The sequence below is a fragment of the Haliotis rubra genome, unplaced genomic scaffold (genome assembly GCF_003918875.1).
Source record: "Haliotis rubra isolate DU_JTF1 unplaced genomic scaffold, ASM391887v1 Scf144, whole genome shotgun sequence".
NCBI classification, from domain to species: Eukaryota; Metazoa; Mollusca; class Gastropoda; order Lepetellida; family Haliotidae; genus Haliotis; species Haliotis rubra.
Window position 1 is genome coordinate 422823 of NW_025765381.1, and position 72089 is coordinate 494911.

General features: G+C 39.0%; 2 protein-coding genes across 2 annotated transcripts; one reads left to right on the plus strand and one right to left on the minus strand.

The window, feature by feature from the left end:
* The first annotated feature begins 18308 nt into the window (after positions 1-18308).
* Positions 18309-20701, plus strand: LOC124269325 (NUAK family SNF1-like kinase 1). Its single transcript, XM_046704335.1, has one exon. It carries the CDS (start codon positions 18790-18792, stop codon positions 19633-19635), a length of 846 nt encoding a protein of 281 aa, XP_046560291.1. The 5' UTR covers positions 18309-18789; the 3' UTR covers positions 19636-20701.
* A 17998-nt stretch (positions 20702-38699) lies between these two features.
* Positions 38700-50286, minus strand: LOC124269326. Its single transcript, XM_046704336.1, has 2 exons — positions 49604-50286; positions 38700-39831 (listed from the first exon to the last, which is right to left on the minus strand). Exons 1-2 carry the CDS (start codon positions 49787-49789, stop codon positions 39169-39171), a joined length of 849 nt encoding a protein of 282 aa, XP_046560292.1. The 5' UTR covers positions 49790-50286; the 3' UTR covers positions 38700-39168.
* Positions 50287-72089: the final 21803 nt, after the last annotated feature.

Below are 72089 nucleotides of genomic sequence, written 5' to 3' on the forward strand. Positions count from 1 at the left end.
GGAATGTATATTGTATTTGATAATATTCAGACTGGTACACTGCGTGTCATCCAGCGTCAGTACATCCACGCGGTTGTACAGGGCGTGTTATCCCCGAGATGGGACTATGTATATCTTGGCGGTGTTAAATCAGTGAAGTGTTTGCAACACCTGTACGATGTACCACAGTCCTGGGATCTGGAAATGCATCGCTGTATCATCAACGTTACGTTGTAGTCAATTTAAACTAATCAGGAATGCGTATTTATCAGTTATCAGTCAAAAGGTTTAACGTTGCGTTCAGTGTTATTGCGCTCTAACAGCAACGTCCATGTGTGCGTGCGTGTGTGCGTGCGCGTATATGGCTGCTTGTAGTTTTCCCGACTTATGGCGTTTATAGTACTAACCCACCGAGATACTAGTTTAACACGGATCGATACCACATTATGCTGATTCTGATCTGACTAGAATTTTATATTATCCTTTCAATACCAGGGGCGGTCGGGGTAGCCTAGTGGTTAAAGCGTTCGCTCGTCACGCCGAAGACCAGGGTTCGATTCCCCACATGGACACGATGCGTGAAGCCCATTTCTGGTGTCTCCGTCGTGATGTTGCTGGAATATTGCTAAAAGCGGCGTAAAACTAAACTCACTCACTCACTTTTAATACCAAGAATATCGTTTCGTATTGTTCAGCCTGTTTTTTAGACTAACAACTAAAAGTAAGGCCAGAAACGCTTGGAAAATGCTTTTTGGCAATTATTTGATAATGGTTAATATTTCAGATTCAAAACTCATATATAATCATTCATACCACCTAATATGGCATATGAGTAATTACGATGTACCATTCCCTAATCATAATGATTACTCGTAAAATATCCAAAAACTTAGAAATAATTCCATGGTAGAAACACTTCAAAGAAACAAACTCTACTGTGACCCACCTGGCAGGCAGACAGGGTGACAGCGTTATGTAACGCACGGGCAGTGCATGTCAGGGACCGTCTCAAAATGTCAGTATCACTGCTGGTATCACTGCTGGTCGAGGACTCTAGCAGAATTACAACAGGTGCAACTCGGCTGACGTTAACGCTGTCCCGCAGACGGTATTCGTCCTCGATTTTGAGTACATGGTCTTCAGCCTTTTGCCACACTTCTGGGGGTAATTCTTGCAACAAAAGCATGCATAAGCTCTTTAACGTCTGAAAGAGTGAATGTGGTATTATTGCGAGCAATAAAATTCTTACCCCAGATCAGCTCGATGGGATTTGAGCTCACAGTGCCGTACTGGTGTACGCAGAACTATGTGGCCTTGTTTTGCAGCTAGATCGTCAGTGATGTACTGGATTGGCTTTTTGTGCTGCCGGATTTTTTCCATGAGCTGGGGCTTTGTTTCTGATTGCCTGTAAGGCACGTTACAGGAAGTGAGAAAATCCTGCAACTGAGCCTTGAGATTGCTGATGGTGGGTGTGATGGTACCAGGGACACGAAGGTTATCCAAAATGATAACGCTTGGTTCATCCAGCTGCGATAAAAGGTGATGTTCAAACCAATAAAAAATACCGGCTCATTCATTTCGCTACGGTAACCACCATCAGATTTCTTGGCCTCAAAAACAAAGTCACAACCCCCAATCCGTCCCTTGCTAAGGTAACCAGCTTGCAAGATGATCAGGCGTCTACCTTTGCCCGATGGTAACACTGGTGCCTTAGAACAATATGAAGGAAGCCACATCCGATCGGTTGAATGATTTTTATTGCAGGTTTCATCAAGGTATATGGTTTGAAACCCCAAATTGCGGTATTCTTCAACTGTTCTGAGATAAGCTGATCGCATGGACAGGATTGAGTACTTTTCTCTAAACACAGCTCTGTCATCTCCCCTTTTGGTGTACCTGAACCCCATTTCTACCAGAGCTACAATAAGTGTTGTTTTCGAGACATTTATTGTATCTTTAATCTCATCTTGTACTTTAGCACACGTCGGTGGGATTTTGCGTTGATACTGCACGGCGTATGACACCCTTATCAAAGCTATCCAGTTTGTATTTCCTACCTGGTTTTGACTTTGACACGACCCCTGAGGTAACTGATTTGTTTACAACTTTGTAAACCTGACTATATGTCAAATTAAGGGCCTTACACATAGTAAACCCTGTCATAGCTGACGAGAGGTTTCCCCCTTTGCTTCTCCAGTATGAAATACTGGTATAAATTTGAAATTAATTGTTCTGCAGAGATATCAAGTCGCATGTTGCCAGTTCAATGCTCATACACAAAGTGAAACTTCTATAGGTGAACAAGATTATCTATGCGATTTAAATGCGATTTAAGACTTTTTACGTAATTAGTTTGAATATAACTACTACAAGAGTTCCATCTTTTTCATATATAGATCTTAAAAAACCCTTTTTACAATCATTTACGTAATTTAATTAGTTGAGGCTATATGAATAATTATAGTCTGCATTTCAAAACTACAGTTTGTACGTCAAAATTTTCCCCTGTGAAGTCACCCCTCAAGTGCATTATTTCATCTGACCTTTAATATCCAACTAGGTAGAGTCGTACATGTATCATATATGTGCTTTTATCTTGTGTCAAATTCATCAGATTGATATTGAAGCCAAAAAGCATTTTCCAAGCCTTTCTGGCCTTAACTTGAAATGAACATATTGTACATACAAATAGTTCATAGTACAAAAAATAACATATAATGAAAAGGAGCCCTGAGACTTCCTTCATTTTCAGAAGCTATGGAAATCTAGACTTGCCACATTTTCTAGACTTGCGAGGGCTTTCTTGTATATATTTGCTTCAGGGTCTATATGACAGGCTAACAGTTTTTAAACCGTTCCAAGTGTAATGCATTGCAGATAATCAGTGAGGAGCGGTAGTGTGCTGGAAAGTGCTATTATAAGCTGATTCCAGAATCATCTGCCTTTGAGAGTAATGAAGAAAGTTTAAGCCTCATATTATTGTGCCTATTAGGGAAACTGACTCTTGCCGCGCATCTTACATTACATCATAAGCCACTGCAAGACCAGCATTTTGTTATACTCTGTATATTCTGTCCAGACGTAATTTCGGACGTTGGATTACTGTGCTGATTGGTGAATATTACCATCAATATATTTCTTGTTGTATATATTACCTTCGAATTTGTACTGCCATACTGATAGTTTTTTACTGATTTGTATTTATTCGTGAGCATAGTTAATTTTAGAATAAAATTGTTTATCATTGCACATTTCTTAATAGTTCGTTGGTATCAGACCTTATTCCTTTACGGAGTGATTTCCGGTTAACTTTTTAGTTTCAACTTGGGGATCAACGCGTAACAATGTACGACCATTTAAAGACTGGTGTGTTACGTAATCTATAGGGAAAGCACTTAGACCTGAAATGTTGTTAGAACGTGTGTCCTTCATGGAATAAACCACATAATTTTGTTTTCCAGTCCTCATAATCATAGACTTGGTAGACGTGATCTTAAGTAGGAGCCAAAAGGAGAATACGAATATGCATTACATATACGTGTGCCAAAGTATCCGGATAGCACGAATCATTGTTCTCAATGCTTCTAAAAACTATCTTGTCTTTCTACATATTTGACATACACAAACATAAACAATGACAACGTAAATCAACATACACTCTTTCGCAGTAGTTTTGGACGAGACCCTGAAGCCCCTGTGACTTGTTCTTCTGGTGGGGCTGTCGGGTAGCCCTGTGGTTAAGCGTTCCCTTGTCACGCCGAAGACCCGGGTTCGATTCCCAACATGCATACAGTGTGTGAAGCCCATTTCTGGTGTCCCCCGTCGTGATGTTGCTGGAAAATTGCTAACAAAACGGCGTAAAACTAAACTCACTCACTGTCCTTCTGGATATCTCCCTACAGTATTATCCTACTATTTACAGAACAAGTCATGATAAAAAGTAACTTCGTGCTGTGTTTGCAACGCATTATATGTTGTTAAGTACAGTGTACTCGTACATGGACCAGCCTGTACGAGAGAAGGCTGGAGGGTAAAACAACACACCTAGGGTTCCCAACTTATCCTTGAACCTAAAATACTACAATGTTATTACCACGTCTATTCCGAACATGCTTTTAGGTCATGGTGAGTGTATATATCTTTTCGGAATAATGAAACCAAATCCTTGTTGAAGGGTGTGGCGTGACTGTTTCATGTTTTGACTCAAACGTTTTCAAACGAATGGGCGTCACAATGAAGTACTATGACACCATATACTTTGAAATGAAAACAAGGAAACAATATATATTTTGAAGTGCTTATGTTTCTAAAATAAACGTTTTGTTATGTTACAATGAAAGTACATAGTTTGTGAGAAAGTGCAAGTGGAGTGCAATGAGAATGAGCTTGAATTGCACTTTCTGTTACAGAAATATTCTAGATGAAATGACATATGTTTTAATATTCATTCCTGAAGGTGGTCATGTTTACAAGATCGTGGACAACGTACTGTGACAATGTGTCCCAGTCCACACAGCTGTTAATGGGTACCTCGTAAGGATGGGAAAGCCGCAATAACTCGGTGCGCCTTGTAGCAGCAAGAGCTGTATGGTCCCCAGAGAGCTGAGATTGATAATAAGATGTGCCGTTGAGATTGACATCCAATGATCGAGAGAAAAAATACCAGCGCCTTGAGCATGTACTAGTGCGACGATATGTGCGCCATAATAATATCCAATAATAATAAAAGATGGGAATCTGTCAATGAATTCTAGCCCTACACAGTACAAGGTATGTAAAAAGGGAAGATTTAAGATATGGACACGATGCCGATTGTTGAAAAACACATTTCAAGTTGGCCGGCAGTTGAGCGTATACAAGTTGTTTCTCAGTTTCAGTCGTAGCATACCAGGTATTACGTTCACGATAAGCAACAACATCACATGCATTCATACGAACAACATTCATGGAAACAAGAAGGCACATGCATAAATTTTGCCTGTTATTTACCCTGGCACAGACTTTGGAGAGTATGCGCCATCCGCGTTCAGGTAGAATGCATTTTACGAGATGTTGCACAAGCAAAGTGCTCAAGACCGATAATCATGACCTGACAAGTCTCGATCGTGCTATGTAGGGGGACCTGAATGTTGTTTCTACCCAGCACAACACACACGAGCAACATATGCAAATGTGCCGCGCTAAACTATGTCTCAGCATATATGTTTACTTGGAGGATCTGCAAAATGTGTTTATCCTTACTGAGTAGTTACAGATGCATGTTTCATGTTTGATATGCATGCCAATAATATTTGGTAAAATCATTTATTCCATGTATCGGTGTTAGGAAATATGGAAAACCTCCCAAAACATGTACTATTATTAACAGAACTCGTTCAGAACAAAACATAAACAAAAATGTTTATTGTCATGTGTATCCAATCGTTACAAACTGCATAGTAATTACAGGCATAATAATATATCCCACAAACGTAGCATTCCTACCCAGTCAAGATGAAAAGCTTTCCCAGCAACATACCTCACACACAACAACGCCGTACGAAACAATCATATGCCTCATGTGAAGAGGTGTCATGGACACCTGGAAATATCTCATCGTCATGATGTTTCCATCTGTCATGGTGATGGCTGAAAGCACTTTCCATGTGCGCTCGGTCTTTCTCATTTATCTCCCATCATGCATCGGGCTATCCAGAAGCTTTGGTTTAATCTTTTGAAAAGAAGTCGCTTTGCCAGTGAAGGTTTAGTGGCTTGGAAAATAGTTACTTTCGAGAAGCACGTCGAACATGTATTGAAAAACCTGAAATTGCCTTTATGCCAACATAATTATTGATCATCTTTGCAAAAAGAAATGTAATGGCAGAGGCTCAAATTATTATCCTACTATTTACAGAACAAGTCATGATAAAAAGTAACTTCGTGCTGTGTTTGCAACGCATTATATGTTGTTAAGTACAGTATACTCGTACATGAACCAGCCTGTACGAGAGAAGGATGGAGGGTAAAACAACACTGCTACGGTTCCCAACTTATCCTTGAACCTACAATACTACAATGTTATTACCACAATATTACCATGTCTATTCCGAACATGCTTTTAGGTCATGGTGAGTGTATATATCTTTTCGGAATAATGAAACCAAATCCTTGTTGAAGGGTGTGGCGTGACTGTTTCATGTTTTGACTCAAACGTTTTCAAACGAATGGGCGTCACAATGAAGAAGTACTATGACACCACATGCTTTGAAATGAAAACAAGGAAACAATATATATTTGTGAAATGCTTATGTTTCTGAAATGAACGTTTTGTTATGTTACAATGAAAGTACGTAGCTTGTGAGAAAGTGCAAGTGGAGTGCAATGAGAATGAGCTTGAATTGCACTTTCTGTTACAGAAATATTCTAAATGAAATGACATATGTTTTAATATTCATTCCTGAGGGTGGTCATGTTTACAAGATCGGAATCTGTCAATGAAATCTAGCCCTACACAGTACAAGGTATGTAAAAAGGGAAGATTTACGATATCGACACGCTGCCGATTGTTGAAAAAACACATTTCAAGTTGGCCCGTAGTTGAGCGTATACAAGTTGATTCCCAGTTTCAGTTAAAAACTTCTGTAAGTCTACTTTTTATTCTTTTGGCATTTGTAAAATGTGCAAATACATACCTGGAGGAAACAATCCGATAGACGAACTGCAATGACTCCCATGAGACTACACAGCGTTGTATTCTTCCCGTATATCACCTGACAGGTATAAATCTCAGTAATCTATATGGACAGCTGCCAAGGTTATATTTTCGTTCAAGCATTGAGAAGCAAACATATCTAGCCAGCGCTCACTACGGGCACCGACATGGGTCGAGTTAAACAAGATATGGTCAAATGGAGTTGAATGTTTTGAGGTACATATTTGACTATAATCTATGAGGGTGTCTGTAATTGCTGTTTATAATTGATAAAAACACAACAATTACATGTTTACTAAATCATCATTCTGCATCGACACCAGATACAAAAACCTTCTTGCTCCTAAAAGTACATGTATGGCGAAATGTTAGTAAGACATATGACAGTGTTACTGTCAGATGTAAAACCTAAACATGTTCTTTTCTGGGTCTATATTTAAGTAATATGCCCTTGATAATAGATGTTTCATCCTCGTCACGGGTTATCTGATCAGAAGGGAATGAGTTGCATGACATGTGGACAGAACACCAAGGCATTGATTGCTATCAAGTGTTGAGAAGTCTGACATGTAATTATATGAATATAATGTAATTACATTATCAAATGTTGCTTGTATGTGTTATACTCCATTACATAAGAACATAATAATTCCATATAAGCCATTATCTTGCGGCTGCTTCATCGTAGTTGCGACTGTACTTGTTGACCATACACAGGATTGTATCAAGTTAGGTTCAGCTCATGTTAGTATCAAAATATCTTGATTTAGAGCCTTGACTATGTTTGCTTGGAACAAAGGGAAAAATATACAGATTTTGTTATGCCAGGATTCGCTAGATATTAAGCTTGATGCATTTTGTAAGTCACAAAGTATTTTGAACAGAATCACAAAATGTTCTTTTTCAAACCTGTATATTTCCTGACGTTATATAGTGAGTGAATTTGTCTCAATCCACTTTTAAGCAGTTTTCAACAATATCGCTCCGGGAACATCAGAAATGAGCTTTTCACATGGACTTAATATTGAAATCGCACCAGGGTACTGGGTATGACGAACATATGCTTTCAGCACAAGAGTACCACATCTGACATAAAACATAGCGTTGTTTGTATGACGATATAGGACGAGTCCACATTCGAGATGGTGATACGAGGGTTGACTGCCACACAAACAAAACCTAAAAACAAGACAATGATCAATTTTCTTTCTCAAAATAATCCTCTTCCAGACCGATATTTTCTCCCACTTCCGTCGAAGTCCATCTCATGGTTGTCAAAAAGGCTTTCCGCAGCTGCCATGATGTCTTTCTTCGTTGTAGTGGAATGTGCTCTATCCAGGTTAATGCCCCGTCAGGACTGGCAATATGATGCTTTTATTTGCACGTCGGTCAGCTCGGGTTCTCTGGATCATGTCTGATATAACTGGCGAGGTAGGCTCCTTACGATCATGACGCCAACATCTTCAGCCTGAACTCCCTTCCCCCACCCATCCTGTGATCATTCATTGTTTGATTTGGTATTTGGAGATAACTTCTCTACTCTGATTAAAACTTTGTATACTCTCGACGAATCCCAAGAAATGATAGAAACTGTACTCTGGGTAAATTAAATGATTTTGGTGACGAATTTCATTATTTGTTTATCTGTCCCAAATTAGAAAGAGAAAAATATATTCACAAGTACTATTATATTAGGCCAAATATGTACAAAATGAATATTTTATTAAACACCAATAAGCTAGGAACTTTAAGAAAACTTTCAATTTTTTTGTAAAATAATTATTTAAGAAATACGCTCAACATCTTAATACGTAACTTAGTCGATGTACATTGCTCCTATCATACCGTTTGTATATAATTCTTATGTTGTATGTTGTATAAATGTAAATATTGTTCATGTACCCCTTATACTGAAGTTCAGTTCTACTCAGCTTTTCAGTTATAGGGATACAAAATTAAAGTGTTTTAACTGCCACATTTATCAGCAAGTATATAAGACCGAGTCACACAGATTTTGTGTTAGCTATGGCTGGTGTATCTCAGAGAGGAGCCTGACAAGTGCTGCATGTACCTACCGTAACCGGACAGGTTATTGTCATGAATGCCTCTTGATGTGATCATATTCATATGTTTTACTAGTTGAAGTATACATTGTTGTGTAATTAGCTGAATACGTATTGTATGAACCTGGTACAGCTATAATGTTTTTAGTATATTAATATGGTGGAACAGTCTACCTGATAATGGAGAGAGAGCTAGTAATTAAAAACCATTTGACTTGAACAGATTGTGTATTGGACGGGTAGTCAAACTGGGAGTAGTCATAATGGGAGTGAACCGCCGCTACCCACCTATCTACGTACGGCTACAGTAGAATTGTAGAATTCGAAAGGGTATCCTCGTATGTCATTGTGCTCGTGTCTTCATTCATCATGGCTATTGGTAAGATACCTTGATCAACTAGTATTGATTACATTCTTCAGGGTTGTCTATTCATCGAGGATCAAAGACTCATGCATGATTTACTGATGTCAAAGGAAATAATTTGCGCAACTGACTCAAGCTCTAGAGGATATACCTGTGTGGCGTCTAATGTCGCACGCAATGCTTACACATACATGTACTTAAAGCAAACTAAAACTAAACAGTTACTACAGTTTCAAAACATACAATACCAGATCTCATTATTCAGTCCTATTCGTATTCAGCTGACAGTACAACATATCTGGAATCACACACTTTAACACACAAAGAAAATCAAATTATAATTTCAAGCATTACTTGAGACAGTTAGTTACCCTCCATTAACAGAGAGTATCAAATGGTTTATTTTCGGCTGGAAAACCGTGAAGGTGTCATTCCAGTCCTGATGGTACATCAAGATCAGGAACTGTGATGGTAAGTGGTGATTATTATTACAAGCTCAAACAGGTTGTGTTTGGATGAACTGATTCAGTCATTTCCGGCATGCAAATGTTGGCTCTCAGTCCGTAAGATAAACCTGCAAATGGCTCTTCACCTTACTATATTTACTTTCTTTTACATTTTATATATTTCTGAAGAACATTAGTGTGAAAGCTGCAAAAAACTTTAAAAAGTACCATCTAACCAGCGAGATTCAAACGGAAACGCAGCTCCATGTGCAGAAGGAAAACAGGATAGGACCTGGCCTTTACAGGTATGTGGACTGTTTGTTCAAATATGCATTTCAGACTATGTGTACACATTCATTATTTTATCCTTCTCAATCTTTGTATGAGAAGACCTTTCAGCATGGCTAATTGAACACAAGGCTCAGCCTCCGTGGTGTAGTGGTTAGAGCCCCGGAGAGCACTTCGATCCCCGGGCATACCAAAAGACGTGTGGGGTTGGTCCTTGCCTGGCGCTAGCATCATGGGTACTGGTTGGCGGCAGTATACCTTCACTGCGGCATGGTATCTCAGATACGAAAACTGCCCGCTATTACAAGCAGCCACGCGTAAATGCAATATGAGTGAAATATTCCATCCAAGTGTCTGGTTGAACTCCTACGTTACACTTCAGCTTGTACAACACTGGAAACATGCATAACAGAGAGTTTTCTCTCATAAAGGAACCCTTGTTCATTGAACAGACACGGAACTAACAGGTAGGGCATGTGATGCAACACATTTTACTTGATGAGAAGGGGTCATATCACTTGTACAGAATTAGTAACTTAATAGCTTTGTAAACATGCACATTTTCTCACTTGTTCATTGAACGACAGTATTGATGCAGTCTTAGAGAAAAATTAATTGAGAAAATATAACATGGTTTGTTTTGAAACTATAATCATTAGTCAGTTGCTTAGGAATGATAATAATCGGTGAATGGAAACACTTGAAATATATTCTTACAAAAGTGAGAAATGTTCGAAAATTTCGAAAATTGTCATTTGTTTCTAGTAATAGTCGTATAAATTTGGAACCCATTACAAATCTGCCTTGAAGTATGACATCAGGCATTATGACCGCCAACGATCTTAAGGTGCAGAAAGTTGACATCTAGTGGATCAATTGTGCGTAATACTTCCATAATTTGTGAAATATCTAGTCTCCACTTTCCTCTTGAGTGAGTGAGTGTGATTGTACGCCGCTTTTAGCAATATTCCAGCAATATCACGGCGGGGGACACCTGAAATGGGCTTCACACATTGTACCCATTTGAAGAATCGAACCTGGTCTTCGGCGTGACGAGTGAACGCTTTAGCCACTAGGTTACCCTATTGCCACCCTGTCCTCTTAAGGTAATAGTCAAATTCCGGCAACGTGGTCAGTGACCTGTGACGTTGATGCACACGTCTCCATAACATGTCCAAGACGTGGTCAAAGGGGAAAAGGTATCATTGCTGGTTACTGGATGTTCTTCTGCTGGGGGTGAGCATTAACGATTTGTGCACGGTGCGCACAGGCATTGCCATCCTGAAAGACAAAACGTTCCTATAGTACTTTCCAGTGATCCTTCCTTGCACAATGAGACAGTGAGGTAGCCTAGTGGTTAAAGCGTTCGCTCGTCACACCGTAGACCCGGGCTCGATTTCCCACATGGGTACAATGTGTGAAGCCCATGTCTGGTGTCCCCCGCCGTGATTTTGCTGGAATATTGTTAAAAGCGGCGTAAAACCCGACTAAGTCACTCACTCCTGGCACAATGTGGAGAGGAAGTTCGTATGTTATAGTGACGTCGTGTTTGACGTTCATTTCGACATCGCCCGACACCACCATGGAACATGACACTTGACCAGCCACGATAACTCCAGCTTTATCCACTATTGACGTCTCTTGGCATTACGCGTCAAAACGTGTCAAGTAGAGGGATGAGCCCATTGTAAACGTTTTCTAATCCTTGATTTCATAGAGTCTCGTGTCGAATCAATACGTCCTTAACTGTGTCGATCGGTAACATTTTAGGTTTGTTGGTACCTGCTCCATATCTACTCACAGCCTAGGTAGCATTGAACCAGCCAGTTTTCAGTTCCCAGCAGGACAATTGCGTGCAGACGCTTCGCGCATTGCAGACACCTCTTCGCCAGTTCATACATGAACAATGAATCGTTCTTCCTTGGATAAGACAGAATGAGAAATGACGACCTACAATTTACGCACGTTTGCTCGCTATTGTGTATGGCACAGTGGAACTATAAGAACACACACCTTCTTGCATAGGATGTTTGTGGTTAACTCTGATCTTTGTTCTAATGCTTGGTATGAAAATTTACGTTTCCTAACCCCTTACCTTCTTAAACAATATATAATGAAACTCGCGCATCAATGGTTCTTCAATGGCCCTGTTGTTTTTTGTTGTAATTATCATAATTCTATTCGGTTCATCACTCAGGAACGCTGTTCTGACACAAGGAAGATGAAGTGTTGTAAGGTTTAAGAACCATTAGGTGCAAAAGTCTGGTAAAAAGTAAACATCGAGAAGGCTGAGCAGAGATTCAACATATAGAGTTTCAAAAATAATAAGCCAAGTTAAATGTTCGTTACGACTAAACGCTTTCATACTTCGTTTATTGCTTTAAGAAATGCCTACTCATTAGGGCAAGTACGGAGGCTAGCTAACCAGGCTGTTACATGTTTCTGATTGATATTTCTAGACACATAGTCGCGTAGTTATCTTACCAAGGCATGGCAAGTATCAACAAAGGGCTTGTGTTGTTGCTGTAGCCACTAACTTCAGGAGAACGAACAATGTGATAATGAAATCAGGAACTCATGCTCACATGAACACGTGGGAAGAACACATGGAATACCAGAGGTAAAGACGCTTAACATTTAACGGGACGCCTGCTCTTGCACAGATTACACACATGCATGATAAAAAGGGAAACAGTTATGTTGTTAAAGTAGGTTAACGCTCAAGAAGACCTTTTGGACGCCTAATTAATTTAAAAACGTTTAATCTTTGCAATGCATAATGCATTTCATGACTTAAATTGAATATAAGTATCCATGTATAATACCAATCAGTTGAGTTTAATAGTTGTTAGAATTTGGGTTCGTTTGTTTGTAACTCTATTGAGACGATAGAAATATGTCTTAATTATCTTAATTTCATTTTCGATCGGACGTCTGAAAATAGTTCCTCATTAGATGAACTTCTTCTTTTGATTTATATGCTTACAGTTTCATAAATGTTTTATTGTAAGGACTCCGTGCTGTGGGAGAATGTTGATCAAACTTTCAGGTAATTGCACGACAATCGTTATTGTTCACGTAAAATAATTGAAACGACCGAGACAGATGCACTTTTAAGATTCTGTTAATATGTAACCAACCACAAAGTGCCCTGAAAAGTGAAGGGTTTTTGTGGTAGTGGGGTCGAGCAGCATAACGTTTTAACAGACATCAGACTTACATTTCTATTTTTTGTTGCACTTCCATGCCGAACCGTACCGTCAGCAAACATGGGACATTCCACGTCACGACCTTAAAACAATGTCACCATATCACCACACCTCCCTTTATACCACCACACCACCCAACCTCAATTTATACCATCACAACACCCAACCTCTATTTATACCATCACACCACCCAACCTACCTTCATACCACCACACCACCACTCCAACCATACCTCCTTTCATACCACCGCACCACTTCCCGCTATACTATATCGCCATACCACCCTCCGCTCCACCATTCTTCGCCCCTCCCCATGCCACTATACCACCGCTCCACTATACCTCGATCCATACCACCACTCCACTATACCTCGATCCATACCACCACTCCACTATACCTGGATCCATACCACCACTCACTATACCTGGATTCATACCACCGCTCCACTATACCTGGATTCATACCACCACTCCACTATATCTCGATACATACCACCACTCCACTATACCTCCTATCCATACCACCACTCCACTATACCTGGATTCATACCACCACTCCAAAAATCCACTATATCTCGATACCATACCACCACTCCACTAAACCTCGATCCATACCACCACTCCACAAATACCCTCGATCCATACCACCATACCATACCACCATACAGCAGTCCACAATACCTCCCTCCATACCACCACTCCACAATACCTCCCTCCATACCATACCACCCATTATACCTCGATCCATACCACCACTCCACAATACCTGGATACCATACCACCACTCCACTATACCTCGATCCATACCACCACTCCACTAATACCTCCCTATCCATACCACCACCTACACTATACCTCTCCATCAATACCACCACTCCACTATACCTCCTCCATCCATACCACCACTCCACTATACCTCGATCCATACCACCACCTACTATACCACCCTCCATACGATATCATACCATACCTCCCTCCATACCAACACTTCATCGTAGTCCACCTCCATCCATACCGCCATAACCTCCCCTCTATACTATACCACCATAGTAGTCCATCACCTCTACGATATCACCATGACTCAGTCCATACCACCAAACTAAGACTCTCCACCATACCTCCCTCCACCCTCCCTACCACCATACACTCCACAATACCTCCCTACATACCATACCTCCCTCCATACCATACTTCACCATCACACCATACAAGCAGTCCACAATACCTCCCTCCATACCATACCACCATACCAGCAGTCCACAATACCTCCCTCCATACCATACCACCACCATACAAGCAGTCCACAATACTCCTCTACCATACAAGAAGTCACCATACAAGCAGTCCACAATACCTCCCTCCATACCATACCACCATACAAGCAGTCCACAATACCTCCCTACATACCATACCACCATACAAGCAGTCCACAATACCTCCCTCCATACCATACCACCATACAAGCAGTCCACAATACCTCCCTCCATACCATACCACCATACAAGCAGTCCACAATACCTCCTCCATACCACCATACATACCACCATACATACTAAGCAGTCCACAATACTCTCCCTACCATACATACCACCATACACCAAGCAAGTCCACAATACCTCCCTACCATACCATACCACCATACAAGCAGTCCACAATACCTCCTCCATACCATACCACCATACAAGTAGTCCACAATACTCCCATACATACACCTCCCTACACAAGTAGTCCATACCACCATACACCAGTAAGCAGTCCACAATACTTCCTCCACAATACCTCCACTCCACATACCATACCACCATACAAGCAGTCCACAATACCTCCCCTACATACCATACCACCATACATACCACCAGTCCACAATACCTCCCTCCATACCATACCACCATACAAGCAGTCCGCACTACCTCCCTCCATACCATACCTACCTCCATACCATACCACCATACAAGCAGTCCACAATACCTCCCTCCATACCATACCACCATACAAGCAGTCCACAATACCTCCCTACATACCATACCACCATACAAGCAGTCCACAATACCTCCCTCCATACCATACCACCATACAAGCAGTCCACAATACCTCCCTACATACCATACCACCATACAAGCAGTCCACAATACCTCCCTACATACCATACCACCATACAAGCAGTCCACAATACCTCCCTACATACCATACCACCATACAAGCAGTCCACAATACCTCCCTCCATACCATACCATCATACAAGCAGTCCACAATGCAATCACGCCTAGAAACCACCACATATATATGCCTTCACACAACTGTACACTAAAGCCACTAAAATGCCATGTAAAGCCATTGTATATTTTAACAAGTCATATATTATACCAAACTTCCTCCTCCTTCTTATTACCCACGAGGTCAACGTATGGGTAGTTGCATACTAATCTCGTACGTCACACGAGTGTCGTATCGCGTTGACCAGTGTCGTAACGACTTGACCTGAGATTCTAACGATTTGATTGGATAACCGATGACCTCTCAATTAGGTCACATTCTGACGTAACTATTTTTTCATTCATAACAAACACGTGAATTCATTCATTCTACAACTTAAATGCATTGTGGGAATGTAAACATTGCGAACGTTGCCGTGTCCCTGTTTAATTGTGAGTCGAACTGAGACATTATATCCGTCGAAAAACATAAGCGCAATGTTTCCACCAGTGATGTTAGCCGAATGAAGCAACTGGAAACCAAGAAACGAGGTGCTACGGAGTAGTTTACTGTAGGAGACTGTACGAGGCGATGGCAACTGACATGCATCGTGACGTTGGTTACCAAGGCAGTGACGTCATTACAGCGCGACGTCATGCAAATATTGTACTACAGTACAAAACTCTTCCGCAACCTCTTTATGAAACTGGTTTCGGTTTGAAACCAAAAACATAACGAAAAAACGCTATTTTGTCAATTTAATGCATGTAAGACGTGGGTAATACAAAAAATACCACACTCGGTCTCATTACATACGAATTATACGAAACCAGTGTCCTTCCTATGTTATCTGATAACATAGAAAGGTCACGAGTTTCGTATAATTCGTATGTAATGAGACCGAGTGTAGTATTCTCTATATAACACCTTATCTCGCATACTACACCACTACATCATACCACTTTATATATGACGTGCATCAATTTGCGCCTTACTAAGACACGTATATGATCGGACGAACCAGGGCCCTTATTCTCGAAACGTTCGTAGCCCTAAGAATTCTTAACTTTGATCGTAGCCAATGTGTTAGGAATGGGCTTAAGAAGTTCGTAGGGCTTACGAAGTTTCGAGAATAGCTAGCCTGGACACACCTGATATACTTTTCGGACCAACTTTAACACAAACTCACTCAATCGCTCATTCGTACTAAATGCACTCATGATATTAAAACAGAAAAAAACACCTAAAAACTCTTTTTACTCTTTCAGATAGGGTAAGGAACGTGTCAAATTTCTAGGTGGTCAACAATGTAGATTAGTTATCATGAAATAGTTGCAGGATTTATATAAAATGACAGATAACTATACACTCGTTAAAAAAATGACTAAACAGGTGTTCAAATAATGAACCCATAATTATATCAATTCCAAAATAAATAAATGAAGTGACCTTATCCATTTCTAATATTTTGTGCAATGCAGCCTTTCATTTTTATATAGCAGTAAATTCTTTCAAAGTTTTAAATTCGCCATAAATCTTCCATTTATTTGCAACTTCCATTAAACTCTAATTTTCGCTGCTGTCAGTAACACAGAAGTTCATCAGGGTCACAATAACCTTTCACCGTCATAGAACTTCACTCAAGGGATTCCAGTACATCTGCTTCATCTTGGCCCGGTGAGTGCGTAAGTAAAACACTGGCAGTATTAATCGTTGTGGAAGTGAAAATAACGGGAAGCTGTGAACCATTTTTGATTAAGCCACTTAACGTTTTTTAGGCAGTAAAACGACGAGAATCTATTTTCTTGGAGAGCAAGTATTATTTACATTTGTGTTTCCTATCTGTTAGGATGCAAACCAATAGGTACGGGTTGTTTACAGAAGCGGATGCGTATTACATACATTTTTCTGGACGATTCTTAGCTTTTGAAATGGTATTTTTACAACACCCTTTTTTCTGTTACCAGTTTACGCATTTCCCTTGTTTGTCAAGGATCGGAATGTGAAGAATAACCATGCCACAACCTTTCAAAATATGGAATGTTGTCGAGAGAAACAATTGCTTTAATGGGAAATGAACAAAGCGATTATATGTTTTCACATGTTTGCCATTCGGGTTGATGTAAACAAGTTGCGTCAAATAATCAACTTTAAGTGGGGTTTCGTCCAGGATAATCTTTGAGTGTCTTGGTTTTGAGACACAACTTTTCCTGTATGCCGAACAAATATGCGTTCTATAATCCTTTAATCAATGACAAGAGCAATATAAAGAGTGAACCCCCATAACACCGGACCTCATTAAACCGGATACCCCACTTTCAGGGCGGTATGTTGATTATTATGAATGTCAAAGAATATTAAAAATACTACATGTATATATAACTTAATCAGGAGCCTATCGGTGCAAATAGAATAGCAATGGTATCTTTCGGATGAACGAGTTCTTCTTGTATCATGAATACATGTAAGTTTAGATAAAGCAAATACACAATCGGATTCTGGAGGCCACGCTCCCTTCAAACTGCGAACCTGTGGGTTCAGGTGAACAACGTGTTCACAAGGTACTCGCCAATATTAGCCTGTTAACACCTGCTACAATAGTACTGATTGAAGTTACCTCGTCTCGACCCTCAGGTGAAACCTTTCACTGAGAGGGGCAGGTGTTAGCACTACGAGGTATATACCCCCATAATGAAATGAAGCCCACAAATACGTTATTACGTTTACAAAGGTTTACTCTAAGACAACCTCTCACGTGGACGTTGTTCAGTTATCCCGGGGGGCACCGTCTGGTCGGGACTTCAGAAGAAAAATCCTTGTTAGTTAAAAGATCTCCTGTCTGGTTTCTACCAGAACTGATATGAACCTGGGGATGGGGATACATTCATAAATAATTGGTGGGATTGTAGGGAGAAAAAACGGTTCCAGTTTACTAATGGTCTCGGGCTGATGCAAGCTGGCGAGAATTATAGGCTGATTAGCTGGATGTCCCGTCACGTGGCTGCCCAGACAAATAGGAAGTTTTGTGTTCGTTAGGCTTATCAGTGGGAGCAGATTATATATGTGAGCGAGCATGGCTCTGCACTAGACCTGTGTGCTTCCTTTCTATCACATGCAGGGTTTATCTGGCTGTGCAGGAGGCAAGAGGAACCTAATGCCGTTCTGCTGTTTGTCAAGAGGCATTCGCTTCTCCAGCTCGGTAGGCGTGCCAGGCTTTGCATGTCATTCTGGGTTCGCGAACTCAATCAGACGTCCACACGCTTGAGTATCTCAGCCGGTCTGGTATAGAGAATTTCATTCTCAGAGAGGACTTTTTTGGTTGGTATTTTTTGTGCAATTTCTCTGGTTTGTGTTTGCCGCATCTGGATAAATCGTTGGAATTTTTTTCTTCGTGAGAAGCAAATGTGATGCTTCAAACATATTATTGCATACAGCGATTGACAGTGACATTACCAAGGCATATTGTGCCTGCAGCGGAGGGAGATACTGTATACTGGCTCGCGTATACTATCGGGCCATGGTGAATTACACTGCAGAATACCGTACGTGAACAGACAATGGGAGACGCGGACAATGATTTGTGGATGGATGCAGTTAAAGATGAAGGATATACAATCGTGAAGGAAATTGATTATGGAGCTTTCAGCAATGTGTTCAAGATTACGCAGGTGTGTTCTGGTGGGACGTTTGCCTTGAAGAAAATCCAGTCCAGCTGTCCAGTTGAAGAGGATGAATACATCTTTAATGAAATCCAGTGCTTATTAAAATTGCGACATAGGCATATAATACAGATGAAGAGTCTCGTGTTGACAGAACATGTTGCCTGCATTATTATGGAATATGCCTCTCTGGGGAATTTGCAGCAATACGTAAAGGAACAAGACTTGTTGTCCAACAACCACGTTTTAAACATTTTTGGACAGCTTCTTTCAGCAACCAGCTACTGTCATTCCTGCCACATTGCACATAGGGATCTTAATCCAAGCAACGTCCTACTCATTAGCAGCACTTTTGTGAAACTAGGTGATTTCGGACAAGCGTTTGCTTGCAACGACGACGACGGAAGGCCACGTCTGTGTAACGAGTATTTAGGACAGGGACCCTACCTGGCTCCGGAAGTGCTTATAGGGGCTCCTTACGATCCGAAACCTTCTGATGTGTGGAGTTTAGGATGTGCTTTGTTTTTTATTTGTTTTAGAGACAAACCTTTCAGTGGTTCTCAAAAATCCATCCTCGCGAAACAACTCGAGCAGGGGTTTTGTGTACCTGCAATACCAGAGGTGACGAGGCCGACGTTGTTTTCGTCAACGATGTACGACATGTGTTGTGTTGACGTTGGTGATCGACATACCATTGACTGTGTCAGCCAACAGTGGCTCAATTATGATATGGAAGATACGTGAGAATATTGCATATACCTATATATCATTATTTGCATATAAGATGCTCATGTTTAACAGTGCTACAATCACACTATATATTTGTAGCTTTATTCACATTGTCATGAAAAGTGATGAAAAAACGATTTTTTAAAATGCATTTATACCTTTGAAATATCTATTATATACTTTACATCTCTTGTTAATGCGTTTTTAATATGTGTTATATGTTTGTATGTACGTGAACGGTATATCAAGCTCAATGCATGTCAGTTACATATTCCCATGACTAATTGTTGCGAATATTAATATTTTCCATTTAATGTAATGAAGTGTAATATCATTACATATACACATGATTTGCACAACAATTTTACAGTGCATCTGTTATCTGTCATCGTTTACTTGAACCATAACGTCTGACTCAAATAATTACCACCAGTCATTCATATGAGAGTAAGTTTCAAATGAATCATAAAGAAGAACACAAACACGATGTGTGTTACGTGATAATGCTGAAACCAGTTGTAGGTAATACACAATTGCTTTGTTTATATCATAGGAATATTACATATAGACAATTGTTATAAACCATGTCAAGAAGTATATAATTTAACCGGACATTCCAGTGTATATGTTCAAGACGTATGATTATTTCATGTGAAAAAGGATCATTAAAAACGCGTTTTTAACTTATTATATCATTTAATATTCACAGAATGAGGTAAACACCCTTTTAAATTTTTACTTTTAAATGTGGAACCATACATATATCATTACAGCTGTATAGAAGTATGGTGAAGTTTTTTTCTACGATGATTTCTTTATACCTTCTTTAGTTCACAAATGAAAAAAGTAAACTTAATAATTAAATTGTAATGATTAATGGCGTACTTACGTCGCACTACTTAACATATATCCCATTGCAACTGACAGATTTCGAGAAGGAATACATTTTGATCTTGCTCTCACGCCAACATGACTAAATTGACGTCTTCAGTGTGTATTGTTGAACTGTGTTCTCGTGTTGATGTGTTGTTTACACTGCATTCTTTGCAATAAAAGCTGGAAATGGTTCAAGTTTCAAATATGCCTGTGGTTTACTTTGACGGTTGTTAACACATTAGCGCTGCTCATTGAAACAAAGATCCCCTTGAGTATTTGAGAACTCTGTTGCAACAACATGGTAATGACCTTATCAAGACGGACAACATAAACGTGTTACATGTGCTGGAAACGGAAAGACAGGTGCACGTACAAGGGGGCCTTTGACGTAAAAAGGGAGTGTTCCTGTTTTAAGTATTACAAAATTCAAAACCTTTCAACGTAGTTATTTTACACAGTGTAGTACATATTGCAACACACGTTTTAGATCATTGCCATTCTTGGATTATAACAAAATCACTACAAGTACAGTGAATAGCACACATTTTGTAAAGTGAATTCAGTGCATTGGGTATATAACACTTGATTTACACTTTTTAGACCATTATCATTCTGTAACCATTACCATAGCAGCAACACCTGACACCACTGTCCCTTGCACACATTTTCTGCAGTGCTTACAGAGTACTGAGTATATGTTATCTAACAATTTCCTTCTACCTTTTCACACATTATCATTCTGTAACGAATCATAACGTCATAACGCCCACAGCAAATTTTTACGTTCAGTGCATTGTGTATTTAATCTCCGTATGCACGACCATTATCATTCTGTAACGTCATAACATCTACAGTGAATGATTACATTCTGTCGCTCTATGCAATAAACAAAAAGACAAGAAGTTATCCATAAAGGCTTATGCTTCATTATTGACTCACCAGCTTCTAGAATGCCGATCAAACAATTACATTTATCATTCTGTAACACCTACAGTGAATGTTTACATTCAGTGCATTGAGTATTTTATCTCCGTATTCACAACCATTATCATTCTGTTACGAGTCATTACGTCATGACAGCTACAGTGAATGCTTATGTCTGTGCTTTGAGTATTTTATCACCGTATTCACAACCATTATCATTCTGTTACGAGTCATAACACCTACGGTAAATGCTTACATTCTGTGCTTTGAATATTGTATCTCCGCATTTACAACCATTATCTTTCTGTTACGGGTCATAACACCTCCAACGAATGCTTACATTGCTGATAGAACATTGTGTATTTGACGCTTTCAACGAATTGCACACATCAAGTGAGCATGGATTGAGTCATTCATATTTTTTATCAATTTGTCATTTTTAACGGATTATGTCTCATCATAACACTGACAGTGAATTGCACATATTTTGTGTATTGGGTATAGAGTATTGACTATTTTAACACGATTACTTATCACAGGCGTTGTTCCCTGCTGTTACAGTATACTAATAAGCAAACTCTTTCATCACCAAATCTGAATCTGGCATGAAACAAACGTATACTGATTACACAGACATTCCTAACAGTAAAGCCTTGATAAGCACACACTTACTCTACATGTATACACATCAAGAAAATTGTATCCTTTAATAACCGTATCCAGTGTAGGAACGTCCTGCCAAATCACGATAAGACTAACGGTGAATGACGACTTACACGTGGACGTTTTTCACAGTGCGTTTGAAATGAATGTGTTGCACCATGTTTACCACCAGACTGAGCGACGAGACTGTTTTATATACGATGTCTATATATACCGGTGTCTACAACACATTCACCTAATGGCAACCAACTGTGCATTATGTGCCCTCTTTCAGTTTAAGCCAATATAGCTGTCTGGTCAAACAAATGTTTGGATAAAGGGCTTTTGGAAATGTGAAAACCTTCTCAATTCGTACTGTTCCAAGTGAAGTCAAATGGGTTAATTTATCATGGTGCAGAGTTAGGTTGCTCTAAATATATATGTTCTGTGGGTGCCGGAAAACGAGGTATCAGGATTTAAAGGGGTCCGAACTAAACCATTTTCATTGCAACTGTATTTACATATATAATGACACACTCACTCACTCACTCACTCACTCACTCACTCACTCACTCACTCACTCTCACTCACTCACTCACTCACTCACTCACTCACTCACTCACACACACAGACAGACAGACAGACACAGACACACATTATTTATATATATTATTATTGATTTCAGATATATGAACACAAACATATATTTATATTTATCTTACCTCCCACATAAAGGTCGTTTTCTGATTGGCTAAGCCAATCAATGTACCCCGCTTACAACATTTTCTATGTCTGGAAATGCCGAGCTGTGGGAATTCGTTTGGTACTTCGTGTTAGTAGCGTTTCCATGGGCTGTTGCCTTATTACGATCCAATACCCGTGCTTAAAACAGTTCAAAACAAACATTGAAGTGTGTGCAGCTTCTATATGTATGAATTGACAGGTCCAGTTTCCAATAAAGTCAAAGTCGAAGTGAGAGTTCTGACTTTCTTCGAGTTATCCATACTTCTAGGAGAACAAGGAAAGTTATGTCGAACACCAGAGTACTGCAAAGATTTCACCCCGTTCAACAAATTCACATCGACTTAATGGCGGTTCAGGTTAGAAGGTTTCACTATAATTTGTATTCATTTATTTCTGATTTTCGTGTATTCAAGTACAGTTCGCACACTTTCAAACATCTACATAAAGTAACAGGCTGCTTAAGGAGGCACAACCCAAATAAATCACAAATAAATGGCTTTATCTTATAAACTGACTGTAATACGATAAAGAAGACGGTTATGCCGTTTAACGTGTGGAGAATCTGTTCGCGATACACGTTATGAACGCGCTATCTATGTTAGTCTACAGTCTTCATGTGATACCACGCTTGTTTCTGTATTATATATAGCTACAGGTGCAAGTTGAGAGCGGTCCCTGGTCCAGGCACTGAAGCTTGACATCCGTTTGTTTGTATTTGCTTGGCGAAGTGTGATGCAGATTATTAAAAAATAACACTTCAGAAAGAAAAACAGCTTGTAATCAAATTACTTGTATTAACTTGGCGTTAGCTTATTTACTGATCGTATCAGTGTTAAGTGAACGAGAAACGTGTTACAAATGGTCTCTTATTCGTTTATGGAAAGGTACGTTAACGCTGCATACTGTAGACTTGTGAAAGGTGAGCACTGGTGTCCTGGCCTGACTTCGCTGTGTAGAGATGCGTCTCTTGCGAACGCGAGAAACCGGCGATCACTGGAACGAATCTGGTTCGGCCCGATTATGTTTCAAAGTTTGTCATCACCATGCCTCTGCTTTGTGCTTACTGATGAATGTCTGGCTTTCCTCTGTCTCATCGAAACAAAATAGCTAAAAAAATGAAGTAGAATGATTCTGCTGAATGCTACAACAAAATAAAAATAACAAAATACATATATTTGAAGGAAGGATCTTAAGAATACATTAATCAATAAGTGTGTTATCGGTTAATCCTAAGATCAATTTTTGTAAGACCTAGCTGATAATTCCTCTTGCTGCACTTCCAAGCGCACATTACATAACATATAACACATTTGTCACGTCATACCTTAATTTATAATGTTGAGTACTTACTTCAGACACAAGAAATGCCAAACGTGAACAGAGGAAGAGGTGACCCTAGGAACAGGGATTTCACGAAATCACTGACTCTTTTAGGGATTACGTGAAATCCCTGGTTTCACACATTCCCTGTAACAGATACAAAGTGTTATATGTCCGGCCTGTACACTGTGTGCTAGTGCCGACTATATGATGATAAAAACCATCATAAAAATCGCTAAACGACTATGATTTGAAAGAGATGAGTGTATAGATATATTCGACAAGGAGGCCATATGCATATAAGATATTATGCAGAGATGTATTCAGATCATACAATGTCTATTTTATATGACTAGGATGCATCTATTTTAACTTAATCCTTATTCTGTATAACATGGAACCTCGTTATTTTAGACGATAAGAAGACATCCGTTGGATTAACATATATTTATATTTACATTATAAGGAAGGATAACAATAACAATATATGGATAAACAACTTCTATATTGCTGTGAGATCAACTGATCATCCATATATTGTTATCCTTCCTTACTACTCCAACTTTTAAATGCCTCTCAAAGAAGTTATATTTACACTGTGGCGGCGTACTGCGTTTTTAATTCAATTAGACAAAACAAAAAAGTTATCGTCCGGAAACAGAGGTTCCTGTTACACAAGGTCCGTACTATCGAGGTTTCTTTTTACGGTTCTTTCGAATAGCCTACATCTACACTAATAAACAGAAGCATCCACATCCACATATTTGTATTTGTTCATGTATTCGTTTGCTCTGCTATCGCTGGTAAAAAGAAACGTGAAAGAGCTAAATAACAAATCATTGCAACCCCTTCAAATGTAAGAACCAATCCCCAAAGGGAATCTGTCCATAAAACACCCATTCCCAACCCAGTTCCAGGACCAAAATATCTTGAAAAGAGAACAAAATTAGACCCAGATTACAGCGGAAAGGGCCTCTTGACAATACACTTGACGTTAAGAGCTTCTTGTAAAGATGCTGTCTCAGGTCTCCTGAACTTTAAGGTAAACCCATATTTTGTTGCATGCCAAACCTACAAAGCTCGCAGGCTAACGACAGAACGTGTGCCAAGCATTGCATGCACGCCTCATATCCATGTACATATATCTCTCGTCATTTCCAGGTTTTTGTCTGAAGAAAAGCTATCATTATAATTTTCTCTGTGTAATGGGTTTTTCGAAGGAACCCTTTATCACCCATGACCTTCGTATATCCGGGAGTGGGTAATTGATGTTGATGATTCTCCAGCTCAGCGAGGAATAGTTAACGTGGAAATGTCCAACCAATTCTACAAGATATGTACATTTGTTACAGCTGGGTTCCTACGCTGAACAGCTGATGCCACTTCCATTTCGTAAATCTATAAGAAGAGAGTCCCCAGCCTTGCTCCAAGGCTGTACTGAATGCTAAGCTCATGGATATATAGTAATTCGATCCTTTAAAGAGGCAAGTCCAGATAAGTGGACAGTACAATTATTTATAATTTTTCAGAAGTTTTTCATTTAAACTTAGTCTGTTAATTATTACCTGGGAGACTTATGCAAGTCTAGAGAGCCCCACCCAATATGATTTACAGAAATTACAATTCACGAGCACTCTCCATTGTCACAAGGAAAGACGATTATATGTGAGAACAAATCTTCGTTCGTTCAATCTGAAAACGTTAAAAACAGGTATTTAAAAGCTAAGGTGATTTGAATAGTATACACCAGTCCTAAATCTTACTACTGAAAATTGATAACGGGTTTACAGCCACAATAAACTCTCATACAAAACTGACAAAAACATGAACCATCCACCCATCACGCTTTACATCCTAAATCAGCCTGCCAGGCCTAGATCTAGCACATCACCTATTCGTGTAGCCTTGCTATATTAAAGGTGATTGATTGAGTGAGTTAGTTTAGTTTTACGCCGCACTCAGCAATATTCCAGCTATATGGCGGAGGTGTGTAAATAATCGAGTCTGGACCGACAATCCAGCCATCAATAGAACGAGCATCGATCTACGCAATTGGGGTACGATGACATGTGTCAACCATGTGACCACCCGATCCCGTTAGTCGCCTCTTGCGACAAGCATGGGTTACTGAAGATGAATTCTAACCTTCACAGGTATGCTATAAGGCGATACGGAATGTGAAATCCGTGGATTATGACACTAAAAGTATAGATACGAGGAAGCCAATCCTTAAACGGGTCAGCTTGTCTTTATCATTAATATGATCGAGAAATTAAGATTTGTAAGAATACTCATTTTCTCGGAGACTCGTTCAAGTCTATTAAGTGCGATGTGAGTTAAATTCCACGACAGCGGATTCAGTGTCTGGTTTATAGGTGCCTGTGATGAAGATGCAATCTTTCACTCAAAATTCGGTCAGGACCAGACATGCGCTCTTTAATTTAAACCATCTCCGCGGTGTGCACGCCAGTTATGTGTCTTTGGTTGAGATAATTTCATGCAAGAAAGTTGTTTTTGTAAACATGGAAGTGGTAATTCAAAACGGAATCCGGAAATTAACACAGTTATTTTCAAGGTTAAACTCAGTTCTTCGGCACCTGCAATGCTGAAAACATGCTGAAATAAAGATAAAATAACAGCTGGGTATGACTTCTTCTGCATCCCATAATCTTCCACATCGGTACCTGAGACTTGTATTCGCATTCGGAGATTAATATTTTGGGCAAAACCTTGACTGTGTTAATTATGGTAGTGATGGATGTATCAAGAGTTTGCTTAAATCGCTTTATCTCCGTTTAGTTTCAACGTTTTTCCATCCACATTCCTTTTCTGTTTACCAGAATGGTTGATTAGTCAAAAGTTCCAGGTCTCATGCTTTGACCTTCTAGCCGGCGAGTGTAGGGAATGCTGCTTCGCTTGGCTATATGCCCAATCCCAAATTTCGCGGGGAAACGTGAGTTATCTGGTCTGACATGAAGAAATAGTGGTCGATAATATGAGCACCGGGTACAATGACACACAGTCGTACAGACCCACATCGAAGCCCGTGGGTCACAACTAGGAGTGTTGTTAGAGCGGCTGGAGTTTGGCAAGCGTGGTTCGGTAGTCGGACATTCGATGTGTAGAGTTTCACGCCTAATACAGGATCCGGTGAACAAAGACTGGAATCCTTGATCCCTGTTTATGTTTTAAAGGAGACGGCACAATACCCCTCCTAATGAGTGTCAATAAAGTAAGACTTACAATAGCACATTTTACGATTCAAATCGGCGTTACATTGACTGACTGACTGACTAACTCACTGACTGACTCACTGACTGACTGACTGACTGACTCACTCACTCACTCACTCACTCACTCACTCACGTACTTGGATCATAATCCAACCCTGTATCCTCATCAAAATGCATTATGTACAAACGCTTACACTATATTGATATTGACTATATACTATATCTCCCATTTCCCGGGTTATTAATCACAACATGGGCAGCTGGAGTGAGTTATTATGTTTTTACTCGGCTTTTAACGACAGCGGACAGGTAGGTCAACTATAGGGTCTAAACGTGTAGGTATGCTACAGTGTGTTCGCCGTCGACAAGCAAAGTGCCTAATGTCTTACCTGCCCCACCGTAATACAGAAACATGCATTCCTCAGATGACAACATCACCAGAATCTGTCAGGCAGCAGCCTGGCACCATCTCTTATCGGTGTGTTCTTGCCTTTCGGATTTTATCACTTGGGCACTTAAAGGGATTTATAGCTCAGACAGGAGTACGTGTATGGAGCAATCTGAATGTGATATTTATGGGGATATCTGGGTGTTAGACAGTAAAGCCTTTTAATATAGATCATTCTCATAATTTATCCTGGTTTCGTGCCCTGGGATAACTTGACTGACATTACTGGCGCATGCCCGTGCAGTGGCAAATACAGCATCACGCCTACATGTATGTTCGGATAACCTCTTTCAGTGGCATTTTAGAAGTTGGAGAGTCAGACTTTATGGATGAACAACGTCTTTATGCAGGTGATGCGACGTTCCTGTGTCCTTATCTACGTCGTAATATTTTGTCGTATACACGTGGATGAAGATGTTAACGTACATCCACCAAATAGGCAGACTTATCCTGCATAAGTGTAAATTAACAAGTCAGTGTTTCTATATTTTTCACTTCTTATTGAAATGAGTGAGTGAGTTTGGTCTAACACCGCTCTGAACAGTTCAATTGATCACGAAGTGTTAACGTCAGGCGGGAGGAAAGACCGAAGTGATGTAAGTGTCAAATGTTTACCACTTTGGTAAAATCCACGAGAACAGGTATAGTGTTGACAAACCTAGACGCGCATTCGAACCTACGATCATAGCTTTCTGGGATACCCAAGGGACGCAACTGCGTACGAGGAATTTGCAGCGCCTTTTGTTATAACAAAACCTAACATAACTGCACTGTATTACGATCAAAATTAGGTAGAATTATCCAATGGTCCACAGTAAGCGAATACCATTCGTATATATGCGAAAGAGGTATGATTACTTGTAAAGGAACCCATTACTTCGGAATCCTTAATTTCAGGCTGAATAGGGGGATGAATGGGAGGGTGATGAGAAGAGAATTGTTTCATAACTATATGCTTTTCTATTTGTGAATGAGTGAATGAGTTAAATCTAACGTTACATCAGTAATGTTTCCTCGACTAGAATCGGTGAAACTGATATAAAAACAAATTTATGTCAGTTTGAGTGAAGAAATGTTGGGGAGAACGATAAACTAATTTTCCAGCCTCTTCTCCTTTTCCAAAGACCATTAGTATATCCTTGCGCTGCACGATAAATGTTTCGAGATCCTCGCAACAGCAATTGTTTTGGTCAACTGTATGTTGAATTTTGTCATATCCCTTATCAGAAACTGGCCACAGTGCGGAGAGTTTCTGGACTGTTGGTTTTCAGAAAGAAATTGTGACGTGTTAATTAATCTAAGGCCTTCCAGGTATCGTGATTCTTATCTCCAACCTAACGCAACAAGAGAGCGATATAATATCAATTGTTTTTCCTATATTGTGTAACTTATTTTATGAAATTTAAAGTTTAAACCATTGGTACTTTTCAAGGTAATTAAAGATAAAAGCAAAATTGCAAATAAAAAAAGTTCAAGTTGACCCGTTATTTTAAAGTGCAAAGGTGAAAGTACTTATTTTACCAAACCAGGACATACATTTTTGCAGCGTGGGAAAAATTGTTGCAGGAAAACGTTTTATTTTAATCACGTCGGAATAAAAATCAGGGAGGGCGGGAGAAGGGATGGGGGACGGAAACTGACCTCCTAAGGTTAACTGGGAGGCACCGGGCAGGTGGCCAGAGGTGAATGTATAATGGGAGTAATTATCAAGTAACGGCCACAGATACCCTACCAACAACACAGCGTGGAGCAGGAATGTGGCCGTGTTTTACCAGACACCATCGCCATTATAAATATTATCACAGGGGGCTCCATCTTTGCCTAATGCTTTCAAGTCTGTATAGGGAAAATCTTTTGTTTCAGCTGATTGTTATGACTGACTTAATCAAGTACTCATTTTATTTCACGTTTTCTTTCTATCAAAAGGAAGGAAGATGTTAAAGAACGGCGGTTTAAGCTCAAGCGTATATTTCTGGGTCAGAGTAAGGGTCAAGGTCATCACGATCTTTGATGGTAATCATCTACAGCCGGGTCTTGTCCCTGCTTCAAAGGTTTACCGGTACATTACAGACACATTTTGGTCGGGTATTATCTTGAGACTGTCAGTCTTTGATACCACTGGTGATAGATCATTAGACACAGAGGTTTAAGTTTCTTATCAAATATGATTAGCCATTATCAACATCATGTCTGAAGAACAGATGTGATTTGAAATTGATCCAGTTACAGTGTATAAAATGCTGACATTGTTAAGGTTAAGGTTAAGTATTACATGATTAGATGAAATCCATTTTCTTATGAGCGTTTTTTACTATTATTGGGCTACTTTGTAGAATTATGTACTGAAGAATTGAATGATGACATTTACAAATTAACTTTTGAATTGATCGTTAACGTTTATGCTTGGTTAGGGCTGAGTGAGCTCCTGAGAACATCTCGGTGAGTGAAATCTACATGGGCCACGAGGGCATTCATCCTCAAATGGTCGGATCAAGACCTGGCCGAAGGGTTTAAATGGCAACTCGCTGTAGAATTTGCTGTGTGCAACAACCATCCGATAGGTGTGAGAAACAGACTTCCATTTCGCTGTAGTTGTACCTACTGGAGGTCTGTATATCGAGAAATAATGCTCGATCTAAATGCCTTTGTGAGTTGGTGAGTGAGTTTAGTTTTACGCCGCCTTTAGCAAAATCCCAGCAATATCACGGTGGAGGACACCAGAAATGGGGTTCAACCGTTATACACATGAGGGGAATCGAACCCGGGTCTTCAGTGTGACGAGCGAACGCTTTAACCACTTGGCTGCCCCACCGGCCCTTGATCGCCTTTGTTGTGTAGTAGACAGAGCGTCCCTGGCCTCCCTAACCTCGCCATACCAAAATACGTTAAAATATGGTACTTGTTGATACTTTGCCTGACGGTCGACATTAAAAGGATAGAGATAAATCTCGTCGGCTTGGAGTCAATATCTTGTGCCTCTGTATCTATGTGATGAGGCATGAAATCTCAGTGCCTCTGTATCTATGTGATGAGGCACCTGAAATCAAATCAGTTTCATGGTCGCTGTTTCATATGCTGTATAAAATCATGAAAATTCTGTCTTTGCTTTCTCATGAAATAAATATGTTTAAACCAGTTTACGTATTTGCTTCTCCCCGATGTAAGCAGTTGCTTGTCGCAAGGACGGACTAAAATGAATCTCGAGCTGTAACCTAGCTGATTGTGTGCCATCATACCCACATGCTGTTGCATCCTTCACTTAGTTTAACCATTCAACGTTAAACAAGCCGTTACACTGCGCTGCTTATATGAACAGAAGCAGCTACTCGAAGAACGTGACGGATACTGGGCTCAAAATGCAAAGCAAACTGTAATTCATATCCTGTCATTAACAATGTGCACAAACGCGGCAGAGGCATATTTAACGCTGAGAAGCTCCTCTTGTCCCGTCTCCAGAAACCATTACCTTGGTACCGAGTGTCTGGCATTCCTAGCTGATTTATATTGGTACAAAGGGTCCGAAGATACTGAAGTTTAGAGAACAAGTACACAAATATGTTTACAAGTATGACGTAATTATAGATAGCATAAGAGTAGCTTAAGAGTTTACGCGTTTCATTTTCATAACGTCCCTCGTTGAAGAAGAAGATTTTGGCGCATATTTCATATTTGTTAAGCGCTATCACCTTGTTCAAAGGAAAGCGTAATGTACACCGAGGCCCAAACTGTCACTGTGTGAGTTATGCTTTAAGCAGCTTGAAACAGTACTCAGACATATGACGGCGTGTCAGCTTGGTGAGAGAAGAACATATGAAAAATGAACTCTTTCCTATAACCCGTGAAGACAGGTGCGACGCTGAGAAACCAGTGTTCATTATGAAGGCGAAAGTGGTGGTTGGTTTGTTGTTTAACGCCGCACTCAGCAATATTCCAGCTATATGGCGGCGGTCTGCAAATAATCGAGTCTGGACCAGACAATCCAGTGATCAACATCATGAGCATCGTTCTACCCACTTCGTATACGATGACATGTGTCAACCAAGTCAGCGAGCCTGGCCATCTCATCCCGTTAGTCGACTTTTACGACAAGCTTGGGTTATTGAAGATCAATTCATACCCGGATCTTCACGGTTTGAAGGCGAAATTGAAATCGGAAGCCACTCTTCATGGACGTAACCCTGCATTGCTGCGCCCCCTCCAGGGTTCCTCCACGCAACTATGCACCGGAAACCTGTGTCTTAAATATCGTCAAGGAGAAGTGATGAACTGAAACTTTGTATGGTTTAGCAGAACAATAACCTTGGTCTATTAAACAGAAAAACACGAATTATGTGGTACATTTCGCTTTTAAAAAGCGAATTAATGAATTATTACCATAATTTGTACAAAAGAACTATACCCAAAAAACTAACCCGTTGTCATGTATTTTTTCGGTAATGCTTATCTGCTTTACCTGGAAAGGTTCTTATAAAAAACTTCTGATTGTCGTCCCCCGTGAAGATACGGGATAAAACTGGTCTTTAGCAAACATGCTGCGACTAATGGGATCGAATGGCTTACCCTACTGTATCAACCCCCAGATCAGGTTTTGTAAGGGATTTTACGAGTGGTGAAACAGTCAGCAGGCTTGCATGTACCGCCGGGATTGTCTCCCTTTGTTCAGAGATCAAGTGCATGTTCATATAACCACTCATGTCCTCGAAAGTTACAGGGGCTGTGTGGTAGCCTAGTGGTTAAAGCGTTCCCTCGTCACGCCGAAGACCCGGGTTCAATTCCCCACATTGGAACAATGTGTGAAGCCAATTTCTGGTGTCCCCAGCCGTGATATTACTGGAACATTGCAAAAAGCGGCGCAGAGCTAAACTCACTCACTCACTCGAAAGTTACAACTGTAACAGAAGCGCTTGATGTATTCAAGGTGATTTGATGGATACAATTTATTCTGAATTCTATCCAACCTGAATACACTGAAATCAGTAATATTTCATACCTGGAATGTTATTTGGAGAGGGATTCCTAACTTGGGTGAAATTAATTAAAAAGTATAAAATCAATGAGAACGTGACAAAGTGACATAATAAATGAAAAAGATCGTCTAGTCATGATATTCAGTGTATTTTGACAGTGTTCTCATTCAGTACGTCATGCTCTACCTACTTCATGTATTGTCCAGGATGTTGTGTTTTGCCTCCGGGCCCCGTCCCACAAAGCTACCGTACATGCAGGTTGTAGGCCGAGTTAGGCCAGTTATATCATAGATTCTGATATTCCAGCTATATAACAGTATCTTATATACCTGTTATATTAAAGAGTCCGATATTCCAGGTACATCAAATATACCAGCTATGTTAATTAAGAAAGCCAACATTCTACTTATGCAAACAATTTCAATATTCCAGCTGCAACAAAGAGTACCCTATTCCAGCTATATGAAAGAGTCCAATATTCCAGCTATAGAGCACAGTACCCTGTATTCCAGTTATATCACATATATCAGCTCTGTTAAAGAAACCAATATTCTAGCTATATAAACAATTTCAATATTCCAGCTATAGAGCACAGTACCCTGTATTCCAGCTATATCACATATATCAGCTGTGTAAAAGAAAACCAATATTCTAGTTATATAAACAATTTCAATATTCCAGCTACAACACAGAGCAATATGAAAGAGTCCTGATTACAGTTATATCACAATATCCTCCGCTCCATCTATATGAAAGTATACAGTATTCCAGTTATATCATCAAGACAACCCGCGTGTTATTGAGTCTTATACAACCAATGTGTACACGAGAAACGATAGACGCCGTGGGGTGCGCAGGGAGACAAACAGTTCAACCTGCTCATACATTAAAGTCGTCAACAGCTTGGTACTACTTAATGTGTGTCCTGCGTACACATACAAGATGCCCAATATAACCAGATAACATTTGTATCGACTGTCTGCAGCGACTCATGTCAAACATCTTTTCACCGGGGAACTTCTGAAAGGGAGTGTTTGATCATCAGTATTTCTTTACGACGCTTTGAACCTGTTAAGTTCCGGGTAAGATCGATCTTCAGTAACCAATGTCTGTCGTAAGAGGCGACTAACGGGGTCGGATGGTGGGGCTCTCTTAGTTTATACGTGTCATCGTATTGCAATTGCATCGATCGATGCGTGTGATGTCAATCACTGGATTGTGTGGTCCACATTCGATTATTTACAGACCGCCCTGAAAGAGATTGGAAACGTTAAACAAATAAAATCAATAGTTCAGAAACATCATGAATTGACGCACCTGAATCAGCTTAATAAATTATGCCCATCTGACGCAATATCAACCTGACTATCTGTCTCCTATAGGCTCTAGAAGCACATTCATAATCGCTAACTATCACCAGGACATTAACAGCATGACAACATGTGGGTATATACTGTCTTGTATCAAGCCACGTGACTTCTACATGTAATCGAACATGGATCGGTGATCAATACATTCAACAACGATTCAGGTCTCCGGGGCACCCTGACACGCTATTAAGTCCCTGAATTGGACCACTCGATCAAATTCATTGCCTCCTGCGACAAGCATAGGTTGCTTGGTGCCAACAATAACCTGGAATCACCACGCTTAATATAAACAAAACAAATGAAAAGCTACACAAACAGTCTGTAAGGTGGTGTCACGCTCAGAAGCGCCATGTTGTCTATTTGCTCCTGCTGTCATCTTGATTTGATAAACGAAGGCGGAAATGAAATGAGCATATATTTGTGTCTGTACTCGAACTGACCGCTTCTGTATGCCAAACGTGACCTTTCTGCCTTTAACATCGGTCCCGGAGTTAGCTTCCCCTTGTGGGTCAGCATCCCTGACCACCCTCTGTTTGGCAACACCAGCATCTTGTGTGGGACCGTACATAATTTTTGGCAAGGGGTGGTGGTGGTGGTGGTGGTGTGATGTTGATCTTTATGGAGACACATATACAATGTGAATGACCCCCCCTCTAAAGTATATGAACAATGTAAGTGACCCCTTGCATGGCATGTACAAAATTGATGGACACCCCTCTAGTACATGTGTACAAAATTGATGACCCCCTACCTCCCCAGAACAAAATGGGTGACACCCACCTCTTAAAATCATCAGCCCCCTACCCACCCCGGCCATATGCATAAATTACGAACGGTCCTAAAAGGGTCCTAGTCAAAATGTCCACACGTCAAAATGGCCACAAAACATCCAAGTCAAAATGGCCACAAAAAGTCAAAATGGCCACAAACCCCTAGTCAAAATGGCCACACCAAAAAGTCAAAATGAACATAGAAAAAGTCAAAATGGCCACACATTATTTTTAATATTTTTTAATACTCATAACATTTTCCCATGTTGCATTATGTGATATCAAGGTGTAAAAGTGACAAAAGAAGTTATATCAAACAAAACTTGATGTTTATTACACATCAACATATCATATTTTCAACTAATAACAAGACAGATAAATGTAGGTTTTTTCTTCATGTACATGCACTTTTGTATTTGTTATATTTATATTTGTTAATATAATAATACTTCTGTCAGTCGAAAATTCTCTCAAGATAGATTATCCATTTATGTCCTCACTTGCCAAATATATAAATGTTGAATATTCATTTATATATTAGGAAGCATAATTTTGATGATTTTCCGGTTATAAGTTTAGCCCCCAAACATACCATTCTGCTTTTAATAACATTTACAAGTGGGAATATACCAAACTCGCCATATACCTTAACGTTAGATGTACCTTTCCTGAGTGATACTAAATATTTGAGAAAGCAACATTTTCAAAGCAAGAAGTATTTTCAAAACCCCAGACCTCACATGAAGATAACCTGAAATGTATAAGAACAATTACAATAAACACAGAGATTAACAATTAATTGATCAATTACGGCTTAATTAGTTAACGAGGCACTTCTGGATTCACAGCTTAATTAAGGTTACACAATGTATGTACATCTCAAAATTAAATAAGTAACAATCTCAAAGTATCAATTAAGAAAGCATTTCAAGAACAATACTCATTAATATGAAAAAAAATAATGTATGGCCATTTTGACTTTTTCTTTGGCCATTTTGACTTTTTGGCATTGCCATTTTGACTAGGGGTTGTGGCCATTTTGACTTTTTTGTGTGTGCTATTTTGACTAGGGTCAGTGTGGCCATTGTGTCGTGTGGCCATTTTGACCTGTTCCCTCCTAAAATCGTATCTACGAAAAATACCGAAATGTAATTGAAATTACCATGCTTCAGATTAAAGGATTCGAGTCATTCAACCAGCCCATGTAAAGCTATTCGTTAAGAAAGTGAAAAATATCTTTACATTTGGAATTCACGAGTCACACTTCAAAACAATAGCGAAAAAAATGTGGCGTGTTTTTGTAAAACGTCGGTTCGAATACCACTATGGGTGTCATTACATAATAGCCTGTTGATACGGCTGTCACTGACAGAGCTGAACAACTGTTAATTCGAATTTCACACCTGGAAAACAATGTGAAGCAGGCTGTTCGAGGGCACTAAAAAGAATCTAAACCCCGAACCTCAGCCGTGAAAGTCTTTGTTTTGTGAACTGCGAAAATAACTGGACACAACACTTCATTATCCTTTTCTGTGGTATAACTAGAAAAAGAGACAAGATGTTGACAGTTGTTTGTTGAAAAATTACAATATTCGGTTGAATTTTTTTTATTTTCATATCTGAGTGCGTGGGGGTGTATGTTGTACTTTTAGGCGGATTCCTTCGATGACATCGACATTTTGTCCCACATGTTGACACACTGTGATAATTTGTAACTTAAACCCAACTTCTTCACTCACAACAAACCACCGAACGAAGATTGAAGAAGTTTTAGATTTCTTCCGCAAGTTTTCTGGCCTTCTCAAACGCCAGATTTACTGTGATCGTATATGGTTTTTGATAAGTGACAAATAGAAATATTATAGTATTATTAATAATCATTATTACTTTTATTTGTGGTGGCAGTGGTGATAGTGGTGTTGTTGAAGCTACTTACAACATATTATTATTGCTGTTCTTTTAAGCAATGATTTTGAATATTGAATATATAACGTAAGAATACGATAACACTTAGCATTTGAGTACATCAACCTCTTTATTTCCAATGCACACTGATAACCAAATACTCGGTGTATCTTCAAATCGACGTTTTCAGATTTCAAATAAGTGAGCCTTCAACTTTTCAAAAAGTGTATTCCATTTGATTGGTTGTTTCTCCAGGTTCCAATATTTCATTATCCTTGTCTGAATCTTAATATGTTCCTTATAACGGTAGTACGTTCTATGTTTGTTATTGAATACCGCAAAAGTGCAGTTGTATCTACAAAAACAGCTGTCTTCTTCGAAGCTTAAGAATAAAATTAGCTTCTGAAAAAAAACCCCAAATAAACAAACTTCATTAATCAAAGTTCAAAGTAAGGTGTATGCTGACAAAGAAAGCACATTGTTCAGAAGAGGAAGCGATTTTCACCTATTGTGTTGTTCGTTGTTCGTAATGAATTTGTTGTCCTGGTAAATGTTTGTGACAGCACGCCTGTTTGCGTGCAATCAAGCATGTGTGCGGTGTAGGTGAGGCTGTAATTTCCTCCAAGCAGGGGTGGGTTGGCTAGCCAGACTGTCTAATATTGACATGTTGCTTCCTCAATAGTGAGTGAGTGAGTGAGTTTAGTTTTACGCGCCTTCAGCAATATTCCAGCGATATGACGGCGGGGTACACCAGCAATGGGTTTCACACATTGTACCCATGTGGGGAAACGAACCCGAGTCTTCAGCGTGACGAGCGAACGCTTTAACCTCTACCCAACCGCCCCGCTTCCTCAATATCCTTAGAAGGCAAAGTCATAATAGATGCAAAATTTACTTCTTACTTGATATTTGTTCAGACAACATTCACGGATACATTAGACGAAATTAAAGGTCACATGCAACGTAAAACACAACTTTGCAGATTCTGATACCTTTCGGTATGGACTTACCGAAACAAATCATCAGAAATGCAAATTCAACTTATAAAGTTGAAAAATATCGCGATGAAAAAAACCGCGCAAAACCGCGCGAAACCTGAGTTCAAACGATTCACTAATTTTCCCCCAGCGCTTGGGGGAAAAGTGGTTTCATGCAACAGCTGGGCTGCGCTGCGGTTGCAATTTGAACTTAACACCTATCAGGCTATACACCATAAACAAAACGCATTGATTTATGGTTCGAGTTCGGTCTCTGTCACATTATGTAATTACACAGACAGGCAGGTGTGATACTTGTACACATGACATGTTATGATGTCTGTTGATTGCAAAATGTTATACACAAAAAATGAGCATGTATTTCCAAAACCCAACATCTCTATATACACACACACAATGAGGCGTGAGGGCAGCGGCAAATGAACCAGCCGTTACACTTCAGTGCACACCCACCCGCTCTGACTGGGTTCGGTATCCTGGCTGCTTCTTTTCTTGAGGGAAGTAAACCCAAGTACAAAATATTGCACTTTTGATTTGCGATTGTACGCTTATAATTTTGTTTATATGTTTTTTCATAATCAGCAATGTATATTATATGTCATGAATAAGTGATAATTGTGTTTTAATTATGTTTGATTTTTTGGTTGCATGTGACCTTTAAGATGATCATGAGATAAAAGGATGATGCTGAGGGGCGATCGTGTAGTTTGGAGGTTTAAGGATTCGTTCGTCATATCAAGGTCAATGTGTGAGTCCATACTTTGGTGTTCCCACCTGTGAAATTGACAGACGCCAATCGTCATTGAAGATACTCTGTTAAAGAAGATGCCATTCACTACAATCTCCGATGTAACCACACATGATGACAACAGAAACAAGTTATTATCATTTTAGTATTTTATTGAAAAAGTAAAACATCTTACACACTGCAAAACCAGATTGGCAATGAAATGATTCGTTCTCGTTTGTGTTGCTTTGAAATGCAAGATCATCTCATAATCACGAAAATATTATTGATCAATGAAATACATGTTTGGTAGGAAAATTAGCAAAACAAATAAGGTATTTACATATGTACACAGAGATTGTATTCAGAAAACAGATATAACAAACAGGGACGGATTCCCTTTGGAGAAGGGTTGGGGGGTGCACATACATAATGAAATCCAAAGGTTAGGCACAATAGGTCCTCTGCTAATTTTTCGGGGAGAGGGTGCGTATGTTGGGGTGGGGTGGGGGTGGGGGTGGGGGTGGGGGTGGGTTGGTTTCCTGGATACGACCCTGACAAATTTAATGAAATTGTTGTCAATGTTTGAGTATTGTGAGCACTTGTCTCTGCGGTACTTCTTCATCAGCACAAGAACTGAAAGCAAGCGGCGACGATGACCGTGAGCATGACCAGGTAAGTTTGTACATCATGTCTAATGCCAGCGGCAAACATGGTTCCATTTCCGCCGTCAACAATACCCCAGTGCCATCTGTCGTCCTTGTCGAAGTACCACGGATGCTTGGGTGGGATGACGCCGACGACAACGTCGTCGGATCCGATAGCAACGTCTGCGCAACCATAAAACTGTTCTTGATTACCACAGCCGATACAGCTATTGCCATCAGAATCAGTGCCCCAACTGTTCCCGGCATTGTACTTCCACTGAAACACGCATGCGCTGCATTTGACACCTTCCGGTAATTTCAGATTGACCTCAATGTTTTGGTTACCAGACAGTGACTCTATCCTGTATTTGGTTTCCCCTGTCTCAGCCGTGGGAAGGATGTACCTATCAAGGCATTCGTGAGTCACGTTCCTGAACGGTGAGTTGCTGGGGCAAAGTCGGAATTCGAAGAAGCCCTTGTGGCTGGCGGTCAGTTGGACTTTGACCTTTATCACTTGACCAACATTGTATTTACGGACAATGATGCCTGTATAAAATTTTCCGCCTGGTTCGTTGTCACGTGGGCCCTGCCAGGGGTCGCCACAGATGCCACATTTTCCGCCATTTTTTCCATACTGAACCTGCAAAAACAATGACACATTTATTTGAACGTAAATTGTCAGCAGCTGCATAATTCCATGACATCTTGCTATTATCTTTGTCTCATTTTGACTGAATTTAAAAACAACAACATGGTAACCGAATATCGCATCATTTCTATCTCAATAATCCAATTTAGTATTGCTATCTAACGATGAACTCAGAAACATTCCAGCTATATACATCAGACTCTAAATAATCACTTATCTGATATTGTGAACAATAAAACACAAAATTGTGGGTATGGTGGCATGTCATTATCATACCTGGAACCCCAATATACTTCGTCTCTTGTTAGAACAAACATAGAGAACAAATGTTGCACGGGACGTGTTCTGTTTGAGATGGAATAGTACATCAGCAAACTTCGTGCAAACCGGAATATACATAATGATTAATATTTTCACACATATAATGTGTCTGTAAGCCCTGAGGACAAATCGTTTCCTATCCCATCCCCCGTCTCAACGTTACCATTCAGATCATTATTATAGACGCGGTTATGTCATTGACCCTGAAGATATACTCCCCATCAAACGTTTAGACTCACTACGTAGCCACTTACTTCAGTCAACTGATCTAAACTAGATTTTGCAAAATATTCTATACAGTTTAAGGGTACTGTTTACAACTGATGTATTGTAAAAACTATTCGTAACGTTGAAAAGATTATTGTCATGAGTTCAACAAATGATGAAACTGAGTGAAAATTGGCGAATACTTAACAAAACTTTACACCAAAAGGCAGCTGTTCACATGCACGATATTTGCACAATCATGCTTTTCAGCAATTTGATGCATGATCCTCGTGCAATTCATCTGCATAAGGTTTGCAGTTGGTTCCCCTAAGTTAGTGGAGAAATTCATCTTCGATGTAACCACATATAGTCAATCCCGATGAATCGAATGCCGGTGTCTCGAATATTATGCATAACTCGAAGTACCTGTCGGTCCCGACCATTCCCTGTGATAGTTGTCATAATTTGAATACCGGTTACACGAATTCGTCTCATAAATACACACGATGACCATGAGATTCAAACAACAGCAATCTTGTATACATAAGTCGAAGTCAGTCAATGAGAAGTTGATTGGTGTAGCAAACTGATCCAATTAACAAACCAGCGCGGCTCACACCTTTCCGCCATTGACGGGTGAGTTCAAAAGGCAGATTAGTGATTTTACGGAAATCTGTCTGTGCTAATTAGACTGGAACTGATAAGGTGCCCCTATTAGTGATAGGGAAATCATTAGGTAAACAAATGCTTAGGTGGAGGAATTAGGACTGGATCATCTTTTGTTCTACCCTCATAGACATACCTATGTCTCGAATACATCGATGAGTCGAATGTATTACTTGGTCCCCAGCGATTCGACTCATCGGGATTGGACTGTATATATATATACATAACATAAAGTGAGTTCTTTAAGTGAGTCTAAACTTTTGATGGGTAGTATATATCATATCTTTGATACTTCTTTAACTCGAATCGTTTACTTTGACATCTGTGAACACGTCTCCATGTTGTGATCTAACAAATATTCCCGTTAAGACTTAACTAATTCCAGTTAACTTTAACCAAACCTTCACATTTTCTTTTCAAGAATTAAAAGGTGAAAAGCTCCCCAGCAAATAGTTGGTGATATCGTAACGAGTTGACAAGAACAGGACACGATTATGCCACGTGAATGCATTAATTAGTTATCAACGCCAAAGTGCTTCTTACAGACGTTTTCCTAATACCGGGACTACACAAGAAAGATCAATTTATTTGCTATTGGATCTGCATATTGCAGGCACGCTGCACGTTGTGAACATGGGGGATTAGAAATGCAGGTAGTCACGTGAAACTGTACAAACTGTCGTGATGAGATGTATGTGACGAATGTCTTCACAAATAACACTGACATGCGTGTGTGAGGGCATATTGGCGAACACAGGTGACTAGAAGAATGACTTCTACTTCCCAGTGCTATGTCGAACAACACTCCGGCAGCTTCGAAAACACATGGAAATTATTACTTATCGTAAAAGTAAAAATACACAGTTATATTTGACAATATTTTGGCCTCTGATCTTCTTCGAATTTGGTAATGTCAGTTATGGTCTAAAAATAACCAAAATGGAATCATGCTATACACTTTCACGTTGAACGGCCAATCTGTACTAGTCAACGTTCCTCTCATTCTTCCTCTTATTCTTATATACAGCGTCTGTATTAAACATTGATAAATATATGATGACATAAATCTATAGATGCAATAACCTCATAGCTATCATTTTATCCTCAATATATGTTAGTCTTAGTATGGATGGAATTGTCATTGATGTTATTGTCTCTAAATAAATGTTATATTGTTTTAATATGTGAGTTTTATATCACTCTATTTTAGTCATTTTCCAACACTATCACTCTTTACCCTTTGTGCAGTGTATCCATGTTGGGAATCAAACAACGACCCTTGTCAGAGCAAGCAAACGCTTTGAAACACACTTTCAATAATATTTATTAGTTCGTGGACCAAAAATGTTTGGTAGGGTGAGTAACGCTAGTTCTATCGCCTAATTGCATTTCCCTGACAAACTTTCTAAATGAACACGGAGAGGTCTTAGTACACATACACATGCATATCTTAATCGTTCGTGGATGAAAATAAGAACAATGCTATTTGAACCTCGCCAATGGGTATTCTGTTGTTATCCACAGATTCTGCGGCCCCAGAAATGAATTTGTAACCACATCAAACCCGCCTGGGTTTCCACCTGAACGTAGATCATTAACACCTCCCCACCAGAAACACCTATGTTTGAATTACGTGGTATGGCTCGAAACTTCACCTGCTAGAAAGTAAGGATAAACCTTTCAATCAGTCATGGCTTATCTCAAACATATATAATATATAACACACGGAAGTATAATTCATGAATGCAAGGTATTTTGAAAACATTTGGGATTTCCCGAATGTGATAATCAAATGAAATTATCGTATCTATAATGGTCAAGTTACCCGATTCCCAGAATAAAGATCATAATATTAACATCAGAAAATTTAAAAATATTTTAGTATATATGTTTCAACTTTTCTGTTTCAAAAATATTTCTATATTGATTATTCTTAGGCTTTGACTTTGAAAATCTGTTTGCGAGTTTTGTTTGTATAATGTAATCACATTGGAAAGCTTGATATACTCAGTCTATAAATATGAACATGGAAACATTAATATCTCATTTGATTGTTTTGCTTCAAACATCCATTATATATAATTGTTAACAATGATTGTCAAACGTTTTGATGTGCTTTTTTTACGATCCTTACGTACACGTGCACTGCTAAATTCTCTGTATTTACATTTCGGGGTACCTTGCCCTATTTTCAGGCTATAAACTCCTTATTCATCAACTGGAAGGAAGACACTTTGACAGTCCTCAGCGACAATTTTCACCTGCGATAACCATAGGGCCTCCAGCTGAATACTATGTACATATTTGCCCCAGCACCCTCATAAGTGTTCCCATGTAACCCTAGGCTGAAAATGATGGCGATAGATTAACAAACATGTACTAGATTTCAGCCGAAACATGGGTGACATTCAACCACTTTGAAAATCGAAAGAAATGTAATTAAAAGACAACAGTAGACGTTTAAAAAGGAAACGTAGTGCTCCCAACCTTGAAGCTTCGAAAAAAGAATTTACACATCTTTTAGCCCTCTTGAGCTAAATATCTAATCGATGTATTCAATGCTTTGTTTTCAGTTGAGGTGGCAAAGCGCAACACATATCCTCCGAAGGGTAAATACTGGTGAACGAACGAAGCCTTTGTGTCTGACAACGGTATTCAAGCTAAGGCCGCCATGGCCATAAGTATCCGAGAACAAACCAGACACGTATTCGATACTTGGCACAGCTAGATTCACACAATGCCACGAGTTTTGGGAAACCCACAAGTCATAACAAATAGTACGAAGCGCATGCGCTGACCGCAACGAGAGTTCAGCGGTATGATCTGAATCGCTGCCCGAACACGTTTTGTTTATCTGCATTAATGCTTCTTTATCGGGGTACCTAATAAATAAACATATTGTAATATAACAGAAAAACGATTCGGAATGAACTCTAAATACTGATCATGATAGTGTCAAGTTTTATTTTCGAATATACTGTAATTTGGTGCACCATGCATTATCAGTCCCTTCTATTCTCCAAAATACAACACCTTATTCGCTCCCATTTTAAATTAAATTCCACACGTGCATTAAATAGGACATACTTTTATGTGTGATCTCAAATTAAAAGCACTATGCCTATACAAACCAACCCAAAAAGGTACGAGTGAATTTCGATCGCACGGCTTGTGTTGTTTCCGTACTCACATTTCTGTTAAAATCGCTCTGGAACGGTTGATATAAGCTTCAAACATTGTTGGAAACATGCGGATAAAATTGATGTAATAGCTGTGTTCCCTGGGCAGACTGGGATGTAACTGTATGCCTAGTCCACAACACTATCATCTGCCAGTTAAGAGAAGATGTGTTTGTGTAGATAAATATATTAACAGTGATGTGTTATCAATAATCAGTATTTAAAATGTTGTTTTTTAAGTCAAACAATTTCTTTATATTAAAGAAAGTAAACCAAAATATAGAACAGGAGTACAGTTACATCATACTGGAGAAGATAGATAATAAATATTGATGAATTGTCGATGAATACACCTGCTTGAGGTCATTTTCGAAGGTTTATCTGTCAAACATTTATACTCAGAAAAGGAATAAGGGGAGTATACCCTGAAGGCAGTTTTCAATGTTAGAACAGTACCCACTGCGTGTTTATATTCATAATGCAGAATATACACATGTATAGTTGAATAGTTAATGAATCGTTAACCACTGATGTCATTTGCATCAATTACATGAGAACCTGTGTACTTGGTTGTTAACCGTTCGGCCATCATAATAGATCTGCTCCAATTACAGACCTGTTTCAGAAGACAGAGACACAGACACATGTAGAAATGTCAAACACACTCGTTCCAGACTCGTTCCCTTCAGGATAAATCAAGTTCTTACAGCATCATGGTTGAATTTATCACAACTCTTGTGCATGTTCCAAATCTCATTCATCACCACCATACGCCTGTGTCGTGCGTCTTGACGTATACATACCTTGTGATACAGTTCAGCAAGGTTAACAGCGTTCATATATGCTACCCATCGAAAGTTTAGACTTACTAGTGTAAATGTAGCCACTTACTTCAGTCAAGTGTTTTGAACTAGATTTTGCAAAATATTCCATACTGTTTAAAGGTATTGTTTACACATGAACTGATGTATTGTAACAAATTCGTAACATTGTAAAGATTATTGTCATGAGTTCAGTAAATGATGAAACTCTTTGAAAATTGGCTAATTTTTAACAAAACTTTACACCAAAACTCAGGTGGTCACATGCATGATATTTGCGCATGCTTTTCAGCAATTTGATGCTTAATCTTCGAGCAAATTCATCTGCATAAGATTTGCAGTTGGCTTGCAGTTCCCCAAGTTAGTGGAGAAATTCATCTTCCATGTAAATATATATATATGTGTATATGATTTAAACATATTTTTATTCATGAAGATGAATTGGGATTGGTGAACAAGCATTACTGCCTATGTTAACACCGCTCCAATGCAACGTATAATACAACATGAAATGGAGGATTTGACGTCATCGATACTGACCATTGCATAAATATAATATTTTTAAATATATATAAATATAACCGGTAGTGTAAAAATACATATTAAGTCTTATCCGAGTATAGTTACGGCAAGTGAGGAAATAGTGTTGGGCGTTTTCACTCTGATGTCCACAAGAACAACAAGGGCTGTCTATTAAATGTCTGTCATACTTATCGGCGTTTAGGTCGCTACATCTGAGCCTGAGGCGGCAGTGAACGATTTGGCAAAAACGAGTGCCATAATTAAGGTCAAAGTAAATCTTATTTTCAGTTTTTGTAATTAGGTTTTTAAATTCTGTGAGACTACATGACGCTTTGGAATTTGGTAGGGCATTCCATAAATTTATTGTGGCAGGTAAAAAGGATTTAGCATAAGAGGCAGTGCGACTGTAAATTCCTAGTATTTCAGAGTTATTCCTCTAGCTGTAGTTTGTAGTTCCGGAGACGGAGTTTGGGATATGTATGTATGTATATATATATATATATATATATATATATATATATATATATATATGTGTGTGTGTGTGTGTGTGTGTGTGTGTGCGTGTGCGTGCGTGCGTGCGTGCGTGCGTGCGTATGCGTGCGTGCGTGCGTGCGTTTATATATATATGGGTGCCACAGTATATATATAAATTGAAATTTCATAGGACAAATATATACGTATACATGACCATATCCCAAACTCCGTACGTTGCCGTCCGTCAACTGAGGCAGTTGGACAAATATACTGTATTGTTACAGAGTTTGTCAAGACGAGACATGTAATGTGCCAGCACGACGTTACATTAACGTATGTCAGAAGTATGTGTAAGGGCTCGCTCGTTACCTTTGCCTCGGGTTAGAAACCGATGTTATCAATCAGATGCGTCTACGGCGTACGTAATGTACATATATATGCCCGACATATGTTTTTGTAAATGTACGTTGAAATGAAAACGCAGTAATATTAATTGTTAATATATTATAATAATATAGGAAAACAAATACTTCTGGCTGCTCTACCTGTGTGACTGTGATTCACTTTAAACAAATAATCCAGTACAAGGTATATAAATGTAATATTTCTTCGCAAAGAATATTATACGACAATATTTATTGCTTTTCATATAGCATCCAATATATTGTATTGAAAATTTGAGAAACTTCAATATTAATTTGGTTACTTTAATTATGTTTAAATGGACATAACAAATGTATACTGTGAAATTTTACTGTCATTACATTTTCATTTTATTTCATTTTATTTCATTTTATTTCATCTCATCTTCTAACCAGTTGTTGTATTGCTACATGTGTGAATAAAGGGATATTTTATTAACATTATTCATTTGAATATTTAGTTTGCACATATATTTGTAAATTTATACATGATTAATATAGAAGAGAATGAGTTTTATTTCGTGTTTCCGAGTGAAGGATCAGATCGTGACACCATCAATTGATTGCTGACGTCTGACCTGTACGTGGTGTCAATTTAGTTCTTGTGGTATGTCGGTGTCATACATTACCACTCTGTCGTAACAACATCAGCTATGTCGATAGGTCGTTTATGTCACTGATACAGTATTAACGTAGACCCATTGTCAAGATGTGATTAATTGCTACCGTACGGTTTAGATGTCAATCTACCATGTAAGTCAGTGTGTCTCCAAATGTAATTCAGTGTAATATCGTTAAACCTACCGATACGTGTATATATGTCATTTTTGTGTGTGCCTTTATGGATGCTTCTAAGTTTGTGTGTATGCTTCTCAAGGTGTGTCAGCATATGAACGCCTTTGACAGTTTGCGCTTGTGTCAGTATGCCCCTTTCGTGTGTCAATTTATGCCTGTATCTGTCGTATGTTTTGCTTAGATCTGTATGTACACATGTTACAGTTTATTCTTCTCTTTGTCAGTTTGTGATTGTGCCTGTATGTTCCTTTTTTGTGACAGTTTGTGATTCTCTTTGTCAGTTTGTGATTGTTCCTGTATGTTCCTTTGTTTGTGACAGTTTGTGCTTCTCTTTGTCTGTTTGTGATTGTTCCTGTATGTTCCTTTGTTTGTGACAGTTTGTGCTTCTCTTTGTCAGTTTGTGATTGTTCCTGTATGTTCCTTTGTTTGTGACAGTTTGTGATTCTCTTTGTCAGTTTGTGATTGTTCCTGTATGTTCCTTTGTTTGTGACAGTTTGTGATTCTCTTTGTCAGTTTATGATTGTTCCTGTATGTTCCTTTGTTTGTGGCAGCTTGTGCTTCTCTTTGTCACTTTATGATTGTTCCTGTATGTCTACATATGTGTGTTGGTTTACGGCTGTCTGTGTCAGTTTATGCACTTGCACCTGTCGGTTCATGATTGTGCCTGTATGTCCCATATGTGTGTTGGTTCAAGGCTGTCTGTGTCAGTTTATGCTTGTATCTGTATGTTACGCTTTGTATATCCCTTTATAACCATATGTGTCAAATTTATGTCTGTCTCTGTCAGTGTATGCTATTCCCAGTGTGTCCTTTTATGTCTGTCAGGACATGTCTGTCACTTTAAAAGTATATGTTTCGTAAGTTGTCAGTTTATGTCACCTCTATGTACTTTCTATCTGTTAGTTTATGGCTGTCCCTGTTAGATAATACTGCATGTCCCCACATGTGTTTTAGAATACGAATGTCTCTGTCAGCTCATGCGTCTCCTTGCCTGTTTCGTATTTAAGTGTTTGCCTCCATGTCTCTTCATGTGAGCCAGTTAATGTCGTTCTCTGACGGTATATACTTTCGCCTGTATGTCCCTCCATATGTGTCTATTTATCTCGTCGATCTGTCAGCTATTGTTTGTACTTGTATATTCAGTTCAAACCTACTGTGCCTGGGTGATTAAGATTTTCTAATCGTGAATATCCCCTTTATGTCACACAAAATAATATTACCATCAGCATGACAATGTACTTTTATTCAAGTTCCGTGTGTGGACACATTTGCTTACAGCAAAGGTTTTGGATCATGGCTTCTCCATCAAATGTCTGGTTAAGTCGTTACAGAAGGTTCATGGCAGATATTAAGATGATGTTGCATACCGCAGCCTCTACAGGATTTGATTACTCCTTTCTCACTGACTCTTTTGGTGAATCGGGTGGTCAGCCATGGTAACTTGAGCAAAACAGTCGCGCTGTCCCCCGATAAATACTAATACTGATCACTGGATTGTCTGGTCATAGCTACGTTGTTTACAGGGCGTCGTCATGATGAGTATTGTTTGAATATGGCATAAGTATTGCTGGTAAAAACCCCACATACTTCATGTTTCTGTCAAAACTTGGTGTTACTTGTAGAATAGGACACTCTTATCATTCTCTCGCCAACACCTAGTGTAAAGACTGATTTCAAGTTAACCATTCACATAATTTTTAATGTTATTTTGTCTTTTAATTAGGCCCAAATGGAACCGGAGTGGAAACTCATTTCGCCCATAATATAAACCAAGAGGCCGGTTCTCCCAAACATTTCTTTATATCCGTCAGTTTGTCATAAGCGAGTTCGGCGTATAGGTAGTACATTATCAATGAGCATTCCTTCACCCTGTGATCCAATAGTATGCATCAGTCGTAAACCTTGTAAATCTAGTGAAAATCCGAACACAAATATGCATGCCTTTTAACAGCATATTTACACAGCGACAGTATACCTATATATACAGGTGGCGTACCAGGAAGACAGTCGACCATGCCCGACAGCGATTGCGTGTTGATAAAATCAGATTAAATACTTGCTTTTCCCCCCGAAATATCACTTGTTTTTGACAGTTTGTATGTTCTGTTCAAATGATTTGATATATCTAGAGATGTATCAAATGATTGATAACGGTGTTAGGATCTACACCGCAACGTCGCATCTATTACAATAAAGTTTTCTATCCATAAAAAAATGTTCCTCTTCATCATACCAGCTTCTAAATGCCACTGAAAGAAGTTATACTGACAAACAACAATGTAGATTACTCATACCAACAAACAACAATGTAGATTACTTATGCCGACAAAACTTACTACTACAAAACATTACTTACGGCTACTCCTCCACAGAAAAGCTGATTGTCATCATAATTCCTGGGTGTTTTGAATTCAAACCTCCACATGCTGGACCGTGAGGGAGGGTCCACCAGCCTCCCATGCCCCCAGACCCCCAGGGCACACAGCGAATACAACCACACACAGGTATAAGCCTGCAACACAAGCCGACCCCAAGGCAACATGGCGAATCAATGTCCAAGTTACTTCTACAGCACGTCCGAATGAATCGTGTCCCTTGGGTATTAATTAATAACCGTAGCTGGAGGATGAGGATGACGTCGTGGAAATGATAGCCCGAGTAGGTATTTGGATGACTGATGGTGTGATTACTGCGGAAATATTGCTCACGCCCAGCTGGATGTATCCGTCACAGCTCCGTGTTGGGACGACCAGCGTCTCTACATTCACAGTGAGTCAGATGTGTGACAGCGGTTGCTGGGTGACAGTGATTCAAATTCACCTTGCCCACGCCAGCATCCCACAACGCACAGGTATCCTTGCTGAGGAGTGTCTCCAGCGAGGACTTATGATCAATTCAGCTCCGTTGCACAGTGGTCTGAATTTAAACTTGGTCGATGTGTTGGTCCACTGTTCAAGCTTAATGAACTTACTTCCTGTGTGATAGTTTCGTCCAACACAGTCGTTCGCGAGGGTTCCGACAATAAACTCCAGGCTGTTAACCCATCGTGTTGTTCCTGGTTGTTTGCTCATAGCTGACACACAATAACTGCTTTAGGCGCAGGTATGCGGTCGGTTGAAAGACACAAACACCATTCAACCTACGAAGATTCTTCTCGTCTTTAATTTGCTGTCGTTGTTCCAACTGACAAACTTGTTTTGTTTTCTTGCTGAATTTCTATGAAAGGGACAATTTCGCAGGCAGGTGAAATAAAACCTTGGTGACTTTGCTATGAAGGAGCGGTCCCTTGTGTGTGTTATGGCGTTGTGACCTCCGCTCATGATTTAAATAATACCTTTTGTGGTAGTGTTAGTTGTACATGTTAAGCAATGCATGTCCTACTTTACGATGCATATGGAAATGACAGTACAATAGGATGTACATAAGAAATATAAGATGGGTATCAAGCTGTTTCGGCATGAGGTAATTGAACGTAACAAGGTCGTCGTACGGGTTCGAATCTCATTCGATGTGTTACAAAATTACAAATCGTTTAATTATAATTCATATGAAGTCATTCCCTTAATATCGATTATGCGTGTGTGTGAGTATACATATATGGTTCCCATCTGCTAATCTGATTTATTTATCGAAAGCATAATAATTGTTCTACTACTGAACTTACAAGGATATATAAAACAACTAAAACAGCCTCATAATCAATACCTTTCTGTAAAAAATGACCTCAGATCAATATTAATGTAGTGCGGTGTTGTAGATCGGCTTGAATGTCATGTCTATACATAATGTTATACAACCTTAACATAATGGGGTGTGCAGTGTTGTGTCGTGTGGAGCTGTGGTATGTTGCACTGTTGTGTTATCGTATTGTTTCACAGTATGTGGGGTTATAAAATGATGTGCTGATGTTTTTGAATTATAATATTGTCTTGGGATGTATTAGGATGTACTGTGTTACATACGTGTGATGTACTATGTTTTGCTTTATTGTGTTGTACGGGGGCGGTGGCCTAGTGGTTAACTCACTTTGTTGTACTAAATCGTGCTGTATTGTGATGTAGTGCGTTGTTGTATAATACTGCTTTATGTTCTTTTGTGTTGTGCTACCTCATGAAATGTTGCGCTGTACCCTGTTATACTCCGTTGTATGAGGCTAGGTTTAGTCAATTGTACTACGTTGTTCTTCATTGTCGTGCACCACATTGTCCCTTTGTTGAACTACGTGTTGTCACATATTGTACTTTAATGTACTGCGTATATTTGTGATAATCAAGGTTCGATCGTGTATCAGTATGTTGTTTTGTGTTGTGCTGTGCTTTGTTGCAAATAAAGTGGGGTCTTGAAATAAGAACAGTTTGTTATACTGGGTTTTACTGTTGTGCTGATAATCATTGGAATATGCTTTGTTGTATTGCTCTGCTGTGACATGTTGTGCTACTGTGATACTAAGATACTGTGTTACAGAAATACTGTGATACTGTGATACCAAGATACTGTGACATTGTGATACTGTGGTACTGTGATACTGTGATACTGAGATACTGTGATACTGTGATACTGTAATACTGTAATACTGTAACACTGAGATACTGTGATACTGTAATACTGTGATACTGACTGTGATACTGTTATACTGTGATACTGTAATACTGTAATACTGAGATACTGTGATACTGTAATACTGTAATACTGCGATACTGAGATACTGAGACACTGAGATACTGAGACACTGAGATACTGAGATACTGTGATATTAAGATACTGTAATACTGTGTTGCTGAGATACTGTGATACTGTGACTGATATGTCGTGATCGTTCTACACAACACAGGATTGTGTCATTACGTGTGGCATTGTGTCCTGTACCACCAGAATTAGTTGTAATCATTGTAATCAACGCTAATGACACAGTGCAGCTCCTCGCTGCCCCACCTGTATACAGTATTGACTCATGGCTAACTTGCCCCCTACACTACAAACACAGACCAGTGGAAATCTGTTGTTGACCTAAGCTTTATCGTCCCCAAATAACACTGACGTAAAGCCAGATAATGCACGCATGCATATTTGGTTTTCCTCTTGTATCCATTTTGCCGTATAACCTTGAGAAATATGACGAATATCACACTCCCATGGGTGTCGTGCAATGTTTGAATTTCTGATATGAAACTCCGGAGAACATTTGCATTTTACACATGGCGTTAGAATTCCAGCTGCTATTTGGAAGGTCAGTTCGTCCTGGGATTACAATATCATAGCAAATACGATGAATTTGTTCCTGGTGTGAGGCGTGAACTGGTATTTCTAGACACGAATCTCTATAGACGAATTGTATTTTTTTAACAATTCTTTTACGTTAAATGAATTGCAAAAAGGTCTAACAAATAATATTTTTGTTTAATCACAAATATTAAAGCCCAGTTCAGTTGGATTGACACCAATAGATAAGGTATTCCTTCGTGGCCCTTTATGGACATTTTGTATTACTTGCACTGTGGGTTGAAATATAATTATTCTGATTCGAACGGAAATGGAGCCGTATGCATCTATCTGTTTAAATTTATGCAGTGACTGTAGTAACTGCCCTATATCTCCCCACTGGAAACCATAGAGTAACAGGAAATGGTCAACGGGCAACATGGCAAGAACCCAATTCCAGAAATGGTTGAATTGGCGAATTATGAGAATTATGCGTTTTGAAATTAGAGGTTGTTATAAGTTACATAGGCGAGATACCTCTCATTTATTCCTTCGAAATTTGTGTGACTGAGTTTACGTTTACGCCGCTATTAGCAATATTCCAGCAATATCTCGGCGGGGGCACCAGAAATGGACTTCGCATATTGTACCCATGTGGGGAATCGAACCCCGGTCTTCGGCGTGACGAGTGAACGCTTTAACCACTAGGCTACACCACCGCCCCCTTCCAAATTAAAATAGATTTATATATATTACCAGTTAGACTACCAAATTTCAAACTATGGAGGTTTTGTCTCTTTTCTATACTACCCATCAAAAGTTTAGACTCACTAGTGTAAATACATGCATAGCCATTAATATTTACTTCAGTCAACTGTTCTAAACTAGATTTTGCAAAATAGTCCATACTGTTTAAAATATTACTGATTACACATGAACTGATGTATTGTAAAACAAATGTGTAACGTTGAAAAGATTATTTCCTTGAGTTTAATAAATGATGAAACTCAGTGAAAATTGACGAATCCTTAACAGAACTTTACACCAAAACGCAGCTGATCACATGCACGATATATCCAAATGCTTTTCAGCAATTTGATGCATGATCCTCGTGCAATTCATCTGCATAAGGGCTGAAGTTAGTTCCCTCAAACTAGTGGAGAAATTCATCTTCGATGTAACCATACATATCTACAAAACATATAGTGAGTCTAAACTTTTGATGGGTAGTATATATCTCCACAAGTGGTGTGAAACGTACGTACATTTATAAAACGTTATAAAACACACCGAAACGATCTGGAGGTCATATGTCGTGACAAACATAATAATATATTACTACAGTTTAAGATAAAGGACTTTTTATCTAATATTCGCACACAAATGCAAAATATATGGTTTCCTTAAGAACAAGTTTCAAAAAGAATTGATGACCCCACACCCACCCCCTCCTCCCGTGAAGATCTGGGTTAGAATTGGCCTTCAGTAACCCATGCCTGGCGTAAGGGGCGACTAACGGGATCGGGTGGTCAGACTCGCTGACATGGTTGACACGTGTTAACATATACCAATTGCGTAGATCGATGCTCATGATTTTGATAAGTGGATGTCTCGTCCAGACTCGATTATTTCCAGGCCGCCGCCATGTAGCTGGAATATTGCCGAGTTCGGCGTTATATTGCTGAGTTCGGCGTTATATTGCTGAGTGCGGCGTTATATTGCTGAGTGCGGCGTTATATTGCTGAGTGCGGCGTTATATTGCTGAGTTCGGCGTTATATTGCTGAGTTCGGCGTTATATTGCTGAGTGCGGCGTTATATTGCTGAGTTCCGGCGTTATATTGCTGAGTTCGGCGTTATATTGCTGAGTTCGGCGTTAGTGCGGCGTTATATTGCCGAGTTCGGCGTTATATTGCTGAGTTCGGCGTTATATTGCTGAGTGCGGCGTTATATTGCTGAGTTCGGCGTTATATTGCTGAGTGCGACGTTATATTGCTGAGTTCGGCGTTATATTGCTGAGTTCGGCGTTATATTGCTGAGTTCGGCGTTATATTGCTGAGTTCGGCGTTATATTGCCGAGTTCGGCGTTATATTGCCGAGTGCGGCGTTATATTGCTGAGTTCGGCGTTATATTGCTGAGTGCGGCGTTATATTGCTGAGTGCGGCGTTATATTGCTGAGTTTATATTGCTGAGTTCGGCGTTATATTGCTGAGTGCGGCGTTATATTGCTGAGTTCGGCGTTATATTGCTGAGTGCGGCGTTATATTGCTGAGTTCGGCGTTATATTGCTGAGTGCGGCGTTATATTGCGAGTTTATATTGCTGAGTGCGGCGTTATATTGCTGAGTGCGGCGTTATATTGCTGAGTGCGGCGTTATATTGCTGAGTGCGGCGTTATATTGCTGAGTTCGGCGTTATATTGCTGAGTTCGGCGTTATATTGCTGAGTGCGGCGTTATATTGCTGAGTGCGGCGTTATATTGCTGAGTGCGGCGTTATATTGCTGAGTGCGGCGTTAAACAACAAACCAACCAAACCAAACCAACCTCCTCCCCGTAGATATATATTCACGTTCATATTTGCACTGCTTAGATTTTATTTTGTTGAATTCTTAGAATTCGTAGAATTCAACAGGGCATGACAGATTTTAGATGCTTCCGTTCACCCAGCTGCGACTTAGTACACACTCTTCTGATCAAATGCTTTGCATTCAACAGGTACCTTGTGGTGGTGTATACTCCCCGGGGAGATGAGAAAGCAAATGAATATCCACTAGTTAACCAGGATGAAAATGTACTGGCAAGAGCACCTCTTAGGGCAAGGACATGGCGCATACATTGCATCACTCTCCTTCTTCTTCTTTTTCTTCCGCTGGCTGTGGGGTAGCTTAGTGGTTTAAGCGTTGGCTCGTCACGCCGAGGAACCGGGGTCCATTCCCCACATGGGTACAATGTGTGAATCCCATTTCTGGTGTCCCCCGCCATGATATTGCTGAAATATTTCTAAAAGCGGCGTAAAACTAAACTAAATAAATAAGTAAATTACGAAAAATAACAAAGTGCTTTTTCAAATCACAAGTCCTGCCCTGGGGATATTTGCTGTATGATTAAGAAAACAGTCACCGCCAGCCAGACTGTAGCTTCCATTCGGTTACAAATATATAGAACAAATTGGTGGTGTTTCTCAGCCTGCCCCACGTTGATTCAAGAGTTACTCCACCTACCTTTGTACATGATAGAAAGAATGAAGATCTTGTAAAGAAACTAAATAGTGACTGTGTTATCATCTTAGGGCAACAGATCATGCTCATGATTTACATGGGGGGTCGAATCTAGCTTAATATTGGGCAAAGGGCGAGCTCTGATTTGTACACCAGGCCATAGAGACGCCACAGATTCCAAGATGTGTCTACTTAGATGACTGGACATCCGTGCCTCCGGTAGACAGGAACTGTTTTACAAACAGAGGATAGGAAATAGTCACTGTTACAACGCACACACGCACACTCACGCACGCACACGGACACGCACCAACCACATTTCGTCGTTTATATTCTAATTTCAATTCTCCGACATGATGGTAGTGCAGTGTTGAGCTTCCCTTTTCATGTAAAATATTGAGGCATTGTGACAACATTCCTTTCTCGTAAATATTTTTGTTAATTTGTGTAATGATCAAATATGGTTGCCATATTTTATGTTGACACCTGTGTGTGGTATTGCAGGAATGAGATCTGGCTGTAATAAACCAATGACAAACAACATCAACAAATAACCTCCAATGACATGTTCAGTCGTGTCACTGTCCTTGTAGCGCACAGGTATGTTGAAGTGGACACGCTAGTTTCCAACACGTTCCTCCAAACCACGGACACATTAAACCGAATCATATCCATAGTTTAGACGTTGAAATTTTCTTCATCTGACTTTACTCCGAAAGCCGAAGGCGTGTTTATTCCTCTTTTGTGCTGGATTCCAAATTTCGCTAAAATTCCATTCAAAGAAAGATATTGTAAATTGTCCAGCAAATGTAAGACCAAATCGCGTTCTCAAAGCTGAACCACAGATTTCATCCAAATCAAAGTAATTCTGTAAAATCTGTAAATAGAAGAGACAAAACCCTTTCCACATTCATAAGAAAGACTCTCTATAAGCAGAGTCGATTGTACATTCGTGACAATATCATGAGCATATATTTGTTTCAGCAGTAACCAAATCAAGTCTGAACACGAAACTATTTCACAAGTTGAAGGCGATAGAATGAATATGCTCAAAATATTCGAGGACAGAGTGGGTTGGTGAGATTGGTGCCTTTTTCAGTCCTATTGACAAAAACAGACAGTATACAATAACATCCGGCATACATAATAGTTTTTGCTATTAATTCATTAGGAGCAAACACGTACTCAAATATCGTCAGTAAATAGATCACAGATTCATTATACTTCCGATTTACGTCATGGCATGTTCTCAACACAATCACAGAGAGTTCCTGTGCAGGATTTGTCAACGAACGTGTTGGTGTATCACTACAGGATGCTCTGATTATCAAATATCCAATGGATCAGCGTTGAGTCAATTTGCACATACCGTAATGTTTAACGACAAAACAGTCGATAAGAACAGAAACGTAAAGTGTTATAGTCCGTTTGGCTCAAAATCGGACCAATCTCGAAAACTACTAAACATATAATACTCAATGAAAAACTGATCATAATCAAAACATCAGACAAACTCTGTGATTTTTTAAAAAGAATTTATGTCCTAAAATTAAAAAAAAAGTTGTTTAACAGACTATCATTAAAATGTTCACCAACTTCGCTATTTGCTACGAGGGAGGACTGCAAAGAGAGGAACAGCCAGGTGTACGCGGGGCACGTGCACAACTGCAGACAAAGTTATTGAATCATTTACCTGTGCTGTGCTGTCTCCATCCTTTCTCGCACACCTGCTGGCTGTTCCTCTCTTTGCACCCCTCCCTCGTAACAAATAGTGAACTGTGTCAAAATTTTGATGATAGTTTGTTAAAAACTTTTTTTTTTTTAGGACATAAATTCTACAAAAAACACAGAGTTGGTCTGATGTTTTGATTATGATTGGTATTTCATTGAGTATTATATGTTTAGTAGTTTTCGAGCTAGATTACAATTCATCGGTCCGATTTGGGCCAAACGGACTATAATCCCCTTTGGGAAGCCGGATTATTAAGTCCCGAGAACCTGCCCATGTGGTACGGGGCCGTCCAATTGACAGTCATGGGAAAATTACCCGTGCTGACAAATACATGCATGCTTGCTCTCACCTGCATGTGCACGACACTGAATATATCATGTAAATTCGTGGCACTTATGACTGAAGGTCAAGGTCACTACGCTGGACCTTTCCCGTAAATTGGTTAATATACACAATAAAAGGCATTTTGTCTTGCTTGTTTGGTATATTTTTGCTGTAGATATGATGTACATTTTTATAGCTGACCTTCTTCCATTGTATATGACTGGGAAAGAACAACTCTGTGACACGTAGGAATCATGTCTTAAATGTCACACAGCATATGAGGACGGGCGTGACATTTTAATGATACAAGGAAAATTATACATTGGAGGAGTACATGTATGTCGTCAGGTTTGCTACAGCTTGCTACAGTTATGCTGCAGTACATTTAATATTAGGCGCAAATCAAACAGAATTCTCGTTTTGTTTGTGTTTCTCATATCCAACCTCAACAAGCAGACGAAAAAAGTATGAAAATGAAAACAAGTTTTTCTCCAGTGTGTAACATATTTCACGAAATTTTAAACTTAAGATAAAATGTTAATAATCTTCATATATAAGTATGATATAAATAGGGGTTTGCTTCGGTGACAAGTTTTATTAATGTAGATGACGCAAGATCAAGCTGATCTGACAGTTTTAGGAGTATGTAAGAGTATGTGTATTTATAAACAGAGGCATAAATGTCTCCACCGGCGGGGGAAATTGAGATGAGAAAATATTATTATTTCACGTCACAGGGAGGGCTGGAGATAGCAAACACTGAAAAAATACAGACAGCCTTAAGGTTCCACTACACTAAATAAGAATCACACCGTATGTAAACAACTGAAGAGACAGAGACATGTGACAGTTGTGATTGGATGAAATAGTGTAAGATGTTTATGTTTTTCAAAAGCACATCCTCCCAGTAATTAAAATTGATCACAATTTTAAGTATTTTTAGTGCTGTCATTTTTATCACCATGACTTATGCGTGTGTACAGATATTTTCCAGTAGGTGACATTTGGTGCGGAACTGGAATTGACGTGTTCCGCTTCCTGTGCTCGGAAAATGAGCCGGACAATTTTGCCAGAAATTGTGTTTTATTGTAGTTTAAAGGGCAGATTGTATCCATGTGTAAATGGAATGGCTGTTGATAGTCTGGATAATTTAATTTTTTTTATAAGGTTACAATAGAAGTCTATGGGAAAACATTTGGTGTTGTGTAACCTGTATTAACACACGTCCCTCATTGATCGCTGCTTGGATGGCCATTACTTCATCAACTGCAAGATATTACCAACTCTGGAAGTTACACGAGAAGCGGCCAATGCTTGAAAACATTACATTTCTTTTTGTCTGCGCGGGGGAGTGGAATTTCTTTGTGGGGGTTAGGGAATTACAAAGCATTTCATGAAACACGTCGTTTTCATCTGGATTACACTTAAATTGAAAGTTTATGATGACCGGGCTTTTCTCCCACATCAAGTCAATATGCTCTGATATAACTGAAATACTGACAGTATAAAAAGCGGCGTTGAAGCCAGCTCACTCACTCACTCAGGACACCGACATGTAAACTTTCAGAACCTCAGTATCATTTTCAACATCAACCCTTACCGCAATTGTAACCCTTGATTTTTCAAGAGCTCAGGTGAGGGTTTAAGATCATTGAAATAGTGTAGATATTGTTTAACTTGTGATATTTTTATCATTGAAATTATATGTCAGGAGATTTGTCAACGTCCAAGTTTGGTTACGTTTATCATAAAAACAATATTTTCTATTTGTCATAATATGACAATAAATCTATTCTTGTTTCTCAAATGTCCATTTAAGGCGTCACCGGATGTTTTTCTCTGGACCTCTCGTGACCATGATGACGTGGATGAGTGTACATCTGAGGACGACTTCCTCCTACACACGAGACAATATGACTGGCCCTACTTCCCTGTCAACAAGCTCCATATACACAAGATCCACCAGGCGGTCTCTCACAGAGTCACACGCGATGATAGAGAATACATATTTACTCTCATGATAAACCGAATGATCTATATGTTTTGAATCAAGGGAAATTTTCATTTGAATAAAATATTACGATCTACTTCATAGTCAACCGTCTCTTTGAAGTTATCATTATTTTGTTCTTAGTTAAAAACTGTATAGTTCATATAATTTGTTCATATAATTTGTTATAAAAGTTCATTTTGTAATACATATAGTTCATAATTCGAAAGAGTGAATATGGCTTATCATTGATGGCTTCACCAATATTCACCAATATCTGGGGACAACAGAAATGGGCCAGAGTGAGTGAGGGAGTATAGTTTAACTTCGCTTTTAGAAATATTCCAGCATCGAACCCGGGTCTTTTGCCTGACGAGCGAACGCTTAACCACCAGGCGTCCCCTCCACCCTTGCTTCAATTGATAACTCGAATTCGTAAGAACAAGTAATGCGAGCGTTGAATCAAGTTACCCGTAGTTCGAGATAAGCGAATTCCTCACGCGAAGCCCTGGGACGATATCATATGCGTAATTGTTACTCGACAAAGTGAGGTAAGTTTTCATACTCCCCTTTAGATTCCGTCGAGGTTATATGTATCGAAACTGAACCATTGGACAGTGGCTCTTAGTAATGGCTCTATACGTTATTAATGATCTTCGGAACTATCTATCTATCACAATGAAAGAAGGCACTAGTATTGTGAGTAGAAGATCCTTTATTTATTGACACCAAGGAGTGGAATTGTCGCAAAAATTATGTTTATGCATTAGTGTTTAATATTGTTGTGCAAAATAACATTAAACCATAGCACGAATTTTAAAAGCGTATTGTATATGTACTAAAATTCATGCAGCGTATGCTGTATGTACACGTGTTTAATTATCACGATCAGGAAGTGTATCAATAATATCATGATATACAGCATTAAAAGTGCACGTTTATATACATGACGGTATATTTGTTGCATTGATAGGAACAGGTTTAGTTTCCTTATTCTCGATATTTCCTCACAAGATAATTTGCATTTGATTGATAAGTGTATCACATGTTCAACTTTCTACTTCCTCGACTACAAACACGTGTTTAGATATCATGACTCACCACTGCCATATACCGTTATGTGCTGTAAACAACTAACTTCAACCAAATACACAACTCGTCAAAAATATGTTCCCTTGTGCGAAGGCCAGCTGCGACTCCAAGAGTCAAACAGTGTCGTTTCATACATGTGTATGCAGATTAGAGCGAAATTGATACTTAAACACAGAACAGAAACATTCACATTCAACACAGGATTGCTGAGAGTCATCACTGCTGAAGTTGTCTTAGCTTTTGCTTAATACGTATTTTGGTCTTCATGTCAAAGAGCATGTGTTGTTGATACAGCGGTGGTAAGCATACAAACAAGCCTGTTTGAACGTCCACTGTCTTTGTCAGCGAGTTTGTCACAAAGGTATCCCACTGAAATCTCTGTGATTCCAGGTAAGGTGATAGTAGGCCACATACTGATCACTTGTTCAATCTTTCTCCATTATTTCTTTCTTTTTAAAGAGATCAACAAGATGTAAATGTGACTGCATCATAAAATACACATGGGCGAATGCGTCTATTTGCATAGGCAAGCATAGTTTTTTAAGAAAATGTATTTTATAAAAAGGACGATTTAACAGTCATACAGTTTCCACGCCGAATACGCGCAAACGCTTATCTGTTATCCTGTTTTTCTGTTTGTCTGTTTTTTGGGTTTTTTTTAATCTAATTATATAGCGCCGAGTTCCAACTAGGCAGCCCACAGCCGCTTCACATAGTCTTGTAATGCCAGCTTCTTGTTCCAGAACACATCATTCTGAGGAGAATAGACGTGTTTTAAGGTGGCGGCGGAAAGCCTGTACAGAAGCCTGTACTTTAACTTAACTTTAAGTTTGTTCCAGAGAGTGGGGACTGCACACTTGAAAGATCGATCGCCTAATCTAGTCCTGGATCTGCTGTTAACAAGGATATCTTTATCCTGTGATCTCAAAGCCTGGTTGGAGCATGTTTGGTCAGAAGTGCCGGCAGGTATTTTGGGGAGTGGTCAGTCTTCAGAACCTTGTTGGCGATGGTCAGCAGTTTGAAGATGATTCGCTTTGGACCAGGGAGCCAGTGGAGCTGTCGGAGAACTGGTGTTTTATGCTGCGTCTTTGGGTACTTTGTGATTTTTTCTGGCTGCTGTATTCTGGATTACTGTATTCTGGATGCCGTACAGGAGGGAGTTGGCATAATCAATGCGGAAGACTACAGCTTGAACAAGCGTTTTCGCTGACTCTGTTGTGAGGAAACTCCGTAATCTGCCAATTTGATGCAGCTGATGATGGGACGTCTGACATTCATGGGTGATTTGTCGTCTCATGTCCATGGCAGAATCAAAATAGACTCCTAGATTTTTCATTGTGGCAGACGGAGTTACCTCCCCCTGTCCAATCTTCACTGAAAGGCCTAATAGTGAAGTATGTAAATGCTTTGGCCCAACAGCTAGAACTTCCGTTTTACTGTCGTTGAGTTTGAGGAAGTTGGTCTTCATCCACAGCCTGATGTCAAGAATACAGTTTTCCAATTGTCTTGTACAATCTTTCAATGATATCAGTCAGTTATGTACCCGTTGAATGAATGAATTTAATCTCGAACATTTGACAAGTTCGAATGATGCTCTAACACAAACACACAGACATGAATGATGCTCTAACACAGACACACATACATGAATGATGTTCTAACACAGATACACAGACATGAATGATGTTCTAACACAGATACACAGACATGAATGATGTTCTAAGACAGATACACAGACATTAATGATGTTCTAACACAGATACACATACATGAATGATGTTCTAACACAGATACACATACATGAATGATGTTCTAACACAGACACACAGACATGAATGATGTTCTAAGACAGATACACAGACATGAATGATGCTCTAACAAAGGCACACAGACATGAATGATGTTCTAACACAGATACACAGACATGAATGATGTTCTAAGACAGATACACAGACATTAATGATGTTCTAAGACAGATACACAGACATGAATGATGCTCTAACACAGATACACAGACATGAATGATGTTCTAACACAGATACACAGACATGAATGATGTTCTAAGACAGATACACAGACATGAATAATGTTCTAACACAGACACACATACATGAATGATGTTCTAACACAGATACACATACATGAATGATGTTCTAACACAGATACACAGACATGAATGATGCCCTAACAAAGACACACAGACATGAATGATGCTCTAACAAAGACACACAGACATGAATGATGTTCTAACACAGATACACAGACATGAATGATGCTCTAACACAGACACACAGACATGAATGATGTTCTAACACAGATACACAGACATGAATGATGTTCTAACACAGACACACAGACATGAATGATGTTCTAACACATACACATACATGAATGATGTTCTAACACAGATACACAGACATGAATGATGTTCTAACACAGATACACAGACTTGAATGATGTTCTAACACAGATACACATACATGAATGATGTTCTAACACAGATACACAGACATGAATGATGTTCTAACACAGACACACATACATGAATGATGTTCTAACACAGACACACAGACTTGAATGATGTTCTAAGACAGATACACAGACATGAATGATGTTCTAAGACAGATACACAGACATGAATGATGTTCTAACACAGACACACATACATGAATGATGTTCTAACACAGATACACAGACATGAATGATGTTCTAACACAGATACACAGACATGAATGATGTTCTAACACAGATACACAGACATGAATGATGTTCTAAGACAGATACACAGACATGAATGATGTTCTAACACAGATACACATACATGAATGATGTTCTAACACAGACACACAGACATGAATGATGTTCTAACACAGACACACAGACATGAATGATGTTCTAAGACAGATACACAGACATTAATGATGTTCTAACACAGATACACATACATGAATGATGTTCTAACACAGATACACATACATGAATGATGCTCTAACACAGACACACAGACATGAATGATGTTCTAACACAGGTACACAGACATGAATGATGCTCTAACAAAGACACACAGACTTGAATGATGTTCTAACACAGATACACAGACATGATGTTCTTGTTGGCGATGGTCAGCAGTTTGAAGATGATTCGCTTTGGACCAGGGAGCCAGTGGAGCTGTCGGAGAACTGGTGTTTTATGCTGCGTCTTTGGGTACTTTGTGATTTTTTCTGGCTGCTGTATTCTGGATTACTGTATTCTGGATGCCGTACAGGAGGGAGTTGGCATAATCAATGCGGAAGACTACAGCTTGAACAAGCGTTTTCGCTGACTCTGTTGTGAGGAAACTCCGTAATCTGCCAATTTGATGCAGCTGATGATGGGACGTCTGACATTCATGGGTGATTTGTCGTCTCATGTCCATGGCAGAATCAAAATAGACTCCTAGATTTTTCATTGTGGCAGACGGAGTTACCTCCCCCTGTCCAATCTTCACTGAAAGGCCTAATAGTGAAGTATGTAAATGCTTTGGCCCAACAGCTAGAACTTCCGTTTTACTGTCGTTGAGTTTGAGGAAGTTGGTCTTCATCCACAGCCTGATGTCAAGAATACAGTTTTCCAATTGTCTTGTACAATCTTTCAATGATATCAGTCAGTTATGTACCCGTTGAATGAATGAATTTAATCTCGAACATTTGACAAGTTTCGAGTTGTGTTTTGTCTGTTAAGTATATATTGCATATTGAATTTTTGAAAAAAACCTATGGAGAACAACGTATGAAGTCAACACCTATGTTTAAACGGACGAATGTAATCAAATTGTTGTCAAGAACTATGGTTGACGTTTATAGTAGCTTATCAACTGTTTGTCCGACATTTTACACCGTTTCAAATCAATATTTAAAGCACAGGTACACATAAATGACTGATCCTCTAACATAGGTACACATACATGAATGATGTTCTAACAGAGATCCACATAAATGAATAATCCTCTAACACAGATACACAGACATGAATGATGTTCTAACACAGATACACAGACATGATGTTCTAACACCGACACACAGACTTAAATGATGTTCTAACACCGACACATAGACATGAATGATGTTCTAACACAGACACACATTCATGAATGATGTTCTAACACCGACACACAGACATGAATGATTTTCGAACACAGACACACATATATGAATGGTGTTCAAACTCAGACACACATACATGATGATCTAACACACACACATACATGAATGATGTTCTCACACAGGTAAACATACATGAATTATGTTCTAACACAGGTACACATACATGAATGATGTTCTAAACACAGACACACAGACTTGAATGATGTTCTAACACAGGTACACAGACATGAATGATGTTCTAACACAGACACACAGACATTAATGATGCTCTAACACAGACATACAGACTTGAATGATGTTCTAACACAGATACACATACATGATGTTCTAACACAGATACACAGACATGAATGATGTTCTAAGACAGATACACAGACATGAATAATGTTCTAACACAGATACACATACATAATGTTCTAACACAGATACACATACATGAATGATGTTCTAACACAGATACACATACACGAATGATGTTCTAACACAGATACACAGACATGAATGATGCTCTAACAAAGACACACAGACTTGAATGATGCTCTAACACAGACACACAGACATGAATGATGTTCTAACACAGGTACACAGACTTGAATGATGCTCTAACAAAGACACACAGACATTAATGATGTTCTAACACAGATACACAGACTTGAATGATGTTCTAAGACAGATACACAGACTTGAATGATGTTCTAAGACAGATACACATACATGAATGATGTTCTAACACAGATACACAGACATGAATGATGTTCTAACACAGACACACAGACATGAATGATGTTCTAACACAGACACACAGACTTGAATGATGTTCTTAGACAGATACACAGACATTAATGATGTTCTAAGACAGACACAGACATAATGATGTTCACACAGACACACAGAATGATGTTCTAACACAGATACACAGACATGAATGATGTTCTAACACAGATACACAGACATGAATGATGTTCTAACAATACACAGACATGAATGATGTTCTAAACACATGACAGACATGACATGATGTTCTAAGACAGATACACATACGAATGATGTTCTACATGAATGATGAACATACATTGAATGATGTTCTAACACAGACACACATACATGAATGATGTTCTAACACAGACACAACATACATGAATGATGATGTCTAACAACACATGAACACATACACAGACATGAATGATGTTCTAAGACAGATACACAGACATGAATGATGTTCTAACACATTACATACATACATACAATGATGTTCCTACATGACATGAATGATGTCTAACACAGATACACAGACATTGAATGATGTTCTAAGACAGAACACAGACACACAGATACAGACATGAATGATGTTCTAACACAGATACATACAATGATGTTCTATGACATGATGTTCTAACACAGACACACAGACAGATTGAATGATGTGTTCTAACTTACAGATCACATACATGAATGATAACACAGATACACAGACATGATGTTCTTGTTGGCATGATGGTCAGCAGTTTGAAGATGATTCGCTTTGGACCAGGGAGCCAGTGGAGCTGTCGGAGAACTGGTGTTTTATGCTGCGTCTTTGGGTACTTTGTGATTTTTCTGGCTGCTGTATTCTGGATTACTGTATTCTGGATGCCGTACAGGAGGAGTTGGCATAATCAATGCGGAAGACTACAGCTTGAACAAGCGTTTTCGCTGACTCTGTTGTGAGGAAACTCCGTAATCTGCCAATTTGATGCAGCTGATGATGGGACGTCTGACATTCATGGGTGATTTGTCGTCTCATGTCCATGGCAGAATCAAAATAGACTCCTAGATTTTCATTGTGGCAGACGGAGTTACCTCCCCTGTCCAATCTTCACTGAAAGGCCTAATAGTGAAGTATGTAAATGCTTTGGCCCAACAGCTAGAACTTCCGTTTTACTGTCGTTGAGTTTGAGGAAGTTGGTCTTCATCCACAGCCTGATGTCAAGAATACAGTTTTCCAATTGTCTTGTACAATCTTTCAATGATATCAGTCAGTTATGTACCCGTTGAATGAATGAATTTAATCTCGAACATTTGACAAGTTTCGAGTTGTGTTTTGTCTGTTAAGTATATATTGCATATTGAATTTTTGAAAAAACCTATGGAGAACAACGTATGAAGTCAACACCTATGTTTAAACGGACGAATGTAATCAAATTGTTGTCAAGAACTGTGGTTGACGTTTATAGTAGCTTATCAACTGTTTGTCCGACATTTTACACCGTTTCAAATCAATATTTAAAGCACAGGTACACATAAATGACTGATCCTCTAACATAGGTACACATACATGAATGATGTTCTAACAGAGATCCACATAAATGAATAATCCTCTAACACAGATACACAGACATGAATGATGTTCTAACACAGATACACATACATGATGTTCTAACACCGACACACAGACTTAAATGATGTTCTAACACCGACACATAGACATGAATGATGTTCTAACACAGACACACATTCATGAATGATGTTCTAACACCGACACACAGACATGAATGATTTTCGAACACAGACACACATATATGAATGGTGTTCAAACTCAGACACACATACATGATGATCTAACACACACACATACACATGAATGATGTTCTCACACAGGTAAACATACATGAATTATGTTCTAACACAGGTACACATACATGAATGATGTTCTAACACAGACACACAGACTTGAATGATGTTCTAACACAGGTACACAGACATGAATGATGTTCTAACACAGACACACAGACATGAATGATGCTCTAACACAGACATACAGACTTGAATGATGTTCTAACACAGATACACATACATGATGTTCTAACACAGATACACAGACATGAATGATGTTCTAACACAGATACACAGACATGAATAATGTTCTAACACAGATACACATACATAATGTTCTAACAAAGGCACACAGACATGAATGATGTTCTAACACAGATACACAGACATGAATGATGTTCTAAGACAGATACACAGACATTAATGATGTTCTAAGACAGATACACAGACATGAATGATGCTCTAACACAGACACACAGACATGAATGATGTTCTAACACAGATACACAGACTTGAATGATGCTCTAACAAAGACACACAGACATTAATGATGTTCTAACACAGATACACATACACGAATGATGTTCTAACACAGATACACAGACATGAATGATGCTCTAACAAAGACACACAGACTTGAATGATGCTCTAACACAGACACACAGACATGAATGATGTTCTAACACAGATACACAGACTTGAATGATGCTCTAACAAAGACACACAGACATGAATGATGTTCTAACACAGATACACAGACATGAATGATGTTCTAAGACAGATACACAGACATTAATGATGTTCTAACACAGATACACATACATGAATGATGTTCTAACACAGATACACATACATGAATGATGCTCTAACACAGACACACAGACATGAATGATGTTCTAACACAGATACACACAGACATGAATGATGTTCTAACACAGACACACAGACATGAATGATGTTCTAACACAGATACACAGACATGAATGATGCTCTAACAAAGACACACAGACTTGAATGATGTTCTAACACAGATACACAGACATGATGTTCTAACACAGACACACATACATGAATGATGTTCTAACACAGACACACAGACATGAATGATGTTCTAACACAGATACACAGACATGAATGATGTTCTAACACAGACACACAGACATGAATGATGTTCTAACACAGATACACATACATGAATGATGTCTAACACAGATACACATACATGAATGATGTTCTAACACAGACACATACATGAATGATGTTCTAACACAGACACACAGACATGAATGATGTTCTAACACAGATACACAGACATGAATAATGTTCTAACAAAGACACACAGACATGAATGATGCTCTAACACAGACACACACATACATGAATGATGTTCCTAACACAGATACACAGACATGAATGATGCTCTAACAAAGACACACAGACATGAATGATGCCCTAACACAGACACACAGACATGAATGATGTTCTAACACAGACACACAGACATGAATGATGCTCCAACACAGATACACAGACATGAATGATGTTCTAACACAGACACACAGACTTGAATGATGTTCTAACACAGATACACATACATAATGTTCTAACACAGATACACATACATGAATGATGTTCTAACACAGACACACATACATGAATGATGTTCTAACACAGACACACAGACATGAATGATGCTCCAACAAAATACACACAGACATGAATGATGTTCTCACACAGACACACAGACATGAATGATGCTCTAACAAAGACACACAGACCTGAATGATGTTCTAACACAGATACACAGACATAAATGATGCTCTAACAAAGACACACAGACATGAATGATGTTCTAACACAGATACACAGACATGAATGCTGTTCTAACACAGATACACATAAATTAATGATGTTCTAACACAGATACACATACATGAATGATGCTCTAACAAAGACACACAGACATGAATGATGCCCTAACAAAGACACACAGACATGAATGATGCTCTAACACAGACACACAGACATGAATGATGTTCTAACAGAGATCCACATAAATGAATGATGTTCTAACACAGATACACAGACATGAATGATGTTCTAACACAGATACACAGACATGAATGATGTTCTAACACCGACACACAGACATGAATGATGTTCTAACACCGACACACATACATGAATGATGTTCTAACACAGACACACATTCATGAATGATGTTCTAACACCGACACACAGACATGAATGATTTTCGAACACAGACACACATATATGAATGGTGTTCAAACTCAGACACACATACATGATGATCTAACACAGACACATACACATGAATGATGTTCTCACACAGGTAAACATACATGAATTATGTTCTAACACAGGTACACATACATGAATGATGTTCTAACACAGACACACAGACTTGAATGATGTTCTAACACAGGTACACATACATGAATGATGTTCTAACACAGACACACAGACATGAATGATGCTCTAACACAGACATACAGACTTGAATGATGTTCTAACACAGACACACATACATGATGTTCTAACACAGATACACAGACATGAATGATGTTCTAACACAGATACACAGACATGAATAATGTTCTAACACAGATACACATACATAATGATGTCTAACAAAGAGCACACAGACATGAATGATGTTCTAACACAGATACACAGACATGAATGATGTTCTAACACAGATACACAGACATTAATGATGTTCTAAACACAGACACACAGACATGAATGATGCTCTAACACAGACACACAGACATGAATGATGTTCTAACACAGATACACAGACTTGAATGATGCTCTAACAAAGACACACACAGACATTAATGATGTTCTAACACAGATACACATACACGAATGATGTTCTAACACAGATACACAGACATGAATGATGCTCTAACAAAGACACACAGACTTGAATGATGCTCTAACACAGACACACAGACATGAATGATGTTCTAACACAGATACACAGACTTGAATGATGCTCTAACAAAGACACACAGACATGAATGATGTTCTAACACAGATACACAGACATGAATGATGTTCTAAGACAGATACACAGACATGAATGATGTTCTAACACAGATACACATACATGAATGATGTTCTAACACAGATACACATACATGAATGATGCTCTAACACAGACACACAGACATGAATGATGTTCTAACACAGGTACACAGACATGAATGATGTTCTAACAAAGACACACAGACATGAATGATGTTCTAACACAGATACACAGACATGAATGATGCTCTAACAAAGACACACAGACTTGAATGATGTTCTAACACAGATACACAGACATGATGTTCTAACACAGACACACATACATGAATGATGTTCTAACACAGACACACAGACATGAATGATGTTCTAACACAGATACACAGACATGAATGATGTTCTAACACAGACACACAGACTTGAATGATGTTCTAACACAGACACACATACATAATGTTCTAACACAGATACACATACATCAATGATGTTCTAACACAGACACACATACATGAATGATGTTCTAACACAGACACACAGACATGAATGATGTTCTAACACAGATACACAGACATGAATAATGTTCTAACAAAGACACACAGACATGAATGATGCTCTAACACAAACACACATACATGAATGATGTTCTAACACAGATACACAGACATGAATGATGCTCTAACAAAGACACACAGACATGAATGATGCCCTAACACAGACACACAGACATGAATGATGTTCTAACACAGATACACAGACATGAATGATGCTCTAACACAGATACACAGACATGAATGATGTTCTAACACAGACACACAGACTTGAATGATGTTCTAACACAGATACACATACATAATGTTCTAACACAGATACACATACATCAATGATGTTCTAACACAGACACACATACATGAATGATGTTCTAACACAGATACACAGACATGAATGATGCTCTAACAAAGACACACAGACATGAATGATGTTCTCACAAAGACACACAGACATGAATGATGCTCTAACAAAGACACACAGACCTGAATGATGTTCTAACACAGATACACAGACATAAATGATGCTCTAACAAAGACACACAGACATGAATGATGTTCTAACACAGATACACAGACATGAATGCTGTTCTAACACAGATACACATAAATTAATGATGTTCTAACACAGATACACATACATGAATGATGCTCTAACAAAGACACACAGACATGAATGATGCCCTAACAAAGACACACAGACATGAATGATGCTCTAACACAGACACACAGACATAATTGATGTTCTAACACAGATACACAGACATGAATGATGTTCTAACACAGATACACATACATGAATGATGTTCGAACACAGACACACAGACATGAATGATGCTCTAACAAAGGCACACAGACATGAATGATGCTCTAACACAGACACACAGACATGAATGATGCTCTAACAAAGACACACAGACTTGAATGATGTTCTAACACAGATACACAGACATGA

What these genes read in the sequence shown, in the direction of transcription:
- LOC124269325 (XM_046704335.1), top strand. Translation starts at nt 18,790, where the DNA reads ATGGGAGACGCGGACAATGATTTGTGGATGGATGCAGTTAAAGATGAA.
- LOC124269326 (XM_046704336.1), bottom strand. Translation starts at nt 49,789, where the DNA reads ATGTTGCCTTGGGGTCGGCTTGTGTTGCAGGCTTATACCTGTGTGTGG. An exon ending in TTTTCTGTGGAGGAGTAGCC is followed by an intron (nt 39,832 to 49,603) that starts GTAAGTAATGTT and finishes TTGTTTTTGCAG; the next exon opens with GTTCAGTATGGAAAAAATGG.